At 34.9% G+C, this 72,089-nt stretch overlaps 3 protein-coding genes and 4 pseudogenes across 8 annotated transcripts in view; 6 read left to right on the forward strand and 1 right to left on the reverse strand.

Moving 5' to 3' along the window:
* Positions 1-5,998: 5,998 nt before the first annotated feature.
* On the forward strand, positions 5,999-7,900 carry LOC102621988 (gamma-terpinene synthase, chloroplastic-like; annotated as a pseudogene). Its single transcript, XR_371274.3, has 4 exons — positions 5,999-6,300; positions 6,399-6,666; positions 6,954-7,350; positions 7,572-7,900. The product of XR_371274.3 is annotated as a gamma-terpinene synthase, chloroplastic-like (transcript).
* A 20,154-nt stretch (positions 7,901-28,054) lies between these two features.
* On the forward strand, positions 28,055-31,681 carry LOC102622292 (gamma-terpinene synthase, chloroplastic-like; annotated as a pseudogene).
* Positions 31,682-37,336: 5,655 nt separating this feature from the next.
* Positions 37,337-41,452, forward strand: LOC102622591 (gamma-terpinene synthase, chloroplastic-like; annotated as a pseudogene).
* Positions 41,453-45,435: 3,983 nt separating this feature from the next.
* LOC127899416 (uncharacterized) lies at positions 45,436-46,939 on the forward strand. The gene is made up of 2 exons (XM_052432795.1): positions 45,436-46,207; positions 46,344-46,939. The coding sequence occupies exons 1-2, from the start codon at positions 45,436-45,438 to the stop codon at positions 46,937-46,939; spliced, it is 1,368 nt and encodes a 455-aa protein (XP_052288755.1).
* A 6,400-nt stretch (positions 46,940-53,339) lies between these two features.
* LOC102621213 (F-box/kelch-repeat protein At5g42350-like) lies at positions 53,340-55,470 on the reverse strand (annotated as a pseudogene).
* A 9,575-nt stretch (positions 55,471-65,045) lies between these two features.
* On the forward strand, positions 65,046-68,782 carry LOC102617218 (gamma-terpinene synthase, chloroplastic-like). Its single transcript, XM_025100744.2, has 8 exons — positions 65,046-65,284; positions 65,383-65,650; positions 65,936-66,332; positions 66,551-66,769; positions 67,042-67,183; positions 67,653-67,901; positions 68,008-68,204; positions 68,671-68,782. Exons 1-8 carry the CDS (start codon positions 65,048-65,050, stop codon positions 68,780-68,782), a joined length of 1,821 nt encoding a protein of 606 aa, XP_024956512.2. The 5' UTR covers positions 65,046-65,047.
* Positions 68,783-71,863: 3,081 nt separating this feature from the next.
* The window catches only part of LOC102617511 (K(+) efflux antiporter 5-like), a 2,710-nt gene continuing 2,484 nt past the window's right edge, over positions 71,864-72,089 (forward strand). For 2 of the 5 annotated variants that reach the window (XR_008051294.1, XM_006484913.4), the window contains exon 1: positions 71,866-72,089. This exon is cut by the window's right edge. The gene's annotated coding sequence lies outside the window, so the exon portion shown is untranslated. The other 3 variants (XM_006484915.4, XM_006484914.4, XM_025100937.2) reach the window with 2 other exon arrangements.

Consider the following 72,089-nt stretch of genomic DNA (forward strand, 5'->3'; position numbering starts at 1 on the left):
TTCTATGTTGGATTATGATGAAGATGGTGGGTACTGCTGGAGTTCGCTAGTTTTTTTCTTTGTTTGGAAAATAGCTCCTGGATATTGATGCAATTTTACACATTTCGGTTGTTCTTAGGTTGGATTTTCACGTTTGGGAACTGCTGGCCTTGTCTGATCAGTATTTTTGGCTCCTCTTATGTTGCTGGAAGTGTTGCTGGAAATGTTGCTGGAAATGAACTATGTTGTTGCCTTTGTTCATGTTGGTAGAAATGACTCTGTTGTTTGGCTTCCTTATGCTACTGGAATTGAACTGATCATTGTTAATTTGTGTTGTACATGCTGCTGGAATTTAGTTCTTAGGTTGTTACAATACTCTTCTTCTATTTATGTTGGATTTGTCACTCTCAAATTTGATTAAATTATGTTTGCTCACAATTATGAAATCTTAGTCAATGTTATCCATTTCATTTTCTTTTTCAGTTAATTTTTAATTGCAATATTAATTTTAATAATCTAATTAATTAGCTAATTTATGAAATATTAATTTCTACTAAATCAATTGCAGGATTGTTATTAAAATGATAATAATTTCATGGTGCAAAAAAATACCCCTTTTTTATTAATTATAATTTCAATTTTTGATTTAATTGAAAAAATTCATTTAATTATAATTTGCATTTCGCGCCAAATTTGATTTTCCCGCCAAAAATTCAAAATATGGCGCACAAATTTTTAAAAAAAGGGGCCAAATTCAAATTTATTATATTCCTCTCTAAATAAAGTTATGACAGTTATGTGACTAAAAATATTTATCACAGATTATGACTGGTATTATTCTGTCATCAATTCTTGACGGTGGCTACAATGACGGTATGAACAACCGTCATCCACCCCCTACTATGACATATTTTGCCTGTCATGGTAGGCACTTTTTCTTGTAGTGTCTTCTCTAGTGCATGTGTCTTTATTTTTTTCATGTGGACATGTTTTTAAACGATGAGTTTTAAGAGAGTTAGTTTTAACTCTCTTAAATTATACGATTTTATAGTTCATTTAAAAATAAAAATTTCAAGCACCGGTACCTGAAAATGATTATATATATATATATATATATATATACTAATTCTAGAAAATGATTCTAGAAAATGATTCTAGAAAGTGATTGTATTAGGTGGATAGTTCCCATTGCATGCATGCCATTGGTAACTGTAAAATCTGGAGAAAGAGAATTGAGACAAAGAAATATTGAATGGCTTTCAATGATGTGAACACTCAGGAAGCTATATTATTTGTACATTGATTACAACGAAAAAAAAGTCAAGTATATACACTAGCAAAATTACAATATGTATAAATAGTCAATGTCAAAGAAGAAAGTAGATCCAATGATTATTATAACAATAGTATTACACATCTCAAATTTTTTATCCCAAAAAATTATACTAAATGATATGTCATTAATTGAGTGGTTGATAATTCTTTACAAGATCCAAGTGAATTAATTGTATTATCTCACCAACCAATTGATAAATGACACATCATTTGGGATAACTTTTTAGGATAAATAATTTGGGATGTGTAGCATTACTCTTATTATAAAACAATGGAGTACATGATCATCACGATTGCTTTCCTAATAGGAGCACAGCTTTGAGTGGCAGGACATTTGTGTGTTTGTTTCAAGAAACCTAGAACACGTTGGCATCCTTTCAGGTCTCATATATTAGGTGGATAGTCATACAGGGTAAAGCCTTGGAGTGTAAGAGGGAGGGGTTCATATATATATGAGAGCTTGTAACTTATACTATGATATTTTGATCTCTGGAAGTCAATAGAGATTGTTTTGTTTTGTCCTTCGTGAGAAAGGAAGCCGCCTTGGCCGAACCTCATAATCTTGTGTTAGTGATGGCAAAATCCTCCACGGGTTTGGGGTCCATGGAGCCCCACCCTAAATGGGGAAATTTTTGAACAATTTTTGGGGAATGGAGTGGAGAGTGGGGGAAAAATAATTACCAAATTCTTAACGGGGTGGGGTTTAGTTTTATATTCCCCACCTCACCCTCACCCCAATCCCCATTATATATAAATATGTTTTTAATTCTTATTTAATAATTTTTATTTTATCAACTATAATGTTAATTAATAATTTTTTTATGTTATATAAACAGGATATGAATAAAAGAAAACCTAACAATATAATCATTTTTCAGCTCTAAAACATTGTTATGTTTTCTTTTCTTTTTTCAAGCGCTGCTCTCTTTAAATATTTTTCAGTTTTGATATCATTTTAAGTTATTGATTCAAACTTTTAGAGATTTTTTTTAAAATAATTTCAATACTTTATAATATGATGATTATTTTATTTAAGTCTCTAATTTTTAATTTACTGAAATCATATATTTATACCTATTATAAAATAAGTAGATAGGGAATGGGGTGGGGAATGAGGTAGGCCTCCCCACCCCCACCCCACCCCACTCCACTCCACTGCCATCCCTATCTTGTGTCATTTGTTTCCATATCACTATTCTTGGTCTTGATTCGTGTTTTTGAGTGTTGTATCTTGTAGATTGAGTCAATAAAATGATAATTTGCATAACTTTTGGAATTGCTTATCACTTTATTTCTCATTCAATGAATAAATGTCACCTCGATTGTATAAGGAATCCGCTTATAATACAGCCATTGCAAGCCACATAGCTGTTTTTATTTTTTATTTTAAAATTGTTTGCCCGTTGGATTTCTTTTGTAAGCAATCCAACGGCTTCTATATTTTACGCGTGAAACCGGCTTGGGAAATGGCAAATATTAGGAGCAATTATCACACAGCTACACCAATTTTATCTAAATATCAAAATTATCAATTGAAATTAGGAAAATGTCAAAGACCCCCTAATCGACATGAAAAATTTGTATTTTCTTACGAAAAATTACTTTATATATGTAATGTCTGTATTAATGAGAATAATATTTATATTAGTGTAGATCAAATTTTTTTTCTTATTTTCCATCTAACTATTGAATAGTTTTCAAATAATTATAATTATTCAGAGTACCAAATATCTTAATTAATCATCAAATATTGTTATTTTCAATATTAGTTGTACTAGTGACTAATATTAATGGTATAAATTTGTACTGTATACAAGGCATATATAATGTGCCATATATTTGATATTTGGATTATACTCACAAAGATTTTCTTACACAAATTACTTCATACAAATTTATCATAAATTAATTAAATTATTCCATACTTTGTTTAATATTTTTTTGCTACATTATTAAATTATTGCATGTAACATTTTTGATCTTGTGTTATTACTAGTACTATAGTTAATGGTAGTTAAGGGAAAATGAGAATTACTTCCCGCTACTCCCTTATATTTTAAGGTATGTCTAAATCCCTTAAAATTATAACAAAGTTAGCTTTATCTATCATTTTACTATTCTACCCTAATCTTAATGTTAGCCATATAATATAAATATTTTTGAAAATACAAATCAAATAAAATAATTTATATCTCTGTAATGATAAATTTTTGTTTTATAATGAATTGTAAATTATAGAGAAAAATTACAGGTAAGGAAATGTCATAAATATTCCTAATAGTTGTAAATTATCCGTTTAAATTGGAATAACATTTGGGTATATGACCGCTATATGTGTGTATGTGTGTGTGTGTGTGTGTGTGTGTGTGTGTGAAGTAATTTTTCTCCATAGTTTATAATTTATTATTAAATTTATTTAATCATTAGAGCTATATAAGTCATTCACTTTATTTATATTCTAAAAATATTTAAATTTTATGGCTAACCTCAAGACTATGTGTAGAGTAGTGCAATGATACATAAAGCTAACATTGTTATAATGCAGGGGAATTTGGACCTATTTTAAAACACGAGAGGGATTTTAGTTTCTCTAAACAACAGGGGATAATCTTCATTTTTTCATATTGTTATTATAGTCATTATTACTAGGATTAAACTAAATTCAACTTATTATATTTTTTTACGATATTATAAATTCAAATCCAACGCTGACCTTGCTAACAGACAAACGAGTGGGGCACTAAACCCCTGACGCAATGTAGTTTTGACCTTTTTTTTTAAAGTCATAAATATATGAGTATTATAAACTATATATCATACTCATATGACAATTTTATATTGTTACTAATATTTGATGGTTAAAAGATGTAAGAAAGATTTGATAATTTTGATAAATGTCAAATAAGGATATTTGACACAAGCATACTTGACATTTTTTAACTGTCAAATACACCCTTATTTTACAGTTTTTAAGCGTCAATTATTATATTTTTATAGTGAATGTTTATGAGAAAAAAAAAATTAAGGCGTTCATTAATGGAAAGCTACGCCACCATCCATCTCTAGTTTTAGCTAAGGATTTACTAATAATGTAAAGGCTAAAAAAATTGTGTCAAGTTAAAGGGCCATATGTCTGTCCCAATTACTAAAAAGAACAAAAATATTAAAAGCAACATTCTAAATGTACACAAAATAAGAAAATAACTGCATGTAATTTTTCTAAACAATTGAATGGGCGATAGAGCTCATACTTACCCGCCTCTCTTCACATTCAAACTTCTAATATTAAGAGCAAGCCGAACCGAACATGTTTAAAAAAGTCTAGTTCGGTTCAATTTTGTTTTCCTTTTTGTTTCAGTTCGGTATTAAATTTTCAGAAAAATCGATAAATATTAACTGAGAATCAAACCGAATTTCAGATTTCGTTCTCGGTTCAAATTTCTAGAATTGGTACTGAACTGGAAAAAATTTTGATATTATTTTTTGTAATAAATAATACCACGTAGCATGATATAAGAAGACATTAAAAGTATGTAAGAAAATAAAAATATACTTATATTTGAAAAACCAATATACCAATTCGGTTCAGTTCATACTTTACTTTGGTTCTTTTCAATTTACTTCAATTCTCTATTGAACCAAACTCAACCGATGCCAACCCTCTGTGTGTGGAAAATTTAATTCCTTTACTAGAAGCTTGTGTGTGTGTGTGTATTATATCCAGAATTAAAATGTAAGATAGATTTACGGTGTCATAAATCAATTTACAAAATTATAGAAGTCAAATTACGACGTCGTAAATCTGGCGGGACTTTAATGGTGGATCAAAAAAAATTTCAATATATATAATATCGTTGTATTATTTTGAAGGACTTTGATTTGGTGGGCAGGTTTCCCTTTCTATTGAAAATAATGGCCCGCGTGTCAAGCTCTCATAGAGAGAGCTGTGAAATAACGTTTGATCGTTGTATTTTGTTGAAACAACCTTTGGTGGGGTAAGTGGAAATGGACCTCCTAAAGTAGAAATTCCTTTATGTCAAAACCAATTCTTAAAATATCAAATCATTGAGGAAAAATGCTATTATTTCTTAGCATACTTATTTGATTAAAATCGTAGTTTTTAAAAGATATTGTGCCAGATACACTGATTTGTGATTTGTAAAATTTATAACCCAATATTATTTAATAATTCCCACCATTAAGAATAGTCCCTTTCTAATATAAAGGATTAGTCAATCATATGATATACAAGAATTCTAAAATACATCAAATGTAATACAACCAAGTAATGTATGAAATGTGTGATTTACATAATAATTTTTTAAAATAAATACACACATGTCATCACATCATTACTTATTATATAACTGACATAATATCTCTAATATATTCAATAATTTATTATAGATACTCAACGGATGAGTTTGAAAATAAATGAGTCATTCTCCTACAACATTAATCCCTACCGGTTGGGTTGGATTTTTCAATTTTGTATCAATTAATTATTTAGCAACGAACTGAATTCCTCCCAAACAAGTCAATGAGTCACATGTCATGTTTCATTTTCATCTTTATTTTTTTGTAATAATTTTTGTGCGGAATCAAATTTGTAACAGTAATGCACCAATTAATATCCCATCAAATGTACTGGACTCTCTCCATGGTCGTGTATAAATATAACCATGAAGGATTAGAGTCCCATGTAACATAAGCCCCATATATAGAATCCTTGAAATTATATTCTAAGTCATGGCTCTTAATCTGCTATCTTCACTACCTGCGGTATGCAATTTCACCAGATTATCATTACCATTATCAAGCAAAGTTAATGGCTTTGTTCCTCCTATTACTCGAGTCCAATATCCCATGGCTGCATCCACTACTTCTATTAAGCCTGTCGATCAAACCATTATTAGGCGATCTGCCGATTACGGGCCAACCATTTGGAGTTTTGATTATATTCAATCACTTGACAGTAAATATAAGGTACATAATTAATTAACTAGTTTAATTTGTCTGCAGTTAGTTTATATATATATGTGACTAATTAAGTAACATATTATTTGATTTGATTTACCATGCAGGGAGAATCGTATGCCAGACAATTGGAAAAGCTGAAGGAACAAGTAAGCGCGATGCTACAGCAGGATAATAAAGTGGTGGATTTGGATCCTTTACATCAACTTGACCTCATCGATAATCTGCACAGACTTGGAGTATCTTATCACTTTGAGGATGAAATAAAAAGAACTTTGGATAGGATACACAACAAGAATACTAATAAAAGTTTATATGCCACAGCACTCAAATTTAGAATCCTAAGGCAATATGGTTACAATACACCTGTAAAAGGTACGCATTCACGCAATTTCGTGCAATGATACTTAAACAAAAAAATAATAGAAACACCAAAAAACTAATGCCGGTTTACTTAATTGAAAAACAAAGGTAAATTGCTGGCATCGGTTTATCACTGTTTCCGAATGTGCTTACGTCTCCTTAGCATTTTTGTAAAAATTTACATTCTTTATTCATCGATCTTGAAAGACATTCATTTTAGTTCTTTGAGCTCGATTATTTACTAATTTATACGAATGATTGAAATGCATGCATGCACATGTATGTACATGTGCTTGTAGAAAGTTTTTCACGTTTCATGGATGAGAAGGGGAGCTTTAAGTTATCAAGCCACAGTGACGAATGCAAAGGAATGTTAGCTCTGTATGAAGCTGCATACCTCCTGGTAGAAGAAGAAAGCAGTATCTTTCGTGACGCTATAAGGTTCACCACCGCATATCTCAAAGAATGGGTGGCCAAGCATGATATTGACAAAAATGATGATGAATATCTTTGTACATTAGTGAAACATGCTTTGGAACTTCCACTACATTGGAGGATGCGAAGATTGGAGGCAAGGTGGTTCATCGATGTATACGAAAGTGGACCAGACATGAACCCTATCTTGCTCGAGCTTGCTAAAGTTGACTATAATATTGTGCAAGCAATACACTAAGAGGATCTCAAATATGTGTCAAGGTAAGAATTAAGATATATAATCTCATTGGATTCCTTCTTATAAAGTACGGACTCGCCTTCTATAATATTATAAAAAGCATTTATATCGTTGAAAAGTTCATTTACAGTCTCTTGACAGTGTTGTAAAAAAGCAGACAACCACACTTAACAAAGATTAAGTCTAACTGAGCATGCATATATGTACGCTAATATATTTTATTCTAATTATAATTTGTGGTCAGGTGGTGGAAGAAAACAGGACTTGGGGAGAAGTTGAATTTTGCAAGAGACAGAGTAGTGGAGAATTTCTTCTGGACCGTGGGGGATATATTCGAACCTCAGTTTGGATATTGTAGAAGGATGTCTGCAATGGTTAATTGTCTTTTAACATTAATCGATGATGTTTATGATGTCTATGGGACCTTGGACGAACTTGAGCTATTCACTGATGCAGTTGAGAGTCATGTACTAGATCTCCCAAATAAACATGCAGTTGCGTACTATAAGACTCATGACTGTGGTCACCAAATCGTTCCTCCTCATAATAAATAAATATTATTTAAGTCTCTTATCTCGTTGTCGTTTTTGTCAGTAATATTTTGTTATTATAATAATTAATCTTTAATTAAATTAACATAATATCTATATGATACAATACCCATGTGAATTATCATACTGTTAAATTCATGTTATTTACATATACGGTATTGAAAATTATTAGATTTCATTTAAAGATGTTAGATTATAATTTAATAAAATTGAATACTTAAACTATTAGATATAAGAAAGAACATATATATATTTATTGGGAAAATTTACTCATTTTATATTATAAAGGTAAAATAGTCATATAAAACTTAGGTTAAAATAACTTGAATGGTTAAAGATGGTCAAAGAAACCCGAGTAAGAAAAAAGATATTAGAAAGATTTTATTTATTAATCGTCAAATTTGTATTGTTAATTTATATTTATAAAAAAAGGAAAATTATTCACCGACCACTTATTATTTCAAGTATTTTCAAAAATATACCTCTTATTTTTTTGGGTTGATTTCCACTAGAAGTTACATTTTCTTGCACTTTTTCACTTCTGTTTGCATTCTGCCATAACCTTGTTGATGACATAGGTGTAAAATTATCATTTCAGCTGCATAACAAAAATCAACATCATTTAAACGCGGTAGAAAGAGGAAAAAAAAGATAAAAATATTCCAGATTATTTTGTTTAACTTATTATCTAATGTCTAAATAGCAAAGAAAAATTGAAGTAATTTAATTTTTTTATTTAATTAAGATGAAATAGTAATTTTGCATTAAGGGGGGTAAAATAGTCATTTTATTAATATTCTTGTAACTTCTCTCACGGAATTTAGACAGTAGTGAAAAAATAATATATTTTGTAATTTCAGGTGGAAATCAGTTAGAAAAAGAAAGATATGCGTATTTTTGAAAAAGTGCAAAAAAAAAGTGGTCGGTGAATAATTACCAAAAAAAAATATCGTGCATATATATAAAAGTGCGGTAATTTTACACAAATAGTGAGGTAAAATTATCCCCACCCAACTCATGGTCATAAAATATGAGTAATATTTGTAATTATAATATCAAGTATGTAAAGATGATGTCCACGTTCGAATCATCTAATCAAGCAGTGATTTGTTGGGCCATCATTGTTAATTGACGATCGCTATCCTCTCTTGATTTCTTTCACAAATGCTTTTGATCACTTCTTATCTAGGGATAAGCAAATAATATGGTAAGTTGAAAGAATCATTTTTCCTCTAATTGTTGCGGTCCAATTAATGATCGATTCACGAAGAGTTTTGCTATTTGTTAATGAAATATTGACTAATGACATAGGAGATTGCCCGCATTCTCTCATAATATCTATAATCAGTAATTTATTGACTTTCTCTCCAATGAAATGACATCACTGTTTTCATTATTCAATATTTCAATCTCATACTCTTTAATTGATATTTCACATTATTCTTGATTAGTCGTTGGTTATTTTTCCCTAAAATTATGTTGTAATCTACTAACAAGTTATAATTATGAGTTTACCGTAATTTATATCTTATAATTATGGAATTGTGTGAAAATTTATCATGCAGGCAAATGCTAATAGGGTTGGCAAAAAAGCTGCTCGGGCAGGCTCGTGACCTTGAAGCCCGGCTCGCATGGGTTGGGTTTGAATATGGGCCTGAAGAATGTAAAGCCCAAATAAATGGGGCTTGGATAATGATCTAGTAAAGAGCTCGAGCTTTTTAATTTAAAAATAAAATAAATTAAATTTAAATAAAAAAACTCAAAATACTAAATTAATATATTTTTTATATTAATATGTGTGATTTATTATGTTGTGTTACTAATATTTTGTGTATTGAACTATTATTCTATTATGTATTGGATAATTATCTTTAATTTAAATATTTTTTATAAAAAAATATTTTATAATTAATTAAAAAGCCCAGGCTCGGCCAGTCCAAATTTTGAAGGGCTTTTTAAAGACCTAGGCTTCGTTTCAATAATATGAGCTTCGGCCTGGGCTTGGAAAAACCCGGCCCAAGCCCACAAATTGCCAACCCTAGCCACTAAGTTACATATAATATAATTTAAAACAACCTAAAAGGCTCGTGATTCAGAAATGACAGCGTGTAAAACAAGTAAAAGATCATGAATAACTATTTTTAAATTTGTTGTAAGTTATATGTGATGTAACTTAACAAGACCCTATCATGCATAGCTTGAATATTTACACTTAATATGTACATAAGAGATATATATACCATGCTTCAAATATATATTTTATCATTATTATTTAGTTTAATAGTAACTTGATTTTCTTTTTTTCATTATGTGAGTAGTGTTCAAATCTGCGATCTATTATTTTAAAAATAAGAATTTTTTTTTTAAAAAAAATGAGAACTTATTGATATGATGTTTGTTTTTAGAAAAATGAAATTGTTTTGCTTCATGTGGACTTGGGACTTTGGGGTATAGTCACAACTTTATTTATATGGGAGAAGGCAGCCTTAATGTTCCTCACTTTTATACTTCAATTCCTTAATTTGTTTTTTAATTACCTGACGTTAATATTGGTATATAAGAAACTCAATTTTTGTGAACTTTTACTATTATATTGTTATTGTCAGTGTTGATGTTCTGTTTGTTAAAAACACTATCATTTATCATTCAATTTAAAATTATAACATTGGAGATGTAACGGATAATTGAAGAAAAAATTACGAATGGAAGTAATAAAAATAAGAAACATTAAGGACCTTAGAATCATTCTCCTGTATTATTATTATTTTGTAAAAACAATTCATATATTGATAAGGAATTTTGGGGGAAAAAAAAACCGGAGAGTCATTTATATCTAATTCAATGTAACACGAAATAATAAAAAAATTAAAAATTTGATGAGTAGGTGGCAAATCGACCTCCTAAAATAGGAGCTTTTATTGAAAAAAAAAACTTAACCTTAACTTTACATTTCCATCCGATAATAATTGATGAAAAAAAGCCATTACACTTCATTAGATGTTTATTTTCGAACTTTTTTTTGGGTACAATTCGAAAATTTTATTAGAAAAGATAGAAGATTACAAATAGAAGAGTTGCATCACCAGTTAATAATAATGATATTTAGGCAAGTTCCCAAAATTAGAGTTTAACTGAGCAAGATAATTCTAAATTGGGAAAGAACAAGATACGAGAGCATTTAAAATAAATGATCCTAATTAATTATACACCTCAAATGGTTGCACCGATAAACATAAAGAGACTGAAGAAGTTTAAAAGAGGAACTCTAAAAAAAAACAATAATCATTATAATTGTTAGGTACCCCCTATCAAATACATGATTGGCCTTGAATGAAATATTTTCACGCAGTGATTTCATCATTATTAATAAAAAAAAATTATTATTGATGATAATATTGAATTTGATATATACCATAAAAATTACATTCGTATAACTTAAAAATGTTTTATTTAGTAGTTTATAGTATTCGATTGAAATTAATCAGAACATTTATTTTTAAACCAAAAAACTCACTTTTTAATTTACCAAATTAATCTTCAAGTTGTCGGCAAAGGAATCCTAGTTATCTCCTATGAGAGTTCTTTTCCTCTCTGGAAAAAGAACTCGGTATGGAAGGACATGGGGGTTGCCATAACCCGATTTACGTCACTCACATGTTGGGTGTTTCTTCATCACTTAAGTTCTGAAAGTAGTGTAAAAGGCAGTCAAATACAGAAGCTTAACTAATGTTGGCGGTAGTTGGCTTCTTTCTGAAGAACTTAAATTGTTGTGAAAGTAGTGGTTGGTGAGAGCCATTTATTGAGGAAGGTTTAAATACGAGATTAGAAAATGGATACAGAGGAGCTCATACGTAGATGTAAGACTATCACTTTGAAGGATGAAGAAGATGATGCAGTCATGTTCATCGGTGGAATGAAAAATGATGGAGAAAGGGTAGCAGCCCATTGTCTTGTGGGTAAGATTCTTCTCAACAGAGATGTAAACAAAGAGGGGTTGAGATACGCAATGCAGTTAGCTTGGAAAACCACTAAGGAGATTAAGGTGGAGAGTCTGGGAGACAACATTTTCGTCTTTAAGTTTGCTACAGAACAGGATAAAAAGAGAGTGCTGACAGAAGGGCCATGGCATTTTGACAAAGCTTTAATAGTGCTTGTAGAACCAGTGGGAATGGGGAGCATAAAACGGCAGCCTTTTACACATACATCTTTTTGGGTGCAAATCCATGGAATGCCCATCAAGTGTATGGTGAAAGGAACCATTGAAAAATTGGGGGAAAAGATAGGACAAGTGGAGGAAGTAGAGACCGACGAAGAAGGGGAATGCATAGGCCCTTTTGCTCGGGTGAGAATTTCAGTGGACATTACTAAACCATTAAAGAGAATCCTTATACTAAAACAGGAAGGCGAGGAAGATATTGTGATGCTTATCAAGTATGATAGGCTACCGGATTTTTGCTTCTGCTGTGGACTTATCGGACATCAGTTTAGGGAATGCATCCAGTACAAGGGCCAACCAAAGGAGAAGCTCATTTATGGTGGATGGATGAAAGCACTTACTTCTTTTGAATTAGCTAAGCTCAGCAGAGGCAAAAACAGAAAGAGTAGGAGAGATGATCAACCGGATGCAACCACCAGAAACACAAGTGTTCAGATCCAGATACAACCAAAACCGAAAGAGCAACCAAGCAATCCAAACCCGAGTAAGCACGATGGATTGGGTGTAACCCAAGTGGATAGCCCCAGTGAGGAAATGTCAGTGGAGGTGACTTATGTGGCAGAGGTAGGTGAGGAATCATTAATGAAAGCGGCTGAGGAATCGAGACAGTCGTACCTAGAATATGAAAAGCCTGCTGGGGCAGCAGCTACAACTGGGGAAATCCACAGAGCAGAGAGCAAAACAGAAGGAAACTTATGCGGGAAAGTGAAAGTAGATGCACTGAGGAGTGGGGAACGAAATATAGGCCTGATGGGCCAACATGACAAAAACGAAAATCAAACTCAGGGGATTTCAATAGGTACAAAATTTAATTTTGAGCCCACGAAACCAAAATCTCACTTAAAGAGCCGAAAGTGGAAAACATAAGCTAGAGACTCAAACTTTACTACCAAGAGGAATATGGGACCTACTTATGTGAAAAGGTCGTGCAGTGAATTAGATTAACCGAGTCCAAACAGTAAGAGGCTGAAGAATGTGAGCTCCCAGGAAACTCCCATAGCATCGAAATTGAAGCTGGCCTGGGAAACAAAAGAAAAGGTTGATGAAAGTGACACAGTTCAGCAAATGGAGAAGTCAGCGGCGGAGGCTGGGAGCCAGCCCTGCCGACAGCCATGAAACTCGTAAGGTGGAACGTTCGGGGTTTGGGGAATCCTCGAACGCGTCTCGCAATGAAGAAAATTCTCCAATTGCATAGGCCTCAGCTATTGTTTTTTTGTGAAACAAAGCTATTGTCTAGGCAAGCAAATGAAGAGTGTAAAAGACTAAACTTAGATAATTGTTTTGCGGTTAGTAGAACTGGGATGAGTGGGGGGTTGGCAATGATGTGGAACTCAGAGATAACTGTAAATATTACCTCTTACAGCAGCCATCATATTGATGCTATCATTCAAAATGACAGTGGTAAAAGGTGGAGATGTACCAGAATCTATGGTCATCCAGAAGCTCAGCAAAAAAGACATACATGGACTTTGATGCGAAGATTGAAAGGTTTGTCTCCTCTGCCTTGGCTCTGCATTGGTGATTTCAATGAAATTATGCATCCAAATGAAAAATCTGGTGGAAATGATAGAAATGTAAGCATGATCTCCGACTTCAGAGAAGCAGTTTATGACTGTAACCTTATTGACGTGGGGTATAAGGGGCATCCCTATACATGGTCCAACAGACAATTCGGATCTCACCATATTGAAGAGAGGCTGGATAGAGCTTTATGTAGCAAGGATTGGGGGAACTTTTTTCAGGAAGAGACTGTGACAAATATGGTTATGTGGGAATCATATCATAATTTGCTTGTAATGAATGTTCAAGAGAAAAAAAGTAGAGTGAGCTATGATCGAAGAACTTTCTCTAGAGTGCATTATGAGGATTTGTGGACTCCGTATGAGGGTTGTAAAAATATAGTGAAGGAGGTGTGGTCTGGCTTTGGTTGTAGAGATAATATAAATCCAGTGCAGACTTTCAAAAATTTATCAAAGGCTACGATGGCCCAATTGCAATGGTGGAGTAAGGAAGAGTTTGGGGAGCGAAAAAAAAGGCTGAAAATTCTGATGGAAAAACTCCAGTGTGCTGTAAGCAATAATTTACAGTATGACAATGGTGCTGAAATTAAAAACCTGGAACGACAGATCAACAACTTACTAACTGATGAGGAGATTTATTAGAAGCAATGATCAAGGGCTGATTGGCTTAAGGAGGGGGATAAAAACACGAAGTTTTTTAACTTTAAAGCTTCATCACGAAGGAGAAAGAACAAGATTTCTAGCATTGAAAATCAGCAAGGGCAGTGGCTAGAAGATGGAGAAGAGATTGAGAGAGAGTTTGGTGAATATTTCCAAGATTTGTTTACAACCTCAAGTCCAAACTAAAACCAAATCAATGCTGCCTTAGAAGGCCTGAACCCAAAGATGACGATAGAGATGAATGAAGCATTAGATCAACCATCCACAGCTGACGAGATCTTCAACGCTCTATTCCAAATGTGTCCAACTAAGGCTCCTGGACCTGACAGGCTACCAGCAACGTTCTTCTAAAAGTATTGGCAAACTGTTGGCAGCGGAGTCATCGACACATGCTTACACATCCTCAATGCACAAGGTGATGTTACTCCACTTAACCACACTTATATTGCTCTTATACCAAAGGTTGCCAAGCCCAAAAAGGTGACCGATTTTAGGCCTATAAGTCTGTGTAATGTGATTTTCAAAATAGTGGCGAAGACTATGGCTAATAGACTAAAACAGATCTTGCATCAAGTTATCTCGCCTACACAAAGTGCTTTTATTCCTAATAGACTTATCACAGATAATATTATTATTGGGTATGAATGTCTTCACAAAATTAGGCATAATAAAAGTACAAAAAAAGGGGTGGTAGCTTTAAAACTAGATATTAGCAAGGCCTATGATAGAGTGGAATGGAAGTTCCTTGAACAAACTATGGGGCGGCTAGGCTTTTCACATAAATGGATAAAGCCATTCTTGAATTGTATTACAACAATAAATTTTTCTGTAATCATAAATGGCAAACCCAAAGGGCTGTTCCGTGCTCAAAGAGGTCTTAGGCAAAGGTGCCCCTTATCTCCATATCTATTCCTCATATGTGCAGAAGCTTTTTCAAATCTGTTGAAGCAGGCAGAAAGACAAAACTTAATCCATGGGCTACGGTTTGGGCAGGAGATCTCCATCACTCACCTATTATTTGCTGATGATAGTTTAATTTTCGCAAGAGCCTCAACAAATGAGTGTAATCAGTTGAAAGCTTTGTTTGACTCTTATGTATCAGCCTGAGGGCAACTATTCAACTATGAGAAGTCATCGTTGTTATTTGGCGGCAAGGTGAGTGAGCAGCAAGCTGAAACCATTAAAAACATCTTCCAGCTCAATGTAGTATCAAGACACAAGAGGTATTTGGGGCTGCCTTCGATAATTGGTCAGAAAAAGATGAGCTTTTTTAATGATGTAAAGCTCAGGGTATTGAGTAAGATAGCTAATTGGCAGCACAAATTCTTTTCAACTGGAGGGAAAGAGGTGTTAATCAAGGCAGTAGCTCAAGCGATTCCAGCCTACGCCATGAGTGTTTTTAAGCTCCCTATCGGGCTATGCGAAGATATTCAAATAGCGGTAGCAAAATTCTGGTGGGGCTCCAAGGAAGACAAACACAAAATTCATTGGGCAAAATGGGAGAAACTAAGCCATGCAAAGTGTAGAGGTGGTATGGGCTTTAGAGATTTTTGTAGTTTCAACCAAGCGATGGTGGCAAAACAGGGATGGAGAATACTTCAGGATCCGAATTCTTTGACTGCCCAAGTTCTAAAAGCCAGATACTTAAAATGCTCAGATTTCTGGAATGCTAACCTGGGATCAAACCCATCTTTCCTCTGGAGGAGCTTGTTGTGGGGTAGACAAGTTTTAAAAAATGGGGCTAGATGGAGAATAGGTAGAGGCGATATGGTGCAAGTTTATAAGAGTAATTGGATCCCAAGGTCAAATACCTTTAAACCCTTCTCAATGCCATCTTTGCCGGAGGATGTTAAAGTGGCAGAGCTAATTGATGCAAGGAACCAGTGGAAAACAGATCTAATTTTGGAGCACTTTAACAAGGAAGATGCAGCAGCCATAATGAGGATCCCTCTCCCTAGAAGCCCAAAGATGGATGAAGTTTGCTGGCATTTTGACAAAAAATTCATGTACACAGTCAAGAGCGACTATCAAATTACTCTAAGACTGAAATATCTTAATATCCCCAGCACCTCGGAGGATTGTTCTTGTTACTAGAAAGCCATATGGAGATTGGAGTTGCCTGAAAAAATAAAAATCTTTTTATGGAGAGCTGCTCAAGATATGCTACCAACCGTGGAGAATTTATAGAAGAAGAAAGTGATTGCATCCCCTTTATGCCAAATTGCAGAAGAAGTGTGGAAACTATTTCTCATGCCCTGATCGAGTGCAAAGCAGCGGGTAAGATTTGAAAAAAGTCAAGCCTAGCTGATAAAGGCATTGAAGTTTATAAAGGGCAGGATATGCTGGAAGTGTGGTTTCAGATGTCTAAGAGGCTGTGCAAAGCAGACTTGGAATTATTGGGTGCTACCTGGTGGATTACTTGGAATGCTAGAAATCGACTGCTTTTCAAAGGGGAGAAAATTAACTCAAATGCCTCAGCTGCAAAGGCCCAAGCTATAGTCGAAGCCTATCAAAGAGTGAAGCATGGTAGAAGTTCTCAAGCTGCAAACCGAGAAGACAAGAAGCATCATCAGTGGACTCCACCCCCTGCTGGAAGTTTCAAAATTAACGTGGATGCTGCTACCAATGTTGAAGCTAAAACAATAGGCTTGAGGGCTGTTATTAGGGATGATAAAGGAAGAGTGGTGGCAGCTGCAGTTAAACCATCGCGACTAAGCTGGGATGTGCAGTTTGCAGAAGCAGAAGCTGTAGAACTGGGACTTCAAGTGGCCAAAGAAGTTTAATTGACATCAATTATCATTGAGACAGACTGCCAGGAAGTTCCTGATTTGGTCAACTATAAGAAATGGAGTAAAACAGAAATTTACTGGGTGATATCAGCAGTTCAAGATATGAGAGGTGACTTTCACAAGGTTACCTTTCAACACATCCCTAGATTCACTAATGAACTAGCTCATAGATTAGCTAAGTATGCCCTCAAGACTGAAACGTCTAATGTTTGGATAGACTCTTTTCCGAATGATATTGCTTGTATTTTTGAAACTTTTGCTTAATGGAAAGTCTATTTTCTTCTCAAAAAAACTGAATGACGGACCAAATGACCAATCACCAATGTACATAAAAATAAAATGAGATCAATGAATTGGATAATGATTTGAAATGAATCATAACTGGGCTTGAGGCCTAGGTTCTTAGAGCTTGATTCCTTGAGTCCAATGTACAAAAGCGGGCTGGGCTAATAATACAACAAGCCGGCCGTTATACACCAACACATTTATTTAAAAAATTTTGGTGGCTGCAATTTTATCCCCCAAGGAACATAAATTCATAAGAGAGAGATATTTAAACACTAAAAATTATTCCGAGCTCCAACATTCTTATTTTAATAAAATTATTTATAATGAAACACTCATGATTTAAATTATTATTAGGGATTGCACTCTCATTCAACGTATAATTCAATTCCTTTAAACTTTAATTTTTTTCTTCATTTTAAATAGTATAAGCAACTCAATATGTTAGAATATTTTGATTACAACAAAGGGTATGACCTTTTTTATTCTTCAAAATAATAATGCTAGATTAAATTTCTTGGCAATTAATTTTTTTCTTTTTTCCTAGAAGACAACGAATTATAGCAATAAAAGACCAAAAAAGAAAAATTGTTAGAGGGATAGTGTAGTGCTATTTTTACAAAATTGAGATATAAAGTTTATACATAAATAATGCGTTATCAATCAATAACTCTTATTCTAACACCAATTATTGGTGAGATAATTTCACAACACCAATTAATAGATGACACAACAAATACCACGCCACATCATAAACTTTTTTTTTTTTTGGGGGTTGCATAAGTTGTATCATAAGAAATTTGGAAAATAAATCAATGGAAAATTTATGATCAAATTCTAATTTAACAAAAAATACTAAAAACATTGTTATTGTCATTAGTGACATAGCCAAAAAAATTGTTTTAACTGGGATATATTCAACTTATAATACACATTATGAATATAGCTTAACTGATTATGAAGGTATTTTGCATAGTTCAAATAATAATAGAGTGAGGTTTCTCATTCCTATCCAAAACTTTTATTTTACTTTTTTAAAAAAATACAATTTTAAAATATTCAAATAACAATATATGACACATACCTATATTATATTATTTTTTAGTGATAAATTTATAGATTTTTATTGATTACCATTGTCCCTACAAGGTTTGTATAAGCAGAAGAAGAAGAAAAGGAAGGGGGGAAAAAAAGAGAAACTTTTATATTTTTATTGTTCCATGATTTTTAATTATTATTTAGTTTTGTTAAATTTCTTTTGTGTACATTTATGTGTGGCTAATTCATGTTTGTACGATTATAATAACTAATGAATAATAAACTTTTTAATTTTTCTTTAATGAGGATTAAATTTCAAACTCTTTAAACTAGACTTATTCAATATTACGCTTCAAATTTTTTCAAAACCAGCTGGCGCCCATGCCCTAATTAGTCCAATACTGACTCCAACAGTGAATAGTTGTCATTATTCTTCCCATTGGGCATAATAATACCACCAACCCAATTATTTTTAAAAAAATTCAGCGGTTGCAACTTGCAAAGATAGGAGTTTCCTGGAAACAAATAGAGGAAATATATTATCACAACGAAATAAATTATTACGAAATTCAAATCACCTGGGTTTGCCTTGAGGCCAAATGTAAAACCAATGTAATGTTAGGAAATTGATGGGTGAAGCAGACACGCAGCCAAAATGAAATTAAAAGAAAAATAAAGAACAAGCACAAAGAGGACACCAGGAAATTACGTGGTTCGGCTTTTAGCCTATGTCCACGGGCAAAGATAGAAGAAAAATATTTTACTAGTGAAAATGAGTTACAAGTATTGTAATATTTTAGCTCACTTCCCAAAACCGCAATACACCCAAACTCTCAAAAAACTAAAACTAAAACTTTATTATTTAAGCTCTACAAAATTCTCTGCTCTCTTAAATGCAAGAATTGCTTCTCAAAAAAACTGAATGCAGAAACGAGGAGGAGGAGCCTCCTTTTATAGCCAAAATTGGCTACTGTTCATTTAATTATTTAATTATTATTTGTTTTCTTCTTCTTTTTCGGCCTGGCACCCATTTTTCTTTCTTTCTCCATTTTTTCTTTTATTCTAGTCAAAGATGGAAGTAATGCTTTCTTCTTCAAAATGGGCGGGCCCGCCTTCTAAAAGGGTAGTGCCCACATGCCATTTTTGTCATTCTACCACTTGGAGATTTGATTAAGAACTAATCAATCTCCACACCATCCTTTCTACTTCGCCATAGTCATGTTGCCTACGTTTCTGCTAGGTCACAAGAGGATCTACTCCATACAAACTTATCAGTATTTATCGGCTTGGTCAAAACATCTACTAAGTTCTCATTCGTATGGATTTTCTGCAAATCGACACTTCCATCTTCCACTACTTCTCGAACGAAGTGATACTGTACCCCTATGGGCTTTGTCCTGAAATGAAATGCTAGATTCTTTGCAATATGCAAGGCACTCTGACTGTCACAAAACACATGAATTTTCTGTTGTTTGTGCCCGAGCTCTTCCAATAACCTTTGTATCTAAATAGCTTCCTTGTAAGTTTGTGTAACTACCATGTACTCTGCTTCTATTGTAGATAGAGCCACAACGGTCTGCAGTTTTGAAACTCAGCTTACAGCTGCTCCCGCAAGTGTAAACACATATCTAGTAGTGGATTTCCTTTTATCAAGGTCTCCTGCAAAATCTGAATCCACATAGCCCCTGATAGTAAACTCTGATCCTCCACAACATAATGCAACATCAGAGGTTCCTTTAATGTACCTCAGAATCCTCTTCACAGTTATCCAATGCTCTCCACCAGGATTCGCCATGTATCGACTAACTGCTCCCACTGCTTGTGCAATGTCTGGTCTAGTACATATCATAGCGAACATCAAATTCCCACTGTTGATGCATACGGTACTCGAGACATCTTCTTCCTACTTCATTGTTAGGACACATACTTGAGGATAATTTGAAATTAACATGAAGTGGGGTAGAAATTGGCTTACAATCGTGCATGTTGAAGCGCCGCAAGATTTTCTTCAAATTATTCTTCTGTGAAAGCCAAATCTTCTTGTTATTTTTGTCTCAGTGAATTTACATCCCTAGAATCTTATTTGCTGGTCCCAAGTCCTTCATTTCAAACTCTTTAGCCAACTGTGCCTTCAATTCTAGGATTCGATCTTTGTTTGGGCCTGCAACCAACATGTCATCCCTGTACAACAACAAAATGATGAAATCATTATCTTTAAATCTCTTGTAATATACACAATGGTCTGAACTGAGTCTGTTGTATCCAAAGCTCATGATAAAGGAATCAAATCTCATATACCAACACCTCGGCACCTGTTTGAGACCGTATATAGATTTGTTCAACCTGCAAACCAAGTTCTCCTTTCCTGTTTCTGCAAAACCTTCTAGTTGGAGCATATAAATTTCCTCTTCAAGTTCTCCATGAAGAAATGCAGTTTTCACATCTATCTACTCTAAATGTAGGTCAAATGTAGCACACATTGTCAAAACTACTCTGACTGTTGTAAGGCAAACTACCAGAGAAAATATTTCGTTGAAGTCAATACCTTCTTTTTTAGCATATCCTTTCACCACCAATCTTGCACGATACCGCTCCACTTGGTCATTACCATTACGTTTGATCTTGTAGACCCATTTGTTTCCAATAGCTTTTCTTCCATGTGGTAGTAGTACAAGTTCCCATATCTTATTCTTGTGTAGAGCTTCAATTTCTTCCTACATTACTGTCATCCACAAAGCAACATCTGAGCTATTTAAAGCTTCATGGAAAGTTGATGACTCTCCATCATCTGTTAGAAGACAGTATGCAACATTGATCTCTGTGACATACTCTGAGTACCACGCTGGTGGTCGTCTCTCAAGAGTTGACCGAAAAACTTCTAGAGCCTCGGACTCGACTGGTACTTGTTACTCGTGCTCTGGTGCTACTTCAGAAGAATCTAAATCTTCTGGATTATTTTTCATATATACCGGCACAGTCTCTGACTTTTCTTTTACAGTGCTATCATCCTCATCTCTCCTTTGCAGTTGGTCTTTTACAAAGATAACATCTTTGCTAATGATAATCTTGTGGGCAGTGGGGTCCCACAGACGATACCCCTTTACTTCATCAGCATATCCTAAGGAGATACATCTTCTAGATTTTGGATCCAGCTTTGTTCTTTCTTGGGCATTGTACATCACGTACACAGGACATCCAAATGCATGTAGGTAGGAGTAATCAGCTGGCTTTCCAGTCCACATCTCCATCGCTGTCTTCAGCTCAATTGTAACATGCAATTTTGGATGCTTCTTCCCAAAATGAATTGGGTAGACCATTAGTCCTCAACATAGCTCTTATCATTTCTGTAAGAGTCCTATTCATATGCTCTGCCACTCTATTTTGTTGAGGAGTGTATGCCACCGTGAACTGCCTCTGAATACCTTCTTGCTTACAGAAAGCAAGAAACTCACCGTTTGTATACTCTCTACCATTATCCGTCCTCAAGCACTTGATCATTTTGCTGGAATCAAGTTCCACCCGCGCTTTGTATTCTTTAAACACTGAAAATACATATGATTTTTTCTTAATTGGATACACCCAACATCTCATGGAATAACCATCAATGAAAGTCACCATATACTTTGCACCTCCCATGGACATATTCATAACTCTATGAAATGAGAGTTATTACATCAATTCTAAACTTGAATCAAGATCACTTATAGTGTAAATAAGGTATTTTTATTACATTTTGGTTATATTTTGCATAAATATTCATTTTAGTTGAGTCTTAATAAGTTTTGCTTGAATCAAAGTAATTTGTGCTCAAAACATGTGCATAATTATAAGTTTTCAGAAATTCTTAATTCATGAAGGGATGCTGAGACATTAGACTAGCAAGAGAAGGAAAGAAAATGGCCGCAAAAGAAGTAAAGCACAATCGGGAAAAGTGCAGTATTGTAACTGTTGTTAGAGCAACCAGTGCTGTAGCAATCTAGGAGCACGGAGGGAGAAAACTTAAGCTTGGGTTAACTGTAGATTTGCGATCTGCATGTTTCCTAATTTAACTCATGCACGTCCACCTACTTTTATTTACCCTAGTTTGCAGTATAAAAGGAGGGTGCGCACCACATAAAATGGCGGCAAGGAATTAACATTAGAGAAATCGAGAGGAAAAGAAGCAAACACTCAAAATTCAAGAGAACCAAGTCTGCATCAGTGAAGAATCCAACAGAGTTATTTGGATTCAATCTTCATCGTTCTTTACTTGTTTTTTTCTTTACTCTTTGATTGAACCGATGTATTTTATGACCAATATTTTGCTATTTGTTTTTCTCATTCAGAATATGAACTAGATTTGCTTGTAGTTGAGTGACAAATAATTTAATGGGTTATTGACTGTTCTTATGTGTTGTTATGTCATTACTGTAGCATTTTACTCTAGTAATTATTATTAATATAACTGTTATTTCGGTTGACCACCCATTTAATAGTTCAAGTTAAGATAGAGTCGCAAAAGGGCATGTCTTCGTGGATATTATTAGAGTATTACTTGATCTTAATTTAAATTTCCTGGATTAAGTTATCTTGAATCCCATAAGGGTTATACTTAAAGTTAAGATTTGTGACACACTAGACATAGGTGCTCACCTTGTAGGGTGGAAAGACTAAAGGGTCATAAGGCCATATCATAAGTAGATTAGCAACTGGTCATTGCTAATATATTTAAGGGTATGAGAGTTCCAATACGCGACAGCTGAGGAAACAGATTAATTCTACCCAGTGCTGCAGCATTTGCCGTAACAACTGGTGTTAACTTGATGAAAAACAGTCAGCCCATAAGGAGAGTTTGATCATTCAACTACCATAATCTCAATTGAATCTTAAACACATTTAATTTAGTTTATTTCATTACAGTATTGTTTTACTTTATTCTCTTACAATCATCAATTACGATAGAACCCACTTTACGTTTGTTAACTTTGAACTTAAGTTAATTTGTACTATTGTGACTACTATAGCATTTCAAGTAACATCAATCCATGTGGAGACGATCTTGAATATTCATCATTTTATTACTTGTTGTGTATACTTGCACATTGGCATTAGTAGCATTTGATTATAAAATTAACCAACACATATCCGGCGATTCCCAAACATCAGAATGAATCAAGTCTAAAATGCATTTACTTCTAGTAATAGATCTACTGAACTTTAATATATCTTGCTTACTTAGACACATTTAATTTAGTTTATTTCATTACGGTATTGTTTTACTTTATTCTCTTACAATCATCAATTACGATAGAACCCACTTTACGTTTGTTAACTTTGGACTTAAGTTAGTTTGTACTATTGTGACTATTATAGCATTTCAAGTAACATCAATCCCTGTGGAGGCGATCTTGAATATTCATCACTTTATTACTTGTTGTGTATACTTGCACATTGGCATTAATAGCATTTGATTATAAAATTAACCAACACATATCCGGCGATTCCCAAACATCAGAATGAATCAAGTCTAGAATGCATTTACTTCTAGTAATAGATCTATTGAACTTTAATCTATCTTGCTTACTTGTAACACAATGCTCGCAAAATGGTAAACTTACCAATTTGAGCTCTGGAAGCAATTTTCGCTCACAGAGAATCTTCAAACCTTGTTCTGACATGTGGCCAAGTTTGAGATGCCACATTATCGTTGACTCTTCTCCATTTGATGCGACACACGCATCAGCCTCCTGTAGTGTTTCTTCTTTAAGCATGAATACATTAACACTGATCTTTTCCGCCTTCATCAATACAAGTGCGCTTTTAACAATATTCATAATTTCATTCTCCACATGAGTTTTGTACCCATGATTATCCATTTGTCCCAAAGACAATAGATTTTTCTTCAGGCCATTGACATGTCATACCTTCCCAATTGTGTGAATTGTACCATCAAATATTTTAATTTTGATAGTACCAATTCCAGCGATCTCCAAGGCATGATCATTACCCATATATACAGATCCTCCTGAGATAGGTTCATGAAACCATTCTCTCCGAGAGGTTATGTGCTAGGTAGCTCCTGAGTCTATGAGCCAGACGTTAAATAGCCGTTTTCTGCCTTCTGAAACAGTTGTTGCCTCGTTATAGATAATTTCGCCATCATCCGAGGTACTTGCTACACACCCCTGAGTATTTGATAACTCAGGTTCTTTGCCTTCGCTTCTCTTCTGGTTACTCCAACACTCTTTCTTAACGTGTCATTTCTTGCCACAATTGTAGCATTTAACATTCTTCTTACTTCTGGATTTTGATCTATCATGATTATGACTCCCACTGGGGCCATGTTCCATTGATCTCCCTCTCGTCACCGATAGCGCTTCTGCTTGCTGCGAACTTGCTTGTTTGTTTTTCTTATTTTTTCGCATGCTCTCCTCATTTAATACGAAGGCTGCAACATCGTCGAAAACCAGACTGTCTGCTAGATTGTTGTTCGTCAGGTTGATGATGAGTTGATCATACGAATCTGGTAAACTTTGAAGTAGAAGTTCTGCACGTTCATTTTCCTCTATATTATGACCCAACGATGTGAGTTGTGAAAATAAAGTCTTCAAGGTGTTGATGTGGTCGGTCATCGTTGTAGATTCCGTCATTCGAAGAGTATAAAGTTTCCTCTTTAAGAAGATTTTGTTGTGTAGTGACTTGGCCTCGTACAATTTTGTGAGAGTATCTCATATTTCCTTCGCTGAATTTTTCTCTGGCACACTGGATAATACTCCATCCACAAGTACCAAGTGTAGATCAGAAATGGCGTTGCCATCTATCTCGTTCCACTTGTTATCAGTTATCTCCATGAGCCTTTCTCCAATTACTGCCAAGCAATTATTTTTCCTCAATACAGCTTTCATCTTCATTTTCCACAATGAAAAATTATTTCTGTTAAACTTCTCAATTTCATACTTTACCAACATTTTGTTGATAAATACCGCGCACAAGTTAGTGTACCACCTTAAATAATTGTGAGTATGTGTGAGAATGCACACCAGGAAAGTTCTCAGGAAAGACTGGAGGGGTCACAATGGTCCCACTTAAAACCCAGACTCCTTAGACTCTTATCGCCTTTGTGACATAACTTTTCTAGACATGTACAAAACCACACAGTTGCTTTACTCACACCACTATTCCTTGCTTTACACCACAAAATTCTTGGATTGCTCCCACCGTTTCTCGTGAACAATACCGTATATATGAACAATGTCGTATAGTGAACAGTGCCCGACTCCAAAGAATACAGCCAATAGCTCTGATACCACTGTTAGGAAATTAATGGGTGAAGCAGACACATAGCTAAAATGAAATTTGAAGAAAAATAAAGAACAAACACAAAGAGGACACCAGAAAATTACGTTGTTCGGCTTTTAGCCTACGTCCACGGGCGAAGACAGAAGAAAAATATTTTATTAGTGAAAAAGAGTTACAAGTATTGTAATATTTTAACTTACTTTCCAAAACCTTAATACACTCAAACTCTCAAAACACTAAAACAAGAGCTTTATTATTTAAGCTCTACAAAATTCTATGCTCTCTTAAATGCAGGAATTGCTTCTCAAAAAAACTGAATGCAGAAACAAGGAGGAGCCTCCTTTTATAGCCAAAACTGGTTATTGTTCATTTAATTATTATTTGTTTTCTTCTTCTTTTTCGGCCTGACACCCATTTTTCCTTCTTTCTCCATTTTTTCTTTTGTTCTAGTCAAAGACGGAAGTAATGCTTTCTTCTTCAAAATGGGCGGGCCCGTCTTCTAGAAGGGTGGTACTCACATGCCATTTTTGTCATGTAAGACAACGAACTACAGGGATTTGCTGCATTTTTTAACTTGAAAAGTATGGCTCACAAAGGATAAAAAACGAAAAAAAATCATTGATGTAGGGGTAATGTGTTGATATGTTTATATATTTAAGATATAAAACTTGTATTACAAATAATGTATCATCAATTAATAATTGTCATGTATTTGTAAACAATTGAATTTTTATACCTTTATTAGTGAGTTAATTTAACACTACTAATATATAGATGACATGTCAGATACCACTTCATTACAAATTTGGTATCTGAATTCCAACCCTTGAAAATAAATTACATAGGCAACAATCTATTAGCCACGTGGCTTCCGAGAGTGAAATTGTTTTATATTGTGCGCAAAAGGGCCATTTGTTTTTATCTGTGGCCACCTGCTCGCAATTACGGAATTTGTATGCACCAAATAGTTCACAAAGATAAAGACAGACAAATTTAACGTGGTTCAGTAAGAATGCATATGTCTATAGAGGTAAGAGAAAATAATAATTTTATTATCAATTAATAGAGTATAAATTTAAGTAAAAAAATCTAATTTCTTAAGTATTCAAATACACCCTGTACTCTTAAACACTATTAAAGAAAATAATCTTCCAAAGACAAATTCTCTCACACCTCTCAAATGTACATACTGAGCACCCTTTCACAAGCATTTTTAAGCGGTCATTTGCACGTCCTACAACTCTCTTTGCACTTTCTTAGAGAACTTATCACATAAGCTCTCGCACTCCACATTTTGGGATGGTCTCAAATGGCAAATTACTTTTCTAGCCAAAGCTTACCATGCATGCAATGGCAAAAAGTCCTTAAAAATGGTTCAATGACTTTCAAATTCTTCAAATTTAATAGCTTTGGTGCCAAAATTCAGAAGTTGCGTGCTAGCCACGTTGCCACGCATTGCTCAATATTTTGCTTTTTATGCACTTGGGAATCTACATCAGAAAACTTTTTTTTTTCGTTCCATAAATAATTGTTGTAATGAGGAATTTGGAAAAATAAAGCAGCGAAAAATTTATTATCAAATTCTATTTTAATGCGAAATACTAAAATCATTATTTTTTGTTATTATCTTTTCCACTCAGCATGATGATACCACCAACCCATTTATTTGAAAAAACAACAATGCTATATTAAGCAAGCATTGTATTACACTTAGGAAACCTTGGGTTGCAAACAGAGTTTTAATAGGAGTTTTCTTCAAGCAAAAAGAGGAAAATCATAGATTTATTCATGAATTGATCACAAACGCATTGCTCAACATTTTGCTTTTTGTGGACTTAGAAATCTACATCACAGACTTTCTTTTTTTGGATTGGTTTGCATAAATAATTGTTGTACAATGAGGAATTTGGAAAATAAATCAGCGGAAAAAAATTATTATCAAATTCTTATTTAACATGAAATACTAAAAATATTGCTTTTTGTTAATATTATCTTTTCCACTTAGCCTAATGATACCACCAACCCATTTATTTAAAAAATAATAATTATATATATATATATTAAGTAAGCATTTTATCACTATTTGAAAAAACAATAATGCTATGTTGAGTAAGCATTGTAGCACTACTTTAGTGTTGCAAACGGAGTTTTAACAGGAGTTTTCTTGAAGGAAAACGACAGATTCATTTATGAGCTGATCAAAAAGCCATATCAATTGCATTTTCGCTTGAGGCTAAATGTAAAAGAAATATTAAGAGAGCCCAAGATTGTGTATAAATAGCCATGACATAATTGAGGACTTGAAGAATCCCATGTAATAGTTTCATTTTCCTAATAATTTGAGCAATTAATATAGATCTCATGTATACACTCCTTGAAAAATTCTTAATTATGGCCCTTATCTGCTTTCTTCACTGCCGGCGACATGCTATTTCACAAGATTATCAATATCATTACCAAGCAACAGTAATGTCTTTGTTCCTCCTGAATTGTTACCGAGTCCAGTACCGCATGGCTGCATCCACCACTACTAAGGTTGCTGCTGATCAAACGATTATTAGGCGATCTGCCAATTACTAGCCATCTATTTGGGGTTCTGATTATAATCTGTCACTTGAGAGTAAATATAAGGTACATAATTATTTAATTTACTTAATCTGTTTGCAATTAGTTCGTTTAAATATACCCACGTATCTAATAAAATAACAAATGATTTGATTTAATTATATCACGCAGGGAGAATCTTATGTCAAAAGAGAGGAAAAGCTGAGGAAAGAAGCGAGGGCGATGCTACAGCAGGATGATCATAAAGTGGTGGTGGATTTTGATCCTCTACACCTACTTGAGCTCATTGATACTCTGCAAAGACTTGGATTATCTTATCACTTGAGGATGAAAACAAAAGAACTCTGGTTAGGATATACAATAAGAATACTAATAATCACAGCAATTATAAACAAAAACAAGAAAGTTTATATGCTGTAGCACTCAAATTCAGACTCCTAAGGCATCATGGTTATGATATACCTGCGAAGGGTACGCATGGATGCATGCAACTTTTGTCTAATAATATCTATACAGAAAAATTTGACAGAAACAGTGATAAGCCAATGTTGGTTTACTCAATTGAAAAACAATGTAAGTGGCTGGCACTGATTTATCACTGTTTTTGACTATGCTCGGTCACTTTAGCATTTGTCCACAACTTTTCCTTCTGTCCTCGTGGATCTTAAAAGAATTCATTCCGATTCTTTGTTCTAGATTATCTAATTAATAATATGAGACGCATGCATGTGTGCGCAAGTAATTGTAGAAACGTTTTCCTGTTTCAAGGATGAGAAGAGGAGCTTTAAGTTATCATGCCTCGGTGACGATTGCAAAGGAATTTTAGCTCTGTCTGAAGCTGCGTATCTCTTGGTAGAAGGAGAAAGCAATATCTTTCGTGGTGCTATAAATTCCACCACTACATACCTCAAAGAATACGTAGTCAACCATAATAATAATGAAAATAATGATGGATATTTCTGTACATTAGTGACTCATGCCCTGGAACTTCCACTACATTGGAGGATGCAAAGATTGGAGACAAGGTGGTTCACTGATGTATGCAAGATCGGACCCAAGACGAAATCTTTCTTGCTCGAGCTTGCTAAACTTGACTTTAATATTGTGCAAGCTGCACGCCAAGAGGATCTCAAATATGTGTCCAAGGTAAGAATCTAGATATATAATCTTATTAGAGTCCTTCTCATAAAGTGCGGACTCACCGTTCTACAACCTTGTAAACAAATTTTGTGTCGTAACAGAGCTCATGTATAGCCTCTTTATATGATTTGTAAACATATGGACATCCGCACTCAAAAATGATCAAGTCTAACTGAGCATGATATATGTAACTTATTTAATTTCATGCTAATTGATTATGTGTCAGGTGGTGGAAGAAAACAAGACTTGTGGAGAAGTTGAATTTTGCAAGAGATAGATTAATGGAGAATTTCTTCTGGACCGTGGGGGTGATATTCGCTGATGTTTATGATGTCTATGAGACCTTGGATGAACTTGAGCTATTCACTGATGCAGTTGAAGGATACTTTTATCTATTATAGTTATTTTTATCATCCGTATGATTATTTGTGGAACATGATTTAGTGAGCAATAATGATCATCCGATAATAAGTACTTGAACACATAATATAATTTTATGATTCCTAATGAATACTAAAGTTGTGGATTAATCAGATAAAATTATGTATAATATCGCCTAACACAAGGTGAGCAAGTCGTCTACTAAATTATTACTTGTGAATTTATATATTTGTACATCTATCTTGTTTTAATTGAGCTATATTACATTCTTAGCAACTTAGCATGGACTCGCACATTCAATAAATTAATATTTCTGATATTAATTGCAATAATGAATATATTAGATGGGACGCCACTACAATAGAGCAATTTCCGTACTATATGAATCTGGGCTTTCATGCTCTCCATAATTCCATAAATGGAATGGCTTTTGATGCTCTTAGAGATGAAGGAGCTGGCATGATTATTTCTTATCTTAAGTAAGCAGTACTAGTAAACTAAACCTTTTATTTTAATTAAGGGAGATTATTCTCCAATCACCTTAAGAATATCAAAAGTGCAAATAGCTGCTTTGAGTTTCTAATATTAGCTCCACAAGATCGCAAGTTTTAATTTTATAAAAGAATATTTTGGCCCCCCAATTTTACCATATGTTTTTCATTTTTAACATAAATTAATTTGCTACATTAGACTATTTAATGGTGGCTACTGAGTTAGTGGTGCAGAGATATTATTAGAAACTTATTGGCAGACAAGCATAATAATTACAGAGCACATGCAAAAATACAATGATGACATGCAATAATGACTTTTGACATGCAATGATGATTTTTGAAATAGACATAATAATTACCACCAACCCAATTACTACCCTCCTTCATTTATTTTCCTCACATCCGACAACTACTATCCTTCTTCATTTATTTTCGTATGACTTTCTCTTATAATTGTTATAATAACTTGTGTATTTATATCATTGTAAAATAGACGGTAAATGATGAATAAAAATCATTTTCTTTCCTTTGGCTTTTTAATAAAACTTGTAGTCTTTAATTATACTTTTAATGCTCTTGAAGTGGTTAGGATTATTTTTCCTTTAATTAATTTAATTTATGCTTTTTTTATTTGATATTATCTCATATTATATTAATTAATTCGATATATAAAAATAAAACTTTCACTAGGCAGATATACGTAAAGCATATTTAGTGGAGGCATGGTACAATAGCGACTACATGCCAACTCTCCAAGAATATTTGGAAAATGCTTGTATTTCAATATCAGCACATGTAATTATAATCCATGCATATGATTTTTCAGCAAATCCAATAACAAAGGAGGCCTAGGAATACTTGCAAGATTATCCCAATATAATTTGTTTTTCATCAATTATTCTACGACTTGCAAGCGATTTGGGAATATCATCGGTACAATTAATTAATTTTTAATATTACTTGTGTTATGGAAAATATTTCATATTCGCTGAGAACACAATTATATTCTTATTACTAGTCTAGGAATTGTCATCAGCAATATAGGATATTCTCCATAACAAATTGTAGTACCCACGATCTGATTTTTAGATGATCGATTAATTGTTAATGTAGTTTGTAATAGATGCTGATTTAATTAATTATTAGGATGAGCTAAAGAGAGGAGATGTTCCTAAATCAATTCAATGTCACATGCACGAAATTTGGAGTTTTAGAGGGGAGGCTCGTGAAGATATACTAGATTTGATTGCTGAGACATGGAATCAGATGAACAGTGATCGATTTGGAAACGTGCATTGCTTTTCCGACGTTTTTGTTGGGATTACAATGAATTCGGCGAGGATAGCTCTATGCATGTACCAATTTGGAGATGGACACGGTGTTCAAGAAAATACTAAGGATTGTGTATTCTCTTTACTGATTGATCTCATTCCTTAATTATGTCAACGTAGCATTACTCATGATAAGGATTTTGTTTTAAGTGTGTGCAGTCGCGTTCTAGATTTCCTAAATCTTGACATCCCAGCAGTTGCACAAGGTACATCATCGCGGTCACCAAATCATTCCTTATAATAAATAAATAAATGTTGTTTGGGTTTCCAACCTCATTATTGTTTTCGTAGTATTATATAAAATTATTTTAAGGATGTTGTGTGTAAATTGAGCAATGATATATCACGCGAGATACTGTCTACATATTGTATTTTTGTCATTTGATATAAATGCCCATACATACATTTATGCGTACGTACATACATATATTTATATATTGATAATGAGGTTGTTGAGAACTCTTAGATTTAAGCGTTTTAATCTCTATCATTCATTTAATATACTGGATAAAAATTAATTAATTAAAAGATAACAGGTAAACTTCAAGTTGCACATAAATACAGATTTTTTAATTTTTAATTAATTAATGACAGAAAAATTCTACTATGTTGGGATAAGAATCCCACGATCAATAATGGGATTATTGGATTTAAATATTAGAAACTTCACTCTTATATTAATTTTAATGGATAAGTAATTATATAACTAGTAATTTACAAGTTGCAGTATTTCATCATATTATAAATTAACTTTTTATCTAATCAATTCATAATTACTTTTAAGTCACTAAAAAAAAGAAAAAATACAAATAATTTTGAAATTAAAATTATTATGTACTACCTATAATAGCATTAAAATAAATGTAATTAACAGGTAATGTTATTTTAATAATACTTTATACAAAGATATTTCATAAGGTCTTAATAATAATTTATTGTATGAATTTAATTATAAAACCATTAATACTTAAACAATAATGATCATAGAAGGCATTATAATAAATTATTTGATCTATGTTTTATTAATGATATTATAGGATACTATATGAGTCACAACAAATGGGAAATATTTTATTCAATAACCATAATTGAAAAATACATATGTGTATATAACTACATGATGGCTTGCATATGTACTTTTAGAGTTAGGTTATTTTAATTTAATTTAATTTTTTAACAAAAAATATAAACTATTAATTTCATGCAATTCAATGGTGAATGATATAATATCCTAAAATGTTGTTTTGTCTTTCAATATCAACCTTTAGATGGTGAGAGATTAATTGCTCAAATTTTGTATCAAAATATTAAGTTTGAATATCCTAAACCGTGTTTTTATAATGAAAATATGAAATTATAAAAAAAAATTATCATTATTTCCTATGTAAATATTATTGAAGGTAATATTTTATGTATCATTATCATTAATTATTATAATAATTGTAATGATTCTTAATAACGTAAAATTTATAATTGCAATAAAAGGATATAAGTAAAATAATCTTAGGTGATTCATAAATTAAAACTAATTAGGAATAGATGTAAGATTTAACTTTTATGAAATTAACAAAGTGAAATTTGAAAATAAAATGAAAATATATAAGTTTGTGAAACTTAGAATTTATAAGGTTAGGATAATTTTCTACCATGTAAGAATATTAATTGTAAGTTTGCAACATAAACTATAATTTTATGGAATAGGTATGCTAAATAGGTGTTAAAAATAATATATACTTTATTATCAATTATACAATGTTTGTTGATTGTATATAAAATAATGGGTATTTTCATATGTGCTATCAAATTTTATTAAAACATGAGTAGTCAAATACTTTTTAGCTTCTCACCCATGAGTTTATTGATACAATTTATGACTTTCACTTAAATATATGTATTTAGTTCTATCTTTTATTGGCGTTACACCATATATAAAATTTATAATTGCAATTTATTTACTTGATTTTTGTTAGAAAATCTGTTAGCTATTATATCTTATATATTTAATAGTAATAGATTTTGAAACATTTATGTTAAAAAAATTTATCACATTACAAATTTAGAGGAGGGTGAAATGAGATTTTTTTAAATAAAACACACTATTTAAGTAAAATTATTTCAAACTATAAGGGTGATCACAATTATTTTAAAAAAATTCTCTACTCCCTTAAATCCTTAGCGAACCTGTTACAATTATCTTTAAATTATTTATATTTTTTATGCAAATATTGTGTACTATTGATTAAATATAATGGTACACAATTGAAATATTATTGATGTTTTAATGTAATTAGTATTATTTTATTTTTTACTTTATTCCTAACTTTAATATAGTCAGGAATCGTTGATTGGAACAATTCTCTCTCTCTCTCTCTCTCTCTCTCTCTCTCTCTCTCTCTCTCTCTCTCTCTCTCTATATATATATATATATATATATTTATTTATTAAAGACCAATATACTCTAAATCTTAAATTCCTCTTTGTTCTTCAAAATTCTTCCTGAACAATCGTATTGAGACTGCCTTGGTGTCTAAATACCGAAACCTATGCCGCAAGACCTAAGACTATCGCTTCTTCTATCATTAGAATTTGTTGAGAAGGGAAAAGGCATAAGCTTACTTCAGTCTGTTTGATGATTACTCGATCAATCATCATTCTTAAATCTCTAAATAATTATTCCTTCGTCAAATTTTATCTGAATCTTTCTTTGCTGATTTGGTTGTCATTTTCTAAATGCCTCACGTACCTTAATTTTCTTTCAACTCATGTTCTCAAGTAAAAGTTAAGACCACAACCAAATTAGTAGTTTAATTTTTTCTGCGTACACGTGATTAATTTTGCTGGTAGCTAGAAGTCTATCTAGGCAGCTTCCAAAAGCTTAATTTTAATCAAAGAAGTCAAAGTTGGAATGCTTCAGTTATTTAAATTATGCCACATTATTTTTCTCACTTTCCTTCTCTTGTATATCATCATTTTTTTTTTAAACATTTTGATAAATCCTTCTCTACCTGTTCGTTTCATATTATCTCTTTCGTCCAATATTCCATCATGTTTCTCTGGTTAATATTACGAAATACAACAATCAAATGTTGTTTAAAGATAGGAGAAAACCATGCTTAAAAAAAAAAAAGAATTGTGAGATCTAAAGTCTGCTCTTTTCATGAGAGCTTGACACGTGGGAGAGCAACCCTCCCACCAAATGCAAATATAGTATAGAGGAATTTTATAATATATTAGAAGTAATACAACCAACTAACGTGTGTATGATTTATATAATTAAATTTAATATAATCACTATTTACATAATTTTTTAAAATAAATACATATATGTTATCGCATCATTTGCTTGTTGTATAGTTGACATGATAACTCTAATGTATTCTATAAAATATTATAGATACTAAACTTATGAGTTTGAAAATAAATGAATCACTTGTCTACAATATTACTCCCTACGGGGTGGATTAGATTTTTCAATTTTGTATGACTTAATTATTTAGCAACAAAGTGAATTCCTCAAAAACACACTACAACATAAAAGACTTTTAATGACCTTTAGAATATCCCATCATACGGTTAAGATGGCATAAACTAGTACGCCGTTGATTCATAAGCCGTAGAAAGTCATATACTTTCAATGGCATAATTTTATAGTCGTTGATGTTGCCATTAAGAACGATATAAGGCAAGAAAAACATGTCGTTATTAATTACGTTAACAACATTTATATCTTTCCGTTATACTAAACTTTACAATTACTTTGGAAATGTAGTGTGAAACTGACTTTTTTTTTTCATGAAGCGATATATTCTCAATTAATTATTTTTTTCCTTACCTTCACATATATATAATTATAAAGTACATACGTTTACACAACACATAATCTCATTCATCACCATTTAGTTTGATAAAAAAAAAAAAGGAATTATACAATGAATTCTTAATAAACAATTTCGCAATACTTTTTATTTTAACTTGTTTGAGTCAATACAGGAAAAAAGATATTAATGAAGTTATTACATTTAAAAATAATATTTACAAAGACTTGAAGTTCACTATCCTAGAAATATATATTATTGTTCCTCTTTCTTTAAAAAATGATTAATTCTTTTCTTTCCAAAGACTCGCAACAACATTAAATAAAACCTTTGCATACTAAAAAAAATAATTAGACTAATACATGATAATAATATAACCTTCAACTGAATTTTTTTGTAAAAACTTGTACCAATTCGAAGTACATATTGCAAAATGGTACCTTTTTTGAGATTTCATTTCATCAATTAATTCATAGTTGACACTTGACGACACCAGTCGCTCAACTATTCTTCTTGTTGATTGTTCTTTAGCCATATATGTACTATATAATAAAGAAAACAAAAAAAAAATTGTAAAGCTAAAATGTTGAAAAAACCAATTAGACATAATATTCTTAATGGTAAAATAATAAAAATATAGGGTTTAACCAAAAACAAAAGTTAAATTGATTGATTTACTGTCTGCGCTCTTCTTCAAATGAGATTAAAATAAATTAACTATCTATTGTGGTTCTCAAAGTAAAGGATTTTGGAGGATTGATACCACGAGGATTTGATAAATAAATTTAAACCAAATTGATGATTGATTAAACAAAAGTATGTTGTTGATTGAAGTAGATAGCATATTAGGGTAGAGAGAAAGAAACCCGAGTTTGACAAAGGAAACCATAAGAATTGAAAAGGAAAGACGAGATTTTTTAGGAATGAGTGAAATAGAAAAGCAACGAATTTCCTATCGTTAGAGATTAACTTGCAAAGAGAGAGATATCATCTAATTGAGAGTAAACACAGAAAATTATTAAATTCAATAGTTTTAGGATTTTAATTTAATGGAATATGAAATATGCCATATAAAATCTAATATTAATGGCTTAGAATCAAGAACTCGCAAAAGTAACTTCATTACTTTGTAATTTTGATTCCGGAAGTGGATATCTTTTCTGATTTAAAGATTATGGAAATTAGCTGCGCAGGTAATAACAATAGGTCGAAGGGGATCGTCCTACTATTTCCTCTTGTCAGTATTGCTAACGATGACAATGTGAATGACAATCTTGATCTTCTTATTGTCCCTAAATACGGGAGAAACCCTAACCACACTGGTTAATTACGATGTTATCTTTTGTATTATGCTTAATTGAATAAAGTGATGGATATTATTACCTGTCAATTATGTTATTGTCGGTTTGGTTCAATTCAACTGATAAGATCTCTTGAGATATACAAGAGATTTTATTTGTTTATTTATATGTATCGTATTTTCCTGGAAAAGGAAATAAATAAATAAATATTGTTGCAAAAAAAAATCTAATATTAATGGCATGTAAATCATGCTTTCAAAAAGTGTTATCACAGCATTTCAAAATTATATTATCTAACAATAAACTAAAGTTATCTATCACATGTTTTTAGTATATGCCATGTTACTGCCTCTCATCCTGATGATAACAATGTTTATAATAGAGATGCCGTTTTTGACCACTTACAACAGCAATTAATTAAATTATACCGTAGATGTTGTGTCATGGAAAGCGAATTTTGTTGTAGTGTATGTGAGTCACGTCATGTTTCATTTTCATCTTTTTTTTCTTTTGGAATAATTTTGCAGGGAATCAAATTTGTAACAGTACTACACAAATTAATATCCCATCAAACAGTGTTCTGGATTCTCTCCCTGGTCGTGTATAAATATAGCCATGAAGGACTAGAATCCCAAATAATATAAATGTCATATATACAAATCCTTGAAATTATATTCTAAATTATGGCTCTTAATCTGCTCTCTTCACTACCTGCAACATGCAATTTCACCAGATTATCTTTACGATTATCAAGCAACGTTAATGGCCCTGTTCCTCTTATTACTCGAGTCCAATATCGCATGGCTGCATCCACCACTACTATTAAGCCTGCCGATCAAAGCTTTATTAGGCGATCTGCCGATTACGGGCCAACCATTTGGAGTTTTGATTATATTCAATCACTTGACAGTAAATATAACGTAAGTAATTAATTAACTAGTTTAATTGTCTCTAGTTAGCTTCAATATATACGTGGTTAATTAAGTAACATATTATTTGAAGTTAGAATTTCTAACTACTTTAAATTTAGATGACATATGCAAGAGGAATCATTGATTGAACACAGCACACCTTCTTCATTCACTTTCTTTTCTGTATATATGCATTAGTGCATAGCTTGAGTAGCAAGATTATGTTGTTCTAGTTACAGCTGTCATTTAATCTAATGGCTGTAAATCAATTGATCTAACGGCGACTGCTATTGTACTATACATATATCACATGATCATTGTCTTCTTCCGTTGCTTTTTTTTTTTTAATTATATGAGACCAATGCTCAAATTATAAATCATATTGTATAATATTACAATTGATATTTATAATCAGACAATTACTAAGATTAGTTTACATTCATTATTATATAGTATTGCCTAAATTTTACCTTATTTAATATTCGAGGGGTGTCTACTCCACTCATATTTTAAAATGGAGAAAACTGTCTTCACTTAATTAAATACCATAATTAAGGAAGAAAATAAGCTCGACGCATTAAATATCATAATTAAGGAAGAAAATAAGCTCGACGCATTAAATATCATAATTAAGGAATGAAATAAGCTCGTCCATGTGTCATGGAAGTTCGAACTACTGCCCTCACAGTTGTGAGGGCAAGGTTCTGGCCACTCGACCTTTCCTTCCTTTGCTTTTACTTTCTCCCTAACTAACTCTTGGATTGTCCTTGAGACAATGCTGATTCATGCTCCATGTCAGCTTGATAACTCCAGCTCACTGCCACTTTATCTCCAGCTCATTATGCTTGTCAGTGCTGCAAGCTTCTCTAAGACATTTTAACAAACACATTGCATCCTTATCAAGAACTCACTTCAACATTTGATTTGATTTGCCATGTAGGGAGAATCGTATGCCAGACAATTGGAAAAGCTGAAGGAGCAAGTAAGGGCGATGCTACAGCGGGATGATAAAGTGGTGGATTTGGATCCTTTACATCAACTTGAGCTCATTGATAATCTGCACAGACTTGGAGTTTCTTATCACTTTGAGGATGAAATAAAAAGAACTTTAGAAAGGATATGCAACAAGAATACCGAAAAAAGTTTATACAACGTAGCACTCAAATTTAGAATCCTAAGGCAATATGGTTATGATACGTCCGTAAAAGGTACGCACTCGTGCATTTTTTTGCAATGATATCTAGACAAAAAGAGAAAAAAATGATAGAAACACCGATAAACTAATTATATGAATGATTGAAACACATGCATGCACATGCACATGTACTTGTAGAAACTTTTTCATGTTTCATGGATGAGAAGGGGAGCTTTAAGTCATCAAGCCACGGTGATGATTGCAAAGGAATGTTAGCTTTGTATGAAGCTGCATATCTCCTGGTAGAAGGAGAAAGCAGTATCTTTCGTGACGCTATAAGTTTCACCACCGCATATCTCAAAGAATGGGCAGCCAAGCATGATAATAATAAACACCACAATGAATATCTTTGTACATTAGTGAATCATGCTTTGGAACTTCCACTACATTGGAGGACGCGAAGATTGGAGGCAAGGTGGTTCATCGATGTATACCAAAGTGGACCAAGCACGAACCCTATCTTGCTCGATCTTGCTAAACTTGACTTTAATATTGTACAAGCAGTACACCAAGAGGATATCAAATATGCGTCAAGGTAAGAATTTAGATATATAATCTCATTAGAGTTCTTCTCAGCCTCTTTATAGCATTTGTGGAAATGTGGAGATCCGCACTCAAGAATGATTAAGTCTAACTGAGCATGCATTTATGTAACTTAATTAATTTCATGCTAATTAATTACGTGGTCAGGTGGTGGAAGAAAACAGGACTTGGGGAGAGGTTGAATTTTGCAAGAGACAGAATAATGGAGAATTTCTTCTGGACCGTGGGGGTGATATTCGAACCTAATTTTGGATATTGTAGACGGATGTCTACAATGGTCAATGCCTTAATAACAACAATCGATGATGTTTATGATGTCTATGGGACATTGGACGAACTTGAACTTTTCACGGATGCAGTTGAGAGGTTACTTTTATTTATTGTCATTTATATCCGTATGATTGTATATGAAACATGATCTAGTGAGGACTACTGCTCATCATATGATAAACACTTGGACATATGATATGATTTTGCGATTCTAATGAAGATTGTTAAAATTATGAAGTAGTTAGATAAAATTATGTGATAGTATTGCCCAGCATACAGCGAACACATTATCCACTAGATCATTACTCATGAATTTATAAATTTATACATCTCTCTTATTTTAATTTAGCTATATTACATTGTTAGGGGGGACGCTACTACAATAGAGCAACTTCCAGACTATATGAAGTTGTGCTTTCATGCTCTCCATAATTCCATAAATGAAATGGCTTTTGATGCTCTTCGGGATCAAGGAGTTGGCATGGTCATTTCTTATCTTAAGAAAGCGGTACTAGTGAATTAAACCTTTCATTTTGATTAAGGAAGATTATTCTCCAATCACCTTAAGAATATCAAAAAGCTTAAATAACTATTATGATTACTAGTATTATCTCTACATCATTTCAAGTTCTAATTTTATGTAAACAAATCATTTTTCTCTAATCTCCGTTAGTCACTATTAAAATAATCTAAGATAAAAGATTATTTTGCTCTACCAATTTACCATGTGTTTTTCATTTTAGGGTAAATTAGTCTTTTATCTTAAATTATTAATGATAGCTAACGAAGTTAATAGAAAGTGTCTGGTTGATATAAAATTAAAATTTGAGGTAGTGCCAAGATATTATTAGAAATTTATGGTGGCTAATTATATTTTTAATATTCTTGAGGTGCTTGGAAATTATTTCGCTGGAAATTTTTTCCCTTTAATTAATTTAATTTATGCTTTTGTATTTGATATTATTTTGTATTATATTAATTAATTCGATATATAAAAATAAAACTTTCAGTGGGCAGATATATGCAAAACATATTTAGTGGAGGCCAAGAGTTACAACAACGGCTACATACCGACACTCCAAGAATACATGGAAAATGCTTGGATTTCGATATCAGCACCTGTAATTCTAGTCCATGCATACACTTATACTGCAAATCCAATAACAAAGGAGGGCTTGGAATTCGTGAAAGATTATCCCAACATAATTCGTTGGTCATCAATAATTCTACGACTTGCAGACGATTTGGGAACATCATTGGTACGATCAATTCATTTTTAATATTAAATTTGTTATGGAAGATGTCTCATATCCACTGACAACTCAATTATATTCTTATTATTAGTTGAGGAATTATTCTCAGCAATATAGGATATTCTCCATAACAAATTGTAGTACTCACAATCTGATTATTAGATAATTAGTTAATTGTTAATGTCGGTTATAATAAGTTTGATTGAATTAATTATTAGGATGAGCTGAAGAGGGGAGATGTTCATAAATCAATTCAATGTTACATGCATGAAGCTGGAGTCTGAGAGAGAGAGGCTCGTGAACATATACATGATTTGATTGCTCAGACATGGATGAAGATGAACAGTGATCAATTTGGAAACCCACATTTCGTGTCCGACGTTTTTGTTGGGATTGCAATGAATTTGGCGAGGATGTCTCAATGCATGTACCAATTTGGAGACGGTCACGGACACGGTGTTCAAGAAATTACTAAAGCTCGTGTTTTGTCTTTAATTGTTGATCCCATTGCTTAATTAATTATATATAACTAAGCCTTGAATAAAAGAAAAACAGGATGATGCTCCAGCTAATGATAATTCAATAAAATGATATGTATGGTTATATAGTGAGATCCTTTTGTTTGCAAATTTTTTATTTTTAAAAATAAATGTTGTTTCAATTTCCTATCTCATTGTCATCTTTGTAGTATTTTGTAGAAAATTGTTTCAGCATTTTTCATTTAGATATTTGGATTAAAAAAGTGACAAATCACTAATAAAATGAACTATAACAGCGTCAATTAGCGTACACGATAACACTACAAGGCATTATTTATCAGCATTTTATCAACCTTTAGTCCCTTTAGCAATTTTCATTAAATTAAATATCTCAGGGCACAGTGTCTGCATACCGAATTTTTGTCATTTGATAGAAATATCTAAATATAATTTTTTTAGGACCAATAAGCTCTTAAATCTTAAATCCTCTAATTCTTTTTCTTCAAAATTCTTCCTAAATCGTTTCTTCCAGCATTCAAATTTTTGAGATGTTAGAGGCAAAAGCTTAGCTCAATCTGCTGGACGATATATATATAACTCGATAACGATCAATCATCATTATTTATTCCTTGGGTGAATTTTCTCCGAATCTTTCTTTATCGATTGGGTGGTCATCATTCTAAATACTAAACGTGCTAATTTTCTTTCAACTCATGTTCCCTAATTAAGAAGTAAAAACTTAGACCAAGATCAAATTAGTAGATTAATTTATCCTCGTAAACATGACAAAGGTTTGATTATTAATTTTGCTGGTAGCTCTAAATCTAGCTAGCCGTCTCCCAAGCTTAATTGCAATCAAAGAAGTCAGAGTTGGAATGCCCCAGTTATTTAAATAACAAAAGATGTTGGTATGTTGCACCAGGTTATATAGATAATGCACCATTATAACTCGATCATACGAATTTTTTGAGAAAGGAAAAGGCATGAGCTTACTTCAGTCTGCTTGACGGTAACATGATCAATCATCATTCTTAAATCTCCAAATCTTTATTCCTTAGTCGAATTTTCTCCGAATCTTTCTTCCTGATTGGTGGTTATTTTTCTAAATACCACACGTGCCTTCAATTTATTTCAACTCATGTTCTCTTAAGTAAAAGTTAAGACTAAGACCAAATTAGTAGTTTAATTTATCTGCATACACGTGGTTCATTTGGCTGGTAGCTAGAAATCTATTTAGCTACCTCTCACAAGTCAGAGTTGGAATGCCCAGTTATTTAAATAACAAAGGATGTTGACATGTTGCGCCAGTGAATATATATAGAAGCCCTCATACTTTTTTAATACAGACATTCTCTTAAATTATACTGTAAACCCCATGGTTTAAAGCGTGTCCACATGAAAAAAATGAGGGCGTTCGCACTAGAAAAAAAAAATTATCCTTAGATGTGGATGCCCGCATTTTTTAAATATGGATTTGCCGTATGCACCAAAATCAGTATTTTAGAAGATGCGAGCGTCCCCACTAGAAAATAATTTGTTATGTGCTGATGCTAGATATTTTAAAATGCAGATTTGTTGTATACTACATATATTACATGTATGCAGTGATTCTGTATTTTAAAAGATATATACGCTACATTAAAGAAGGAATTATTGTGTGTGTGTGTAGAGAGAGAGAGAGAGAGAGAGAGAGAAATTTTTAGGTGTGGGTGTCCTCATTTTTTTAAATGCGGACTTGTTATTAAACCATATGATTTAATAGTATGTCTGCACTAATTTTTATTAAGACTACAAGAAAATAAGGATAAGACAACAACACTTTTACGTCAATTAAACGTTGTTAAACACAAAAACCATAAGGTTCAACAACAGCAAGTTGTTAAATATCTACATTTTATTACATTTTGCAACGTGCAAGATTGCACGTTGTTGAAACATATATAACCACAACGTTCAACAAATGCAAGTTGTTAAATATCTACATTTTATTACATTTTGCAACATGCAAGATTGCACGTTGTTGAAACATATATAACAACAATTTTCTACTTGTTGTCAATTTTTAGAATGTTTTCGCAACATGCGTGCATAGACCGTTGTTAAATGAAGTAATTTTTGACGACATACAAACATGCATGTTGCTGAAAAGGTTTTAACAACGTTCTTTAAGTGTCGTTAATTGTAGAAAATTTTTTGCAGTTCAATAAAAAATAGTTAATTATTATTATCCTACAATTTCTTATTATTTCTCATGTTATGAAGGCACTACGACACCGTTTTCTCTTAACATGAAAATGAGGAAACCGCCTACAAAATTTTCATCTTCCTGCTCTCATCCAAAAATTTCCCTCTCATCTCTTAAATCCCTGACTATAATCTCTCATTCACCCTAACTCGTTTCATCTCCCAAATCCCTTAAGCCGAAAGATTGTATCTTAAAGCATTTCAAAGTTATGGCTTGAATCTCGAAGAACCATTCGAAGTGGAGTTTGATTAATTTTTAACTCCTCTGTCAAAGACAAGCAAACCCAAGTATTAGAGAATCGACAAATTCATGGCTATATCACATTCTATGGTAGGCTTTTAATTATATTTTATTTTGTTGAACAATTTTTCTTTCTTAATTTGTTTAAATCTTTTCTGGGTTTACTTATGTTTGGTGAAATTGGATGTAGGTTTTTACTTTTTTTCTTCTTCTGAGGAATTGTCACCAGCTTTAGTTTTGCTAAGTAGGTGGTGGTAATCAAACTACCGATTTTCGAGAACACAATTATATTTGTTGATGCCAAAATCTGCTCGTCCTTGGACCGACCAGATTCGCTCACCAACGTTTAAGTTCTCGACTGTTGCTTGAACCGCTAAGGCTGCAATTGCCCTTCTCTCTCTCTCACTAGACCTGCGTACACCAAAAACGGATCAGAGACGCCGGTGATTTTGCCGGCGTAAACCCTCCGATGCCTAAGTTAGCACAAGGTGTTTACGGGAAAACGATTAAATTTGGATTTACGAATGGTTCGAGATTTGCTCAAAGTTTATAGGAAAATGGCCTGGTTGCAATTTGGCAGCGTTTTCCCTCTCTCAGTTTTTTTGTCCCCTTCTTCATCGATTTCTTCCCATTTTATAGCCGCTGCCCCCACCTTTTCGTTTGCCCTTCATCCCACCTTTTTCGGGTAGTGGCAACCCCTCATGGGGCTCTAACTGTTACATTGTGGGCAAACGTGGATCTCGCGTGTCCTTCGACGGCTCTGGAAAAGCGTAACTACTGCGATTTTGTGGGATCGTGTTCCCGCTTTTCCGGGGATGAATGTCGGCTCGGTATATACCTCTGGTCGGTATGTTTCCTTGGTTGTATCCATCTCTGGTCGGCTCATTCTCGCCCCCGTGTTCTGCTCATATCATTTTGGCTGAAGCGATCCGTGCCGGGGCGAGAATAGTATCATGGTCGACCTGGTGCCGACCTGGTGCTCTTATGCACTCAACACCAGTCCCCCAGTTTCTGGTCTAGTGAATGAAATGAATGAAGAGCAGAAACTGATGGTCAAATCTCGCCAACCCGGGGAACTTCTCATCTGGTCTTTTGTTTGCTGGGGCGGACCTGAGGTACCATCCTTGTTCTGGGGGGATTCCGACCTGAGCATGGGCCTAAATAAGCATGCCCATTGCATATCTGGGCTTGCATCTATCCTGGCCTCTCGTAACGGTTGGTGACGTGGCGCTTCCCGACTCTCCGAATTTGAAATTTCAAACGACGGGCTATTCGTCCTCGATATATGGGGGGTGAGCTGGCATATCCCATCACTTAAATGCTTCTATTTCCGCCTTTTCGTTTCAAATCCCTAGACTGGAGTCATCATCATCTTGTTACTCGTTTCTCCGCCGCTAACCAAATTTTTCTCTGAACTTTGCTCACACTTCCAGCGCCCGGAGTATCCATTTGCTGGGTGTCTTCTCTGTCACGGCAGCGCTATCAGTGTCAGTCTATTCCAGGTATAGCCTTTAACCCCTTCTTTGGCTGTTGTTGATTGGGTTCTGTGTTGCCCCTCTTTGTATTCGTGTACTTGGGTTTTCTTTGTTTTCTTTTTGGGATTCCGGTATGTCTAATCGGAAGAGGAAATTAATTGTTGATGAGGGTGATGAAGAGTCTGGGGACTCAGGCTTCAATGTGCCAATACCCACTGATTACTTAGGCCCCTCCAGTAGTGTAGGTCCTTCCCATGGCAGGGATGCCTTTGAATACCCACGCCCTTTAGTTATCTCTCCTTCCCCTGAACTAGAGCTTGTTGGGAATAGAGGTGGACCTGCGTCGGGCTCTGGTGAGAACCACAGTTCTGGTGGGGTTGGGATCCCTGAAGGAGTAGGTGATGGTGAGGGGAGCAGTTCTGGACCGAGCCGAGCTGCTCAGAAAAGGAACCTAGGCCATATGGTGGAGGCTGATTCCTACCCTATTGATTTCATGGCTTGTGCCACCACCCCTACTGATCTATTTAAACTTAGGAACCTCTACAACATCCCCGACGAGGTTCGTCTTGTAGTTCCTGGGAAAGGTGACGTCCCTAGTCGGCCTCCGAAAGGGTATGTGACGATGCACTTGGAGAGTTTCAGACTAGGAGCTCGGCTGCCCCTTCAACCTTACTTTGCCAAGATACTGGGCGGTATGCACCTGGCCCCAGGTCAGTTACACCCAAATGGGTGGAGGGTTCTCTCGGCAATGTTTGTGTTGTGGGAGAGGTGCGGGTCGGAGGAGCCTTCTCTTATTGAAGTGAAACATCTGTACCAGCTGCGGAGTAGCCCGAGGGAGGCAGGCTGGTACTATTTCATGTCCAGTTCCGCAAAGAGGAAACCGATCACTGGGTTTCCATCTTCATGTAAAAATTAGAAGAACAAATTCTTCTTTGCTGGAGGGAACTGGTGTCCAGCGGTTCGGTCGCTTAGTGGGGACATTTATCTTCCTACCCATTTTGTCACCCCAGGTCGTTCATTTTTGCCTATATTCTGAATTAGATTGCTACGTATTGGGTTCTTTAACCTTCTGTGTTATTTCAGAGTCGTGGGGTCTGATCGGGGGGCTTGAAGATTGGCCTTTGCTTCAGGTGGAAACGGCTCTGTTGAACGCGTCTACCTGCCAAGACCTCCTGTCACCAACAAGCCTGGTCGGCTCGGGTTTAGTGGACATAGCTGCCGGGATGGATAACAAGATCCTCAGCGTGATGAGCAGGAAGCGTGGTCGGGCTGCAAGTAGCTCCAGCAACCCTCCTCCTCCTCCGAAGAAACCTAGTGTCGGTCCTTCCAAGGCACCTGTTCCTGCTCTGCCTCCTCCTCCACCTCGTAAGAGTGTTGGGGAGAAAACCTCCGACAAGAGTCCTGAGGTCAGCTTGCAGTCTGGGGACCGATCTTCTCCTCTTCCATCTCGAGATCAAGGTGACTACCTGAGCCCCTACCAGAAGGATTATAAGAAGTCTGTTGGGCCCAAGATGGTGAAGGACATCGAGAGCATGAGCCTTTCTGAGTTGGCTGCCTCTGTTCAGAGAGTTTCCTTCAGGCTGGCCACAATGGTCTCGTGCTACAAGACCGGGTCAAGGAGAAACTGGCTGAGCTGAACAAACAGCTTATGGAGCTTGAGGAGAAAGCTGCTGTTGCTGAGTCCACTTCCTCCAAGCTTGAGGGGGAGTTGGGTGACCTGAGATCTGATCTTCAGACTACTCAAATTGAAAGGGATACTCTGAGGGCTGCCCTTGAGGGGGAAATCAAATCCTTGGGTGAGCAGCTGGCTGAGGAGAAAGGCAAATCCACTGATGTGGACGATCGGCTGGATGCCGAGTATGACTCTGGGGTTGCCTTCTCCTATAAGTGCATCATGTCTGTGCTTAAGGAAGAATATCCCAAGCTGGACATGAGCAAGCTGGAGGCTGGAGTGGAGAGGTACATGGCTGGGGTCGGCCAGGGAGGTAAGGAGCAGGGTGAGCAGAACCAGGTGGAGGCTCCTTTAGATGAGGTGCAGGAGGGGGGAGCTGGGGGACGTGCTTTTGAAATGGGACAAGGATCCATGCCGCCCCCTCCCAGTATTGCTGATCCTCCACCTCCTGGGACAACTGATCCTTCACCTGCTGAAGCCGTTGACCCTCCTAATCCTTAGGTCTATTTTTGTATAGACTTTAGATTTTCATTAGTTTTGTAACCAACTGAACATTAATAAATTTTTAGATGCTCTTTATTGGCTCCCTTGTCTAATGTCTACTTATAGGTTGTTTCTGCAAAATGATTGCACAACTTATCTGATCTTACCTGCTGGTTCCTTAGTGGACCGAGTAGGTGTAGGTATTTACTTGCCTTAGTAAACTTCTCGTAGAATTAGCTGCTGGTCTTTCATTGACCGAGCAGAAACAGGCGCTCGCCTTAGGAGAGTGTTCGTAGATTTAGCTGCTGGTCATTCGTTGACCGAGCAGAAATAGGCACTCTGTTGCCTTAGTAACATTTGATAAATTAGCTGCTGTCCTTCGTTTGACCGAGCAGAGGCAGGCACTTTCTTGCCTTAGTAGATTAGCTGCTGGTCGTTTGTTTGACCAAGCAGAGGCAGGCACTTTCTTGCCTTAGTAGATTAGCTGCTGGTCTTTCGTTTGACCGAGCAGAGGTAGGCACTTTCTTGCCTTAATAGATTAGCTGCTGGTCGTTTGTTTGACCGAGCAGAGGCAGGCACTTTCTTGCCTTAGTAGATTAGCTGCTGGTCTTTCGTTTGACCGAGCAGAGGCAGGCACTTTCTTGCCTTAATAGATTAGCTGCTGGTCTTTCGTTTGACCGAGCAGAGGCAGGCACTGACTTGCCTTAATGGATTTTTGATGGGCTTATTAGCCGGGACTTTTCATGCTGAATTCCTCTTTATTGAAATTTGAATGTGTTACAAAGGTACAAAACATATGCATGTGCACCAAGCCATCATGCATTTGATCAATATAACTTATCAAATTGAAGATTTGGTAGAGTATTTGCTTACTGGAAATACTTCTTCAAATGCTCGGCGTTCCATGACCTCTTCACGTCTCGTCTATCTCGGTATGCTAACTTATAAGCTCCCGGACCATTTTACTAGTCGACCAGACGCATCTGGTTTTTGAAGCACCTGCCGAAGGGGCTGGTCAGTCATCACAACGATCTGGTGGGCTTGGAAATATGGTCGGAGTTTGCGCGCTGCCGTTATCAGGGCGAGCGCCCACTTCTCCATTAGTGGATATCTGGTTTCTGCGTCTACCAGGGCCTTGCTTGTGTAGTATACTGGGTGTTGCTTTCCTTCTTCTTCCCTGACTAAGACCGAGCTGGTAGCCCACTTAGAGATTGCCAAGTACAAAAGCAGCTGGTCACCCTCTCTGGGAGTTGATAGTAACGGGGCGCAGGCCAGGTATTCCTTCAACTGTCCAAATGCCTCCTCGCATTCTGGTGTCCATTCCATCTTCTTCCCCTTCTTTATGACTTGGAAGAAAGGGTGGCACTTATCAGTGGCTCGCGAAATGAATCGGTTTAATGCTGTCAATTTCCCCGTAAGGCTCTGCACCTCCTTAACTGTTCTTGGGGACCGCATTTCTATCACCGCCCGTATCTTTTCCGGGTTAGCCTCAATCCCTCGATGGCTCACCAGGTACCCCAAAAATTTGCCCGAGCTGACCCCAAATGCACATTTCTCCGGGTTCAGCTTCATTTCGTACTTCCTCAGCAAATCAAAGGTCTCTTCCAAGTGCTTCACATGATCTCTCGGTTCTCTTGACTTGGTGATCATATCGTCCACATATACTTCCATATTGTGGCCGATCAATGGTTTAAAGACCTTGTTCACTAACCTTTGATAGGTAGCTCCAGCATTTTTCAGACCAAAGGGCATCACTCTGTAACAAAACAAACTCATGTTAGTTATAAAGGTCGTGCTTTCCTCATCCTGCTCGTTCATGGGTATCTGGTTGTATCCGGAGAAGGCATCCATGAAACTGAGCAGACTGTGACCCGCGGTTGAGTCCACCAACTGGTCTATTTTTGGTAGCGGAAAGCTGTCCTTCGGGCATGCCTTATTGAGGTCCGTGAAGTCTACACACATTCTCCACTTCCCATTGGCCTTTTTTACCAGCACTACATTGGAAATCCACTCCGGGTACTTGGCTTCCCTTATAAACCCTGCTTTTAGCAGTTTTTCTACCTCGGCATTTATGGCTTCGTACCTCTCATGGTTGAAGCACCTCCTCTTCTGTCTCACCGGCCTTGCCCCTTTCTTGATTGCCGGCTTGTGGCATGCTACCTCGCGATCAATACCTGGCATATCCTCATGAGACCAGGCAAATATGTCTGCATGGGACTGTAGACATTTCACCAGCTCGCCTTTTATTGGTTCGCTCAATTCTGTTCCGACCTTAACCACTCTGCTAGGGTCACTCCTGCTTACAACAACTTCTTCCAGCTTCTCAACAGGTTCCTGGCGACCGTTTTTTGAATCCCCTCGGTTATCTAGAGACGTAACCTGCAGTGTTTCCTTGGCCGCTGTAGCATAGCAGCTCCTGGCCATTCTCTGGTCGCCTTTCACGACACCCACAACTCCATTTATTCTGTACTTCAGCGCCAGGTAATGCGTGGACATTACACATTGGCTTATCCTCATGAACGGTCTACCCAATATCATCTGGTAAGGACTCCTCTCCTCTACCACTACAAAGTCCAGCATCATCGTTCTTTCAAATGGCTTTGTCCCCACAGTAATCGGGAGTTCAATGACCCCCATGGGAGTTAACCGTCCCCCTCCAAATCCCTTCAAGGATGTATTCGTTCGCTCCAGCTTTAAGTCTGAAATCCCCATATCATCTAGGGCGGACTTAAACAGAATGTCTACTGAGCTGCCCGTGTCTACCAGTATTCGCCGCAATTCTGTGCTGGCCACCAATGCTCTAATCACCAATGCATCCTCGTGAGGGTACAAAATGCCCTCTTCGTCGTCCTCTGTCCACATAATAGGAACTTGCCGCACTTTTGCCCTCTTGGCTGCTGGCAAATTGAGAAGCACTTCCTTGCCAGTCATGGCATATCTCCCATAGTTTTTGCGTGCTCTGTTTGAATCCCCGGCCAATGTTGGCCCTCCTGCTATCACTCGGATAGTCAGCTGTTCTCGTTCTAAACCCCTTTCAACTCCTACATCCTATGCATATTGCGGCTCACTGACGGGGGACACTCCATCTACGTACTCACCCAAGTACTGGTTCCTCACCAAATCCTCCACCTGAATCCTTAGGTCACGGCATTGGTTGATAGTATGACCGTGAGTGTTGTGGAATTTGCAGAACCTGCTCTTATCACGCCGGTGAGCGGGTTTTGTTATAGGGGCCGGAGGGTACAATAGGCCTCGTCCCTCGATCCTCTCATATAATTCCTCCATGGAAATCTTTAATGGCGTGTACTGTCTATATGCCGAGCTCTGGTCTACTAGCTGAACTGCTCGGCTATCATGAATGTCACCTCGGGTTGGCATAGCGGATGGCTGCTCTGGTCGTCCCGACCTGTAATTAGGTGCACTTAAACTTCTGGGACTGCTGTGATAAGGGTGGGCAGCCATCTGCCTGAATTCTCGCTGCCGCTCTGGGATCGGAGGGCGCGGAGGTTGGGCCCGGCTGTGTTGGAACTGTTGTGCTCTCGGAGCTATGGGGTAAGGGCGGGTCCGAGCTGAAATTCCACCCATCCCTGAAGATTCTCTAGGTCGCTTTACCGACCCGCTCCCTTTCGGGGCTCTCCGTTCCTTTTGCCTCAGCTCTTCCAGCTGTTCACTTTTAAGTCTAGCTGATTTCTCCTCTTCGATTTCAATATCTCGTCTCGCCTGCTCATACCCCGACGAGTAGTTCTGTACGAGGGGGCTCCTTAGGTTATACCACAATCGGCCGATTCTTACACCTTCTTTTAATCCCCTCAACGCCTGCGGGTGATTAAAAGCTCCCAAATCCAGCACGGCTCGGTGATATCGTTTCACAAAGTCTCGCAGGGATTCATGATCCTCCTGTTTCATCCCCATCAGTTCCATCATGTCGTCCTCCGGGGCCACTGCCCCTCGGAACTGCTCGGCCAACTCCTGGCACATCTGCTCATACCCCTTTATTCCTCCTCGGGGCAGCTTGCGGTACCATTCTCGGGCTCGTCCCTCTAATGTCAACGGGAACACCCTGCACCTCTGAGCTGGTGTCAGTCCCTGCACACCCGTCATGTCGTTGAAACGCTCAATGTGCACCAACGGGTCACTTCGCCCGGAGTATTTGAGGTCGGGGAAGCGGAAATCTCTTGGAATGATGGTACTCATGATCTCAGTTGATAACGGAGATTCTTCATCTAGCATTATCCTCCAGCTCGGGGGCTTTTTCTTTCCCTGCATCTCCTCTATCACCTGCGCCAACCTGCGCACCTCCCCCTCCAGTTCTATGGCACGATTAGGGTCACGTGCAACTACCTGGTCTCGCTCCTGCTCAACGTTCTGCAACCGCTGTCTGATTTCTCCTTCATCGACACTGGCCCCTCGGCCATTTATTTCCAGTATCCGTCCGGGGCGAGGTTGATCTCTCCCTTCATCCACGTGTTCCCCTGGGACCCGACCAGTACTTCGGTGGGGATGCACCCCGTTAGGTTGGTCTGCGGGCGGAGGGATCTCCCCGACTCTACGCCCCCGGAGGTTGGGTTCGGCTCCAACTTCATCTCTTCCCACGGGGGTTTCACAATCCCTTCTCCGCTCGTCCCTCAGCTCAAACAATACGGCCGCGAGAGTCTCCATTTGTTTCTCCATTCGCTCCAGTCTATCTTGCATCATCCTCTCTTGGGCTTCATTTGCAATCTCCCGGAGAGTGATTGTCTCCACCGTTTCATTGTCCTCCCTTAAAGTATCCTTTCTTGACACATCCATATCCAATCGTTTGCTGCTTCTCCGATAATTACTAAGTTGGTGGTAGCTTTTTATTCAGCTCCCCACAGACGGCGCCAAAATGTTGATGCCAAAATCTGCTCCTCCTTGGACCGACCAGATTCGCTCACCAACGTTTAAGTTCTCGACTGTTGCTTGAACCGCTAAGGCTGCAATTGCCCTTCTCTCTCTCTCACTAGACCTGCGTACACCAAAAACGGATCAGAGACGCCGGTGATTTTGCCGGCGTAAACCCTCCGATGCCTAAGTTAGCACAAGGTGTTTACGGGAAAACGATTAAATTTGGATTTACGAATGGTTCGAGATTTGCTCAAAGTTTATAGGAAAATGGTCTGGTTGTAATTTGGCAGCGTTTTCCCTCTCTCAATTTTTCTGTCCCCTTCTTCATCGATTTCTTCCCATTTTATAGCCGCTGCCCCCACCTTTTCGTTTGCCCTTCATCCCACCTTTTTCGGGTATTGGCAACCCCTCATGGGGCTCTAACTGTTACATTGTGGGCAAACGTGGATCTCGCGTGTCCTTCGACGGCTCTGGAAAAGCGTAACTACTGCGATTCTGTGGGATCGTGTTCCCACTTTTCCGGGGATGAATGTCGGCTCGGTATATACCTCTGGTCGGTATGTTTCCTTGGTTGTATCCATCTCTGGTCGGCTCATGCTCGCCCCCGTGTTCTGCTCATATCATTTTGGCTGAAGCGATCCGTGCCGGGGCGAGAATAGTATCATGGTCGACCTGGTGCCGACCTGGTGCTCTTATGCACTCAACAATATTCTTATTATTAGTCTAGGAACTGTTCTCAGCAATATGGAAAATTTCCATAGCAAATTGTAATATTCACAATCTGATTATTAGATAATTAATTAATTGTTAATGTTGGTTATAATATATGCTAATTTAACTATTTATTAAGATGAGCTGAAGAGAGGAGATATTCCTAAATCAATTCAATGTTACATGCATGAAACTAGAATTTCATAAGGTAAGGCTCTTGAACATATACGAGATTTGATTGCTGAGAATTGGATGAAGATGAACGGTGTTTGATTTGGAAACCCACATTTTTTTTTTTTTGAAAAACATGAATAATTCATAAACAGTGGCAAAGAGAGTACATAAATGGCTACATGTGCAACATGGCTCTTAAATGAGCCAGGATAAGATACAGAAACTAGAGGCAGGTGCAAAGGGTCAAATCAACTGTACCCAAAGAATTTGAAATGAAATTTGCAGGTTCAAGCCTAAAATTTCCAGCATGAATCAGCACATACGCCAACAAGATTACAGATGTAAAACAGCCAATGATTTAGTCATGCATGAAGTAGCATCCAGTTCATAAGCCATGTGATTTCTTGAGATATGGCTCCAGTTCATCCTCTTTTCCGACACGTCACATACAGTCAAGAAGTCCAGCACCTAACCAAATATCTTAAACATTTCGACACCAAATATATGGTTTCTGTCCGCAACAAATGCAGCACTCCAGTCCATTGGAGCATCAGGATGTACAGAGACCTCAGTCCAGCTGAGGTACATGAGATCTAGCTCCCATAATTTTCTCACTGCCTTGTTTCTACAGCCTATTTGACCATCCCATTCACACCAGGAGACAGAAAGTATGAATAGCGACCACTACAGAACACAAGTTTTGGGTAGTACTCAATAACACGGGGAGGAAATGGAGAGGTTTGGATTCCAATCCAGAAGCCTCTTTCTATGTCATATCCTGCCAGTTTTTCAGTCTCAGAATAGACATAAAATATCCCATTGCAAACAACTCCAGAAGAAACAACCCCAAAATCTACTGGCAACCTCTGGATTTCCATCCATTTATTGGATACAGAATCATATATTTCTCCAGAATCCAAGGGCTCATCCCAAGATCCAAGGCCTCCTACAGCAATCAAAACAAACCTTTTACTGGCTTTTGCGATTGACTGATCACTTTTTTGTCTAATAAACTTATATGACTTTCTGTTGGGCAACAACGAACCCTCAAATCCATCGAAAGAATTTCTGTATTGACGCCTTAGTGAAAGCCTATGAGGATCCTCATAAACATCTGACACCCCACCAAGTCGTGACCTGGGGAAACGCCTATCTTGATGACTCTGATGACATGGGATGATAGAGAACTCCGGACTCACCTCAGATATTCCTAAAATAGGCATTGATCTGGCATATCTCATAGATGCAACTTTCCACCAAGATTTAGTTAAGGGACTAAATACCAATACTCTTTTGTGCGTCTTAAATGAACTCCCATCCACCCTTCCAAAGCTGGTCAAGCTTGAACAACCCCCAACAACATAGACATCATCCATGATGCTGACAACAGAGAACATGAATCTTCCTTTGAGAATACTGGCATCAATCCTATGCCACTGGTCTTGAGAAACATCCAGCGCATGAATCTCCCCAGAGTAATAGCCATCCTTAACAGCACCAAACAGAAACAACCAAGGATTTTGATGCAAACCTTCCCGTCTCATCTGCAGAAACCGAGGAGTGGTAGTCAAGTATCTCCATTTCTTGCACACAAGGCGAGCATTCATAAGACTCGTCAATGGGAATCTCACCAAGCACATCTCCAGAGTGTCATCCGGAAGAAAAATGTGCATCCTGCTATTTCTCACCGAATCTTGGAGTTCCAAGTTTTTGCTGTTACTTTTCTTCCAAAACTTCTCTTTCACCCCATATGAGAAACAATCCACTCCCACTCCTATTTCCTCAGAACCACAAAATGGTTTGTATCCCTTTCCTTCTTCACTAGCACTTGACCTCCTCCTACTACTCGAATCCCCACATTCCTCTCCAGTTTCAGCACCTACTTTGCAACCCCCGCCTCTTCCATATAATGTGAGACATTTTAAAGACACCCCTTTCACATCATCCTCGTCATCCCCATCATAGTTTCTTAGATTCTTATTCCTCAATTTTCGGCTAACACTTCTAACAAGCCGTTTTGACACACTCAAAGATTCAAAATCCTGACGAAGAGAATCCTCCTCGCCAGTCGGACACTCACAGATCATTCTTCTCTTTTCCTTACCAAAACCTAAACCATATTCTCATTTCTATCTTCATACAAGCTCTTCATCCAATAAACCCACATGATGTAGAAATGTGAAAGCAAAATCGGTTTCTGCGAAGTCGTTGAATGTGAAAAAGCAAACAATATAAAGACGAGATTCCAGATGTTGGCTCTGTCCGAGCAAACCCACATTACTTGTCCGACATTTTTATTAGGATTGCAATGAATTTGGCGAGAATGACTCACTGCAGGTACCAATTTAGAGATGAACACGATGTTCAAGAAAATACTAACGATCGTGTACTCTCTTTATTTATTGATCCCATTCCTTAATTATGTAAATGTAGCATTGCTTACAACAAGGACTTTGTTTAGATGTGTGCAGTCGTGTGCTAGATCTCATAAATAAATGTGCATTTGCATACTATAAGGAGCATGACTGTGCTCATCAAATGGTTCCTCTTCATAATAAACAAATAAATGTTGTTTCAGTTTACAATCTCATTGTCGTTTTTGTAGTATTATACAAAGATATTTTAAGCGTGTTAAGTGTAAATTGAAAAATGATATATCTCCCAAGACATTCTCTACATAGGTATTTTTGTCAATTGATAGAAATGCCCAGATACAATTTTTTTTAAGACCACTACGATGGTCTTAGATCTTAAAACCTATTTGTTCTTCTTTAAAATTCTTCCCAAATCATGTTAAGACTGATTTGGTGTGCATAAATACTGAACCCAACGGCCCAAGATGTAATCTTATCGTTTCTTCCATCATCCAAATTTTTTGAGAAAGTAAAAGGCAAAAGCTTACTTCAGTCTGCTTGCTGATCACTCGATCAATCATCATTCTTAAATCTCCAAATCTTTCTTTCAACTCATGTTCTCTTAGAATTAAAAGTAAAGACCATGACCAAATTAGTAGTTCAACTTTTCTGTATACACGTGATTAATTTTGCTGGTAGATAGAAATCTAGCCAGCTAGGTCCCAAAGCTTAATTTAAACAAGTAAGTCAGAGTTGGAATGCCCCATTTATTTAAATAACACAAAATGCTGGTATGTTGCACCGGTGACCACAAGCCAGTTGAATAGATAATGTCCCAATGTGCGCTGATTCCTCAAGTCCAATGTGCAAAGAAAAAAAAAAGGGTCGGGCGAACAAAGCAAGCTGGCCGTAATACAATAACCCATTTATTAGAAACATAGGAGTAGCACAATTGGCACCCCTTAATAATCGTATTTAAACCCCGGTTTTAGTTCAATTCTAACCATACCTGAAATTACATTAAACGATAGATAAAAAACTAATGAAAATGGGTAATATGTTTTAAAGATAAAAATTAGAGATAACATTCTAAGAGGATTGGATAATCTTCCAAGTAAACTAAAGATCTAGAACTCTTAAGAGCAAATTTATCTAATACATCAGCAGGATTACAACCTCTTGGAATACGCCGAAGTCTAAAGTGCTATCATATTAAAATTAGCCTCTATACCTCTGAAATAATCCAAAATAACTACATATATGACATTTACCTAAAACAAATTGAATAATCCATAGTGAATCCGACTCCACCACCAACGGGGACAAACTAGTCTCACTAGTGAGTTTTACACTAAAGCAAATCGCTTCAGCCTTTACAATATCCAAATCATCTGAAAAAACTCCCTGATCAACCCCACAACCATAACCTTTCCAACAATATTACGAATCACTGCTCCATAACCTACCCTGCCATTCACTTTATCCACAGCTGCATTCACATTTTATTTATACTAATATGGAGGCTTCTCCCATTTCTGAACAGATAAAACACCACTACGTTGCACACAACTTCCATTGACAAATTGCACATTACCAAAAGATTGAACATATATCTATTTCGACCTATATATGATGGCACCACTTGAATCCTCTCATACAAATATCTATTTCGAGCTTCCCAAATGCTCCACATAAGCATCGCAAGTAAAGGCAATACAGCAAGCATAAGCACAGATCTTGCATACTAAAAAACCCCGTAAATCATATCTATTATTCTGCAAAACTAACACCTCAAACTTAGTTAATTTTCACACCTCCTGGGCCTCACTACATCCCATTAAAACATGCATCAATGTCCCCTCTAAATGGCCACATACGACATATCGAATCTGGTACAACTCTCTTTGATTTTAATTTTTCTATTGTTGGCAAAATATCTAATAAAGCTCACTAAAGAAAAATACGTACCTTTGGAGGAACATATAACTTTCAAACAGCTTGCCACCTATATGATCATCACCTGAAGACATAGCACATAGTGAGTCACGTATCTACACAGCCAAATGATATCCTGACTTCGCTGAATATTCCTCTTGTTTAACATAATGCCATAGAATTTGTCCTCGCAATGCTAATATGAAGTTTAATCTTTAAAATCTGCTGAACATTCATTGGAAGAAAATGTTGTCAAAGTGTAGGTACACTCCAACAATTCCCAACTAAAATCAGATCTGCAACTACCGAATCATGAGGTAAAGTTGCACGGAACTAAGCCTGAAAGTACTAGGACATAGCAGCCAGTTACTACTATAGACACCAACATCCCTCCCACATCCCACTCTCCACCGAAGCTCCTTCATTAACAACTCTCTACCCCATATAATATCACGCCAAATATACAATGGATTACTCCCCAGATCCATTTAAAAAAGGAGAAGTTGCGAAAATAATGATCCTTTGATACGCATGTCACTAAAGAGTCATCATAAAGCAGCAGCTGCCACATTTGCTTAGCCAACATCACTTGGTTAAAACACCCCAAATCCGTAAAACTAAGACCACCTAATTTTTTTGGGCGACTCATACAATCCCAGCCCAACCAATGAATCCTCCGTTGCTGCTCCTTCTTTTTAACTCATCACAAAGCCCCACTGGCAAACAAAAAACCCTCCATTGTATAAGCAAGTATCGTTTCGATCACAGCTTTAATCAGCACCTCTTCACCCCTCTTCAAATATACTGTGAAGACCACCCACTCAATCATCACACGATGCTGGAGCTCATGATCAAACTCCTTCTTTCATCCCACCATAGTCGGCAACTCTAAATATCTCTCATAGGTAGACACCACAGCAAAGCCGAGAACATTAGTCACCTCTCTATGGACAGCACAAACAGTTGGACTAAAAAGCATTGAAGACTTTTCAAAATTAAAACATTGTCCAGACGCAGCAGAATAAATACCAAAAATCTCCTTTTAATTTTGACAATAACTAGTAGTAGCTCTACAAAAACATAACATTGTCAATTTATCATCTGCAAAAAAAATAAATGAGACACTAACAATTCCTTTGTAAAAAGTATTTCTCAAATAAGATGCGCAGTCTCAGTAGCATTAATATATATATATATACTACAACAAAAATTAGTATATTTGACATTTATTAATTGACAATTTTTATACATTCACAATTACAATATTTGTCACTTTATTAAATATTAGGCATGCCTCAAATATAACTTACACCTAATGGATATATATATATATACAGAAATGTTTCAATCCGGAATTTTAAAGTGCAGAAACGTCCGGAAAAACGTATAAACTGTGCGGTTTAAGCACTTTAAGTTTTAAGCTTTTAAAACCCCACGGTTTTAAAGTTTTCCTAGACGTTTCCCGCACTTTATGATCCCAGACCAGAAAACTACTATCTATATATATATGTTTCACTTTTTTTCACTAAGCATAAAGCGTTAGGTATTAAAAAAATGAAAAAAGAAAGAGAAGACGTGTTTTGATTATTAGGTGAAATTCCACTGGACACAGCAAAACGCAAACTCTTCTTCAATAAACGACGATTCAATAAGCTTGATGCCGCCATTTTTCATCTCCGATCAAAGCGCCTCCACATCCAAAATTAAAATACTGAGCCTTTATCTCCTGAGTCAGACGCTCTCTAATAGAATTAGGACCTGTCTCCATTGTTCATTCTCACTTCTCGATCGTGCGAAGAAGAACTAAGGTAATTATTTCACTGTCGCTTTCTTTCACACGATTGTTCTCTGTTGTGCAAATTTTATTGAATTCGCAAGTGCACGAATCTATTGTAGAATAGATTAATGGTGACGAGTGTCGATCCCACGAGGAGGTGGGTTTTAATTATGTGTAGAATTAATTTTCTATGAGGGTGGTTGGATTTGTGGTTAAAATGATTTGGTAAATTCTAAAATTTAAATTAGAATGGCAAGAATAAATTAAAACGAATTTTATTGAAATGAAGTACTTGGGTATCCGGATCTGTATCAACAAGCACCAGGGCTAAATATTTCTTATTAATGTCAATTAAATCATGAGGGAGATTTCCACTCCTCATGAACCACACTTTAATCAATATGGTGCTAAGGGCTTATCGTGTCAAATAATAATAACTTTACACTAGGGAGCCGGTGAAACCAGGGCGGTATCTAGACAAGATTATTAATATTTGTCGACGAAAAGTCAAAACATCCACAATAATTAGAGGGGAAGAGAAAGTAAATTTATCAAATAAAGCCCATGGAACATGTTGAGACTTCATGTTCAACCCAAGCTTGAAAGAAAATTAGCTACTCATAATTAAACTAGGGGCAAAATGAAAATTTATTAAAATACATAGAAAATACAAGATTGAGAATGAATTACAGAAAATTGAATTCAAAAATTCAGTGATGCCAAATTAGGGGGGAGCCTCTTTTTTATAGATACACTGAGTAAATCATGACCATCGAATTAAAAACATTTTGGACGCTCAAGATTGCACCACGACATCAGTCAACAGTACGCAGTTTGACCACGTGGTTTGAACAGTCAGGCAGCTTGAATAGTGACGAGGTTTGGTTGTAAATAATTCTGTGTATATGCATGTACCGTACACGATTTTTTGTCTACTGATATGTTGTCACGTCATCAATCAACAGTACATAAGAATTTTAGTCCAATAGGATCGTGACACCTCATCAGACAATGCCACATCATCGTCCTGTATATGTGAACAGTGTCGTTAACAGTAACACGGACAGTACCGTACATGTAAATAGTATCGTACATGTGAACAGTGCTATTTTTCTTTTTATGCTCCTCCAAAGGTTTCGATTGTCCTAAGTTTAAAAGTGATGTCGGTTTTGCTATCTGATCTCTCGTTTATTGTGAAATAACCATGATGCCCCTAAAATACATAAAATACTTAATTAAAATAAAACACACATAATTAAATTACAAAAAACTTAAATACATAAAAGAAATGGTGTTAGTAAGACTTGAAATATAAAATGACGATTTTTTCCTTTATAAATATACACTTTCTAACACGCAACACTCTTTGTTCAATACCCTAATTTTGATTTCTTTACTCGAAATGCCTTTAATTAATGAGATTTTTATTTATTGAGACTGTAAACTCACTCTAGGGTTTCAATTTCAGATAACAATTAGTATGGGTGATTTCACTATTTTGTCAAATTGATTTAATATCGGTCATAGAAAGTCACAATTTTTGGTTTGAGAAATGTCAATTCCTAAGCTTAGCTCTTGATTTCGGCTTCCATCTAGAACCTAGAAACAAATTCCTAAATCATTTAAGGTCTCATTTAAATTTTGCGTTTCACGATTTCACTTTGTATTCTCATTTAATTTTATGCACGTTGATGATTATTTTACTGAGATCTGATTTTTTTCCTAAATTTTATCAATCGTAGCAATTTTGATTTACTTTGTTAAAATCATAGGCTCATTTCCTGTAACTGAAACTAAAACCAGAAAGCTTTAAAATTGATACATACAGACCTGTAACTACCTTCCCATGTTCTGTCCATGAATGGATATTGGCACTAGTATATCAGTTTTGTTGATGATTAAGCTAGGTATAATGTTGGCTCTTTCGAAAGAGATAACTTTTAGTTGTCATATAGAAATTCAATTTTATTTTTTCTTATTTCTATGTGTTGATACAAATCATGTCGGATTATGAATTTCATTTTGAAAGTATATATCTCGTTGAGTTGAATTGAAGAAATTCATATGGATTTGCATGGATTTTATTTGAATGTTATTAATTTGATGTTCTTTGTAACTTATCACGATTAGTAAGTGTTGCTTTTCAATTAAGTAGTGATTCATTTATCATTGGGATAAAAAAAAAGTAGATGTGAAGGAAGAGCATGTTCAAGAGGTTAAGGACAACATGCTAGACTAATTATAGATTATTTCAGAGTTATGATTTGGCTTAAGCTACTCATGTCACCATTGTTATTTCGAAATCTGAATGGGTTTTCATCTCTCTTTCTCTTAGTTTTTGTGTGATTGTAGGAATGAATTTGTGGCATTATTATTTACAAATAAATATTTAGATCATGTGAAGAGAGAATGGACTTACAAGATCTCACCATGCTTCTCTCTCTTACCTTGCTCACATGAACTTAATTAAACTATTAACCTCTTCTGTAACTTGTGTTTTTATCAACCAAAATCACATTTATGTATTTTGTTGAGATTTTAGAATCACCTGAATTTTATGATCAATTAACCAGTACAATTATATGTAGAGCAAGAGAGCTGGGGAAGGTAATAGTGACATAACATCGACAAAAATAGCGGTAAGACTATACAGTGTTATATATTAATTGAAAATGATGCTAATTTTTTATTTAACACTATAATACCATATGATTTTATAGTTATTTTGTGGCTCTTGTGTCAGATTCTTCAGTTCAAATATTAGCACTTATTATTTTTGTTGTTTAGTTAATGGTTTCAACAGTCGATTGCACTGTTGAAGTTTCATCATACTATATATGTTGTTTTGCTACATGTGAAGTTTGCATACTTAATTTAGTATTTCATTTATGGATTGTTTAAATCATTTCAATAGCTAGTTAGTTTATTGTCTTGGACTAAATTTTATTTAATTAATTTTTTTCTTCTTCGCTAGAAATCAAAAGACAAGTCTTGCTTCTGCTCTTCTCTATTTCTAGCTCTATGATTCTCGGGACAAAAAGCGAAAGGTATTTCTATTTTTTTCTTTTTTTTAGGAAATTTTATTATTTGCTAATTTCTTAAGATTAATCTGAAATGGAATGATGTTAAGGTGCCCATGCAGATTGGTAATGCTGAATGCGGCTACTCTGTCCTGAGATTCATGAAGGAGATTATTGCAAATTAAAGTATACTTTGTGAAAAGATTAGATCATTAACTTAGCTTAAACTAGCTGCTGATTCTATTAGGAAATGTGGTTAAAATGATGTCCATGAACCGAACGAGTGATAAATAAATATAGTTTTTTTTTTTTGTTTTTTGAAGTCAGCTTAATGTAAAAGATACTTATATTGAAGATGAGACCAATGAAAATTGCTCTGAGCAGACCACTTATGTTAGTGATTTGATTTGAAAGAAAAAGTTCAAAAGAGACAAGTAATGCAGGTAAAGGGCAGATGATTCAATTAAAGTACATTAGTTTATTGTGACCTTAACTATGACTTATCAAGAATGATTTTGTTCAGTCATTAGCCTAGCATGCTAGTAAAGCAACATTCAATGTGATTATCATTCGCTATATAGAAAGTAAAGTGAAGCATCCTTGTGATTTGGTCAATTTGTGGCTAATTTTGCAGGATATACTATAAAACTAGAGTAAGTTTGCATGGCATATGGCTAAGCACCTTTTCAATGTTATAATTTAAATCATGTGAAGTTTACAAAAGAGATTCTATTATTGTAATTTTTTCTTTAAAAAGGTGTAAAATTTGATATTTTTAACACGTCATGTGTAATTAACATTATTTTATAAATCATAAATATATGAGTATTATAAACTATCATACTCATATGACAATTTTATATTGTTATTAATATTTGATGGTTAGATGTAAGAAAGATTTGATTATTTTTAAATGACAAATGTAATTGATAATTTTGATAAATGTCAAACAAGGATATTTGACACAGGCATACTTGACATTTTTAACTGTTAAATACACCCTTATTTGACAGTTTTTAATCATCAATTATTCTATTTTTATAGTATAGAATAATTAATCGAAAGATACGCCACCATCCATCTCTAGTTTTAGCTAAGGATAGTCTAATAATCTCCATATGTCTGTCCAGAACAAAAATATTAATAGTAATTGGGACACAAAATAAGGAAATAACTGTATGTAATTTTTCTAAAAATTTGAATGGGCGATAGAGCTCACACTTACCCGCCGCTCTTCACATTCAAACTTTTAATATTAAGAGCAGGCCAAACCGAGCATGTTTAAAAAATTCTAGTCCGGTTCAAATTTTTTTCCCCTTTTTGTTTCGGTTCGGTTTTAAATTTTCAGAAAAATCGATAAATATTAACTGAGAATCAAATGGAATTTCAGATTTCGTTCTCGGTTCAAATTTCTAGAATTGGTACTGAACTGGAAAAAAAAATTGATATTATTTTTTGTAATAAATAATACCACGTAGCATGATATAAGAAGACATTAAACGTAATTTTATGTCATAAAATTATTAGATTATGTAAGAAAATAAAAATATACTTATATTTGAAAAACCAATAAACTAATTCGGTTCAATTCATACTCTGCTTTGGTTCTTTTCAATTTACTTCAATTCTCTATTGAACCAAACTCAACTGATGCCAACCCGCTGTGTGTGTGTGGAAAATTTAATTCCTTTACTATAAGCTATGTGTGTGTATGTATTACATCCAGAATTAAAATTCAAGAAGATTTACGGTGTCATAAATCAATTTACAAAATTATAGAAGTCAAATAACGACGTCGTAAATCTGGCAGGACTTTAATTCTCGATCGAAATTTTTTTCAATATGTATAATATCGTTGTATTATTTTGAAAGACTTTGATATGGTGGGCAGGTCTCTTTTTTTATTAAAAACAATAGCCCGCGTGTCAAGCTCTCATGAAGAGAGCTGTGAAATAATGTTTGATCATTGTATTTTGTTGAAACAACCTTTCCTGGGGTAAGTGGAAATAGGTCTCCTAAAGGAGGAATTCTTTTTTGTCAAAACCAAATTATAATAAAATCATTGAAGAAAAATGCTATTATTTCTCAGCAGATGTTACTTATTTGATTAAAATCGTTTATTGACTTTTTAAAAATATTGTGCCATGTACACTGGTCTATAAAATTTACAACCAAATATTATTTAATAATTCCTACCATTAGGAATTGTCCCTTTCCAATAAAAAGGATTAGTCAATCATATAATATACAGGAATTCTAAAATACGTCAGATGTAATATAACTAAGTAAAGCACATATGACATCATGTGATTTGCATGGTAATTTTTCAAAATAAATGCACATATGTCATCACATTATTGTTTGCCGTATGACTGACATGATATCTCTAATATATTTAATAATATATTATAAATACTCAACGGATGAGTTTGAAAATAAATGAGTCATTTTCCTACAATATTATTCCCTACGGTTGGGTTGGATTTTTCAATTTTGTATCACTTAATTATTTAGCAACGAACTGAATTCCTCCTAAACAAGTCGATGAGTCACATGTCATGTTTCATTTTCATCTTTATTTTTTTGCAATAATTTTTGCGCGGAATCAAATTTGTAACAGTACTGCACCAATTAATATCCCATCAACTGTTCTGGACTCTCTCCATGGTCGTGTATAAATATAACCATGAAGGATTAGAGTCCCATGTAACATAAGCCCCATATATAGAATCCTTGAAATTATATTCTAAGTCATGGCTCTTAATCTGCTATCTTCACTACCTGCGGCATGCAATTTCACCAGATTATCATTACCATTATCAAGCAAAGTTAATGGCTTTGTTCCTCCTATTACTAGAGTCCAATATCCCATGGCTGCATCCACTACTTCTATTAAGCCTGTCGATCAAAACATTATTAGGCGATCTGCCGATTACGGGCCAACCATTTGGAGTTTTGACTATATTCAATCACTTGACAGTAAATATAAAGTACATAATTAATTAACTAGTTTAATTTGTCTGCAGTTAGTTTATATATATATGTGACTAATTAAGTAACATATTATTTGATTTGATTTACCATGCAGGGAGAATCGTATGCCAGACAATTGGAAAAGCTGAAGGAACAAGTAAGCGCGATGCTACAGCAGGATAATAAAGTGGTGGATTTGGATCCTTTACATCAACTTGAGCTCATCGATAATCTGCACAAACTTGGAGTGTCTTATCACTTTGAGGATGAAAAAAAAAGAACTTTGGATAGGATACACACCAAGAATACAAATAAAAGTTTATATGCCACAGCACTCAAATTTAGAATCCTAAGGCAATATGGTTACAATACACCTGTAAAAGGTACGCATTCACGCAATTTCGTGCAATGATACTTAGACAAAAAAATAATAGGAACACCAAAAAACTAATGCCGGTTTACTTAATTGAAAAACAAAGGTAAATAGTTGGCATCGATTTATCACTGTTTCTGAATGTGCTTACGTCTCCTTAGCATTTTTCTAAAAATTTACATTCTTTATTCATCGATCTTGAAAGAGATTCATTTTAGTTATTTGAGCTCGATTATTTACTAATTTATACGAATGATTGAAATGCATGCATGCATGCATGCACATGTACTTGTAGAAACTTTTTCACGTTTCATGGATGAGAAGGGGAGCTTTAAGTCATCAAGCCACAGTGACGACTGCAAAGGAATGTTAGCTCTGTATGAAGCCGCATACCTCCTGGTAGAAGAAGAAAGCAGTATCTTTCGTGATGCTAAAAGTTTCACCACCGCATATCTCAAAGAATGGGTAATCAAGCATGATAATAATAAACATGATGATGAACATCTTTGTACATTAGTGAATCATGCTTTGGAACTTCCACTACATTGGAGGATGCCAAGATTGGAAGCAAGGTGGTTCATCGATGTATGCGAAAATGGACCAGACATGAACCCTATCTTGCTCGAGCTTGCTAAAGTTGACTTTAATATTGTGCAAGCAGTACACCAAGAGAATCTCAAATATGCATCAAGGTAAAGATTTAGATATGTAGTCTCATTGGATTTCTTCTCATAAAATACGGATTTACTTTCTATAATATTACAAAAAGCATTTATATCATTGAAAAGTTCATTTACAGTCTTTACAGTGTTGTAAAAAGGCTGACACCCACACTTACCAATGATTAAGTCTAACTGAGAATGCATATATGTAACTTAATTAATTTCATGCTAATTAATTATGTGGACAGGTGGTGGAAGAAAACAGGACTTGGGGAGAATTTGAATTTTGTCAGAGACAGAATAGTGGAGAATTTCATGTGGACAGTGGGGGAGAAATTCGAACCTCAGTTTGGATATTTTAGACGGATGTCTACAATGGTCAATGCCCTAATAACAGCAGTCGATGATGTTTATGATGTCTACGGAACTTTGGACGAACTTGAGATATTCACTGATGCAGTTGAGAGGTTACTTTTATTTATAGTTATTTATATCCATATGATTGTTTATGGAGCATGATGTAGTGAGCACTAGTGCTAACCATATAATAAGTATTTGGACACATGATATAATTTTGTTATTCCTAATGAATAGTGCTAAATTTGTGGATTAATTGGAGAAAAATTATGACGCAGTGTCAACCAACATTAGATGAGCACGTCGTTTATTAGATCATTGCCCATGAATTTATATATTTATACCTCTCTCTTATTTTAATTTAGCTATATTACATTGTTAGATGGGACGCTACTGCAGTAGAGCAACTTCCACACTATATGAAGTTGTGCTTTCATGCTCTCCGTAATTCCATAAATGAAATGACTTTTGATGCTCTTAGGGATCAAGGAGTTGACATTGTCATTTCTTATCTTACGAAAGCGGTACTAGTAAATTAAGCCTTTTATTTTAATGACGGAAGATTATTCTTCAATCACTTTAAGAATATCAAAAATATAAATAGCTATGATGAGTTTCTAATATTATCTCTACATCATCTGAAGTTTTAATTTTATATCAAACATCTACTTTCAAAATAATCTAAGATAAAAGATTATTTTGCCCTTTGATTTTACCAAATGTTTTTCATTTTAGAGGTAAATTAGTCATTTAACATAGATTATTTAACGATGGCTAATAGAGTTAATGGAAAAGTGTGGATGGTTGATATTAAACTAAAATTTGAGGTGGTGCAAAGATATTATTAGAAACTTACAGCGGCTAATTATACTTTTAATATTCTTGAGGTGGTTGGGAATTATTTTCCCTTTAATTGCTTTAGTTTATGCTTTTATATTAGATATTATCTTATATTATATTAATCTATTCGATATATAAAAATAAAACTTTCAGTGGGCAGATATATGTAAAGCATATTTAGTAGAGGCAAAGTGGTACAACAGCGGCTACATACCGCCTCTCCAAGAATACATGGAAAATGCTTGGATTTCAATAGGAGCAACTGTAATTCTAGTCCATGCAAACACTTTTACAGCAAATCCAATAACAAAGGAGGGCTTGGAATTCGTGAAAGATTATCCCAATATAATTCGTTGGTCATCGGTGATTCTACGATTTGCAGACGATTTGGGAACATCATCGGTACAATTAATTCTTTTTTAATAGTAATTGTGCTATGGAAAATATGCTGAAAACACAATTATGTTCTTATTTTTAGTATAATAAGTTTGACTGAATTAATTATTAGGATGAGCTGAAGAGGGGAGATGTTCATAAATCAATTCAATGTTACATGCATGAAGCTGGAGTTTCAGAGGGAGAGGCTCGTGAACATATAAATGATTTGATTGCTCAGACATGGATGAAGATGAACCGTGATCGATTTGGAAACCCACATTTCGTCTCCGACGTTTTTGTTGGGATTGCAATGAATTTGGCGAGGATGTCTGATACAACCCCAATATTACAGTTAGACAAGCCCAACTCAGCTAGCTCTATCAATAGCGAGGAAAAGGCCCAGGCAAACTCAAGTGAGGCTATCCAAAACCGACCCCAAGATAACATCAAGCCAAGTCGCGTAAGGAAGCCTCCCAAATGGTTCAAGGATTACACACACTAAGCATATATGAGCAGAGGATTCGGTTTCTAACGGCCTTAGCTATTTAGAGAATAATTTTATGTTATAGAGAGAGGTTGTTATTTAGTTTTGACAGCTGTGAGCATATTCTTGCTGCTATAAGTATTTCCATGGTTGTATTTGATATATATATAAAATTTTGGACTCAGTTTCTTCTTCTTCTCTGAATTTTTCTCTCTATTCTCTCTTGCCATTCACTCGTTTCTTTAAAATTCTGGGAGCTTGCACTTGCTTGAAAAGTGTGGAAACCTTGCTGTTCGGTGTGCTCACCAGCGGCATAACAATGTCTCAATGCATGTACCAATTTGGAGATGGTCACGGATGCGGTGCTCAAGAAATTACTAAAGCTCGTGTTTTGTCCTTATTTTTTGATCCCATTGCTTAATTAATTATACCTAACTGAGCCCTCAATAAAAGGAAAACATGATGATGCTCCTGTTAATAATAATTCAATAAAATAATATATATGTTCACCAAGTGAGATCGATCTTTTTGCTAGCAGATTTGTGGTTTCTAAGAATAAATGATTTTTTCAATTTCCTACCTCATTGTCATCTTTGTAGTGTTTTATAGAGAGTTGTTTTAGCATTTTTCATTCAGATATTTGGATTCAAAAAATTATAAAATGAATTATAACATTGTCAATTAACGTACATTAAAACATCACACGGTATTATTTATCAGTAGTTTATCAGTCTTAATCCCTTGAGTATTTCTCATTAAAAATTAAATATCTCTGGAAAAATATTGTCTACATACCAAATTTTTGTCATTTAATAGAAATGTCCGAGGACCAATATGCTCTAAAATTTTAAATGCCCTTACTGTTGTTATTCAAAATACATCCTAAATCGTTTCCTCCATTATTCAAATTTTTTGAGAAGGGAAAGGCAGAAGTTTAGTTCAATTTGCTTGACGATACTCGATAACGATCAATCAACATTCTTTATTCCTTGGGTGAACTCTCTCCGAATCTTTTTTTGTTGATTTGGTGGTCATCATTTTAAATACTATACATGCCTTAATTTTCTGTCAATTCATATTCTTTAATTAGACCCAGACCAAATTAATTAGTAGTTTCGTTCATCTGCGTACATGTAACAAAGGTGTGATTATTAATTTGCTGTGGTTAGAAATCTGGCTAGCGAGCTCCCGAGCTTAACTACAATCAAAGAAGTCAGAGTTGGAATGCCCGAGTTATTTAAATAACAAAAGATGTTGGTATATTGTTACACAGGTGACCATAAGCGTGACCATAAGCCAAGTTGTATAGATAATGTCCTATATATTTATATATATATATATATATATATATATATATATATATATATATATATTCCTCTCGTGTGGGTACTCTCATTTTTTTTTTATTTATACAAACATGCTTTAAGCTGTGCAGTTCAAGAGATTTAATTTTTAACTATTTTAAATTACATGATTTTATAGTTTATTAAAAAATAACTCTATTAAACCGCTAGCGTGCCCGCATTAAAAAAAAATTACAGGTGTTCGCAACTAAAAATGATTATATTTATGTATATGTGTATATAGCTTTTCTCTAGTGCATATGTCTTTATTTTTTTTCACGTAGATGTGTTTTAAGAGAATTAGTTTTAACTCTCTTAAACTACACAATTTTATAGTTCATTCAAAAATAAAATTACAAGCACCGGCACTTGAAAATGATTATATTATATATACTAATTTTAGAAAGCGATTCTAGAAAGTGACGGTATTAGGTGGATAGCTCCCATTGCATGCATGTCAGTGGTAACTGTAAAATCTAGAGAAAGAGAATTGAGACAAAGAAATATTGAATGGCTTTCAATCATGTGAACACTCAAGAAGCTATATTATTTATACATTGATTACAAAAAGAGTCAAGTATATACACTAGCAAAATTACAGTATGTATAAATAGTCAATGTCAAAGAAGAAAGTAGATCCAATGATTATTATAAAACAATGGAGTACATGATCATCACGATAGCTTTCCTAACAGTAGTACAGCTTTTGAGTGGCAGGACACTTGTGTGTTTGTTTCAAGAAACCTAGAACGCGTTGGCGTCTTTTCAGGTCTCATATATTAGGTGGATAGTCATACAGGGTAAAGCCTTGGAGTGTAAGAGAGAGGGGTTCATATATATATGAGAGCTTGTAACTTATACTATGATATTGTATTTTGATCTCTGGAAGTCAATAGAGATTGTTTTGTTTTGTCCTTCACGAGGAAGGAAGCCGCCTTGGCCGAACCTCATAATCTTGTGTCAATTGTTTCCATTTCACTATTCTTGGTCTTGATTCGTGTTTTTGAGTGTTGTATCTTGTAGATTGAGTCAATAAACATTCTAAATCTTCAATTGTATTTTCTTACGGCTGAAAAATTTACTTTATATATGTAATGTCTGTATTAATGAGAATAATATTTATATTAGTGTAGATCAAATTTTGTTTTCTTATTTTCCATCTAACTATTGAATAGTTTTCAAATAATTATAATTATTCAGAGTACCAAATATCTTAATTAATCATCAAATATTGTTATTTTCAATATTAGTTGTACTAGTGACTAGTATTAATGGTATAAATTTGTACTATATACAAGGCATATATAATGTGCCATATATTTGATATTTGGATTATACTAGCAAAGATTCTCTTACACAAATTACTTCATACAAATTTATCATAAATTAATTAAATTATTCCATACTTTGTTTAATAATTTTTTGCTACATTATTAAATTATTGCATGTAACATATTTGATCTTGTGTTATTACTAGTACTATAGTTAATGGTAGTTAAGGGAAAATGAGAATTACTTCTTGCTACTCCCTTATATTTTAAGGTATGTCTAAATCCCTTAAAGTTATAACAAAGTTAGCTTTATATATCATTTTACTATTCTACTATAATCTTAATTTTAGCCATAGAATTTAAATATTTTTGAAAATACAAATAAAATAAAATAATTTATATACCTTTATTGATAAATTTTTGTTTTATAATGAATTGTAAATTATAGAGAAAAATTACAAGTAAGGAAATGTCATAAATATTCCTAATAGTTGTAAATTACCCATTTAAATTGGAATAACATTTGGGTATATGACCGATGTGTGTGTGTGCACTACAAGAAAACAAGTAATAGGTGACAAACAATTTATGAGATATTCAACTTATATCATAATAGTATGACAGACTCGTGATAGAATTTTCAATCTATCATGAATTAATGATGATTTTGTAACAATATTATTTTCTATCACAAATTTATGATGGTTTTGTGATATAATTATTGTTTATCACAAATTTATAATAGAATCGTGATAAAAAAATTTCTCTGTCAAGAAATTATGATAAAAAATTTACTTTGACTATGTTTGACCTAAAGTTTAATATTTTATTTTATTTAAAAAAAACAAAAGGGTGCATTTTAATAATTCAAAAATGAAAAAAAAAAAAAAAGAGAAAAGAAAAACACTATTGTCTTGACCCACCAAGCCCCAAAATCACCAACACTCACACCCAAACACTCATCAATCTCTCACGGCCAAACCCTAGAAATCAACCTTGCACTCAATCGATCGAGCAAAACACCATCCTTTCGCCGCCATTCAATTATATTGTAACTATGCCGGCAATGTTGTTTAAAAATTGTAGCCCGTTGCTGTCGGCACCATTTTGCTAG

Source organism: Citrus sinensis, chromosome 8, assembly GCF_022201045.2.
Source record: "Citrus sinensis cultivar Valencia sweet orange chromosome 8, DVS_A1.0, whole genome shotgun sequence".
In the NCBI taxonomy this organism is placed as follows: Eukaryota; Viridiplantae; Streptophyta; class Magnoliopsida; order Sapindales; family Rutaceae; genus Citrus; species Citrus sinensis.

Coding starts and splice junctions, on each gene's coding strand:
- LOC102617218 (XM_025100744.2), top strand. CDS start 65,048: ATGGCTCTTAATCTGCTATCTTCACTACCTGCGGCATGCAATTTCACC. Junction 65,285..65,382: donor CACTTGACAGTAAATATAAA/GTACATAATTAA, acceptor TTTACCATGCAG/GGAGAATCGTATGCCAGACA. Junction 66,333..66,550: donor AATCTCAAATATGCATCAAG/GTAAAGATTTAG, acceptor TTATGTGGACAG/GTGGTGGAAGAAAACAGGAC.
- LOC127899416 (XM_052432795.1), top strand. CDS start 45,436: ATGTCTAATCGGAAGAGGAAATTAATTGTTGATGAGGGTGATGAAGAG. Junction 46,208..46,343: donor CACTGGGTTTCCATCTTCAT/GTAAAAATTAGA, acceptor ATTCTGAATTAG/ATTGCTACGTATTGGGTTCT.